The sequence below is a fragment of the Agelaius tricolor genome, unplaced genomic scaffold (genome assembly GCF_023055355.1).
Source record: "Agelaius tricolor isolate 1412-34295 unplaced genomic scaffold, bAgeTri1.0.p SCAF_98, whole genome shotgun sequence".
NCBI lineage: Eukaryota > Metazoa > Chordata > Aves > Passeriformes > Icteridae > Agelaius > Agelaius tricolor.
Window position 1 is genome coordinate 297,274 of NW_027269358.1, and position 72,089 is coordinate 369,362.

The window sequence follows — 72,089 nt, forward strand, 5'->3', positions numbered from 1 at the left end:
CTTTTTACAAAGAGTCACATGTAAAAGACAAGGGGTAATGGATACGAGTTACTCCTGGAGAGATTCCGATTGGACACAAGAAGAAATTTGTTCACAGTAAGAACAATCAGCTCTTGGAATAATTTCCCCAGGGAAGTGGTGGATTCTCCAACATTGGACACTTTTACAATTTAGCTGGACAGGGTGCTGGGCCATCTGGTCTAGACCTTGCTTTTTCCAAGAAATGGTGGACCAGAAGATCCTTGACATACCTAGCATTATACAATTCTATGAAATCTGAAACACATCTCCTATGTTTCTCATCTGCCATATGTGACTGAAGTACAAAGTAGATATTGCTTTGCAAGTCAAATTCTGAGGAAGAAAAAAATGCATTCTCTTTTGAGGAAGAAAAAAATATGCATTCTTTTCTTCAGTCTTTTATAGAATGGGCCATTTTCTCTGTTAGACACCGAGATCTCCTGTACTGTAGACATAATCCCAAAACCATAGCCGCACCGAGAACATACTGCTGGGAATAATTAACAGACCATGCAAATTTCTGATAAGTATCTTCCTGGATTATCTTCCCAGAGCAGTATTGCCCACCATGACTTCCTCTCTCTAAACAGCTATCTCTTTTCTTCCCTAGCTCACTGAAAATACATACTACAGGAATTTTATAGGAACATGTCATAAGGCAAGCTCTACACATTTTCATCTTTAAAAGAGCCCTCCCTCCACCACCCTACTCCTCAAACTAAGAACATTATTGAATTGCAGCAAGGCCTCTAAATTTGAAATCCTTTATGTTCATTCTTATTTTAAAGTTTTGTGTAGTACGTAGTACATGCAGTATAAATGCAAAAGAGATTCTCTCTTTGTCTTGAAGAATGAAAAATCACCATTTCTTGAGAGACAAACATAATCCTAGTTTGGTACTTCAAGACTGATTGTCACATGAAAAAGGGAGATTTCCTCAACCGTTAGTGTGGGGAGATTTACTTGATCATTAATATTTAATGTCTGTCTATTGTATTTGCTGGGACCCCTGTGGCAGGGAGGAAGGAATGATGAATCTGACTCCATGTTCTCAGAAGGCTAATTTATTATTTTATGATACTAAATTATATAAAAGAATGCTATACTAAACTATACTAAAGAATACAGAAAGGATACTTCCAGAATGCTAAAAAGATAATGAAAACTCATGACTGTCTCCAGAGTCCTGACACAGCTTGGCACTGATTGGCCATTGAGTCAAAACACTCACACCAGAAACCCAATGAAACAATCACCAGTTGGATAAGCAATCTCCAAACACATTCCACATGAGCAAAACAGAGGAGAAGCAAATGAGATAAAATTGTTTTCCTTTTTCTCTGAGGCTTCTCAGCTTCCCAGGAGAAAAATCTTGGGTGAAGGGATTTTTCAGAAAATGTGAATGTGACATCTGTCAGTGCCCCAGGAAAGCCAAGACCCTTGTGCCTGACCAGTCTGTCAGCATCCCCTTATGGGGACCCTTCACTGAGCAGTCCTGCTGGATTGGAAGGCAGTTCAACTGATTTATTCAGGGAAATATGCCAACAGGATAAGGGAGACCCCTCAGTGTGTCTTCCCAATTTATGACCCTTCAGTGGGCCTTCCACTGTATTCAAGTATATTCCCTGCTGCCGGTGATTGCCAGCGCCCATGAAGGATTCACACTAACAGTTCACAGAATAACACTCTTTATTAATATAAAATTGTGACAGGTTAAGGTTCAAGGATTGCCAGTCATAGTTTCTGACTGCAAAAACATATTCAAAGCAACATACAGACAAGCTCTAATCCCCAGTAAAAGTATTCAGTGCGCATAGAATATGGTTCTTACCCAACAGGCATCCCTATGGGAGAAAAGACAGGTTCAGCCCATCGACTGATCCCAGCAGTTATGATGGAGTCTTCCCTAACTTTCTCCCCATTCTTGACTTACTTTTATGCTATTTCTTTGTGTTTAGGTGGAGCTTGATTGACTCCAGTCATGCATACCTTTGTTACTGATTGGTGTAAAATTCTCTCACTTCACTTTTAAAGATACAGTAAAAAAAATATAGAGCACATTTCCAGTGAGGAGTGGTTGTACCTTGGAGGTGGGTAACTTTGTGATGGAGGTGGGCTCTAACATTATAATTAGGCTATAATGGACCAAGTTCATCTGAGGAGAACGATTTCACCACAGTTGTTGGCTCGGCAGCAAGACATCTTCTATCTCCCTTGGTTGACAGGTGCTATGTGGTTTATCAGCTGCAAAGTACAATTGAGTTCCCCTCACTGGAAGGATTTCAATAGAGCCTGGCTGCAGTGTTTTCACTCCAGCCTCTGTTCCATCACCCTTAGCAGGTCCTATGGTTGCAGATTGTGGGTATGGGGAATTATTATGGAATGGGTCTTGAGCATGCCAACCACATTCCACCAAGGGAGCAGCAACTGTATATTACCCTATAATTTCTGTACTGTTATAACTTCTGTTAGGATGTGAATATAGCTTCTCAGTTTCCTCTAATTTTACACCCAGCCATCTTTCCACACTGATCCAGAAAATGCTACTTATGTGCCTCTGCTAAGTGACACCTTGTGGCTTGAAGATGTCTTCTTACTTTGCTTTCTTTAGTCATATTCGTTGTTCTGAAAGATGATTGTATACTTCCTGTTTTCATGTGTCTGTTTAAAGCCCACAATGCATTTCTTCCATGTACTTGTTCAGTCTCCTGTTGAACCCATGGAAATGTCTTGCATATATGGTATCCTTTGAGAAGAGGAGAGTGTCCAAAGGAGGACAACAAAGATGGTGAAGAGTCTTGAGGGGAAGCCTTAGGAGGAGTAGCTGAGGCTGCTTGGTCTGTTCACCCTGGAGAAGAAGAGACTGAGGGGAGACCTGATTGCACTCTACAACTTCCTCATGAGGGGAAGAGGAGGGGCAGACACTGATCTCTGTGGTGCTCAGTGACAGGACCCAAGGGAATGGCCTGAAGTTGCGTCAGGAGAGGTTTAGGTTGGATATTAGAAAAACGTTCTTCACCCAGAGGATGGTTGGGCACTGGAACAGGCACCCCAGGGAGGTGGTCACAGCATCAAGCCTGACAGAGTTCAAGAAGCATTTGGACAATGCTCTCAAGCACATGGTGTGTGACTCTTGGGGATGATCCTGTGCACAGCCAGGAGTTGGACTTGATGAGTCTTGTGGGTCCCTTCCAACTCAGTATATTCTGTGATTCTGTGAGATTGCATAAAGAGTCACCTACCTTTGTTTTGAATGTTTGTCCCACTAATTGCCTTTATTGGACTTTATTCTTATATTGGAAAAGGCAATGAAGAGTTGATCTCTATCCATGTTTCCCATGCCACTCAGGATTCTTAGGTCCTTACCCTATTCCTCCTCAAAACTGTCTCTTTTTCAGGTTGATGAGTTCTGGCCTACTTCAACTTTGTTCATATGGAAAAAAAGCACAAAGTGTTTAACAGGTCAGGCTAGTATGAAAAGGCACATGAGTTTCTGTACGTGACAGCACTGAAACTTAGCACCTACCTAATGCCATATCCTGACACATCTGACCTTTTTGACTGGACAGCCACTTAAGAGTCACCTAGAAACATTTTCAATAAAAATATAGAACTCATATTTCTTACTTTGCAGGATGCCTTACCCCACTCCATGCCACAAATTCATGCAATCTACAATCAGCATTATAAAATTGATTATACAATGAAATATTCATAACCTCCATATGATTTCAACCTCCTTTGCTCTTACCCCTTTCCCCAAAATACTCCTTCTACGTTATATACTTTTCTCTGCCATTTTTTACTCCAATATTGCACCTTTTTGGTCAGTGGAAAGCCACCTCTGTGTAATGCATTTTTGCTATGAAGCAAGATAAAGCATTCGATTATGGCCCTAAATCATTAACACAATTAAAATACTCTGAGTGTTGGGTTTAGAATTGGGTGCTCAATATAGCACTAAAAATCAGTTGATTTCCAAGTCTACCAGAGGTATATATAAATACAGTAAATTCTAACCATTTTTCTTAATGCACTGTTTCAATGCAAACCAATAATTAAAATTATTGCTTCATTTATTGCACTACAGTTAAAAGTGAGGGTTTATTTTTCATTTGCATTGCATGAGGTCTTCTGTGTTGATTTCAGGTTGCCTTCTCTTTTAGAAATTGTATCCTTCCAAGACAAATGGCTAGCACATTCTGTCGTCTCCTGGCTGGCCATGCAACTGCTGCATCCTTTGCAGCAGCAGGCACAGGGATCCTAACTGCTGGGTACCTCTTCAATAAGCAAAATGTTAAAGCTACTGTTCAAGAAAAACGAAAACTCTTCCCTCCAAGGTAAGCTCTTTGGGTTTACTAGTCACCTGAGCATAGGGCCCAGCTAACTGAGCTAGGCATGGTGTTAAACTCTTTGGGGGAGGAGGATCTCCATTAAAGCTGCAGAGCACCTATTCCCTCACTCAAACACACCATCTATTTGTCTGCATATGGATTGTTAACTGTCAACCTAAAACCCAGCATCCTTTATTAATAACCCCCGTTTTAGATAGCACTGACAATGGCCTTCAAGGACAGAAAACAGGGATGTTAGATCATATCAATATACTTACAAAATCATTGCCAAACAATTACAAGCCTGAAAAACGGTTCAATTTTTAGGCAAAGCACCAAATCAGTCCTTATTTTATCTTGTCAGCTCTTGAATGCTTTCAGTGTCTATTGGACTGTCTGGTTGCATAGATTCTAATATTAGGAAGCATAAAAGTATTTTAATTATACAAGTAGTGAAGAAATATCTTCTATAACTACTGTACTTGAAATATTCCTAATTCTGTTTAAAACCTAGTTGGTTGATAATTAGAAACGAACTACAAATATGTATGCTGACTTTGCTGGCCATATTTGTGAAAAGACAAAACACCCCAAAAAAGGACCAGGCTTTGACAAACTTTTTTTTTCCCATGGCAAATAGCATCTTAGTTCAAATAAACTCTCATAAAAGTAATGGGGTTGTGCATAAAGCAAAGTGCTATCAAAACAAGGTAAATGTCATCTGACTCACAAAAATGCTTTCTGAAAGCATATAATCTTCATTTTCTCTGCTTTATTATATTGTACAGCTTTTGGTAAATAAAACCATTAAAACAATCTCAAATATTGTTAAATAGATTCCTAGCTGATATAGATCAGACAGTTACACTGATGTCCACAAAGCTGCAAGAATATTTCAGTTCAGAATGAGAGCTCTTATTCAGTTGAACATAATTAATTTCCTACTTGAACAAAATAATGTTAGAGCGCTTTTAATTCTCAGTAAGTATCTTAGCAGAGATTTAATAGGCTTTAATACACTTTCAAGGATTCATTTGTCTGGTTGCTCCAAGTAACAGAAAACTGCTATTGTCTGTTAGTGGGGTTGCCCAGCAGTGCAATGTGGAGTACTTTGTGTGACTTCAATATACCTCCCTTCCTAAATTTCAGTGCAATGTATTGTGATGGGTCATCTTTGTCTGGCTGCCATATGCCCACACAGCCACTCTCTTACTTCCCCTCGTTAGTAAGACAGGAGGAGAAAATAAGGTTAAAAACCTTGTGGGTAGAGATAAAGACAAAGAGATTGGAGGCCAATTATCATCATAGGCAAAACAGACTTGACGTGGGGAAGAATAATTTTAAAAATTGCCAATCAGTTGTAACAGAGTATGATATTGAGAAATAAAAACAAAACTAAAATCACCTGTCCCCCACACTCCCCTTCTTCCCAGGCTTGACTTCACTCCCAACTCTTCTACCTCCTCCTCCCGAAGCGGCATAGGCAGGGATGGGGAATGGGGGTTCTGATCAGCTCATAGCACTTTGTCTCTGCCACTCCTTCCTCCTCACACTGTTCCCCTGATCCAGAGTGGGTTTCCTCCCACAGGATAGAGTCCTTCATGAATGTGTTGGTTTTGCATGGCCTGTTTTTTGGTAGCAGGGGGGCCACAGAGGCAGTTTCTGTGAGAAGCTGCTAGAAGCTTCCACCATGTCCAGCAGAGTCAATCCCTGATGGCTCTGAAGATGGACATGCCGCTTGCCAAACCTGGGCCAATCAGAGAGGTTGGTAATGCCTCTGTTATGACATATTTAAGAAGAAATTCCAAACAAAGGGGGGGGCACAGTCTTTTTCCTAGCCAGAGAACATGAGGAGGTGAGAACATGTGAGGGGAAAACAACATGGTGACACCAAGGTCAGTGGAGAAGGAGAGGGAAAAGGTGCTCCAGGCACCGGAGCTGAGATTCCTCTGCAGGCCATGGTGATGACCATGGTGAAGCAGGCTCTCCCCCTGCAGCCCATGGGGATTCTGGGGATTCACAGGGGATGCAGAGATCCACTCAGAGCCCAGGGGAGAGGTGCCCAGGCCAGAGCAGGAGGATGCCTAGAGGAGGCTGTGATCCAGTGGGATACCCAGTGGAGTGAGAGGGGGGCCCCTGCTTCCAAGCTGGAGCAACCAGTCTTTGAAGGACTGCACCCCATGGAAGAGTGATCCACGCTGACACAGTTTTGGGAGGACTGTTTGTCCTTGGAGGGACTCACGTTGCAGCAGGTGCAGTAGGACTGCTGCTTGTGAGAGTGGACCCATGTTGAAGAAGTTTATGGAGAACTGTCTCCCATGGGAGGGACCCCACGGCATAGCAGGGGAAAGACTCCATTCCCCGAGGAGTGGAAGAAAACCTTGGGTGATGAACTGACCCAACCCCATACTCCTTGTCTCCTTGCACTGTCAGTAGGAAGGGGGGGTTGGGGGAAGAAAAGGTGTTCTTAAGGGCTTATTTTACTTCTCAGTATTCTCCTCTGATTTTGTTAGTAATAAATTCACTTTGCACCTCCAAGCCTAGCCTGTTTTGCCCTTGGGGTGTTTTCTCTCAGTCCTTATCTCAACTCATGAACCCTTCATTTAATTTTTTTTTCTCTCCTCTGCCCAGCTGTGGCAGGGGAGGCTGAGTGAGCGACTTTCTTAGGTGCCTGGCATTAGGCCAGTGTCAAACCACAACAGTGAACTTCAGTGCGAATCCCTCCAAAGAACAAACTGCAGTTCTTCAAGAACTGCTCCTGCATGGGTCCTCCACAGACCACAGTTCCTGTCAGAAAACCTGCTCCTGCATGGTCTACACTCCATGGGCCACAGTTCCTGCTAGGAGCCTGCTGTATCATTGGCTCACCATGGGCTGCAGCTTCCCTCATGGCATATCATTCTCCTCTGGCATGGGATCCTTCATAGGCTGCAGGGGTTTAGCTTGCCTCACCATGGTCTTCACCACAGGCTGCAGGGGAATCTCTGCTCTGGCACCTGAAGCACCTCCTCTCCCTCCTTCTTCACTGACCTTGATGTCTGCAGGGTTGTTTCTTCTCACATTTTTTCTTACTTTTCTCTCTCACAACTACTATACAGTGTCTTTTACCCTTTCTTAAATATATTATCACAGAAACGCCACCAGCTTTACCGATTGGCACAGCCTTGGCCAGTGGTGGGGTCCATTTTGGAGCCCACTGAAACTGTCTCTGAGCATGGAGGCAGCTCTTGATTTCTTTTCATAGAAGCCATTCCTGCAGCCCCTCCACTAGAAAAATCTTGCCACATAAACTGAATATAGGTATAAACCAAGAACTAATTATATTTTTCAGCTATGCTGTGTATTCCATATTTCCTGATCCCTTAAGTAGTTTCTTAAACTAGCAAGGATTACTGTTTAAAGATATCATATTAAGTGCTTATTATGTTTTTTTCTCTTCAGTGCAGACTATCCTGATCTCCGCAAACATAACAACTGCATGGCTGAATGCCTCACACCAGCAATTTATGCCAGGCTAAGGGACAAGATGACGCCAAATGGCTACACCCTAGACCAGTGTATCCAAACCGGGGTTGACAATCCTGGCCATCCTTTCATTAAAACTGTGGGCATGGTTGCAGGTGATGAAGAATCCTATGAGGTAAAGTATTTTCACAATGCTATTGTATTTTTTTCAGTTTGTATGGTATATTTCACAAGACCTCATTATATGAACACATAGTCGAATCTGGACTTCTAAGAAAAATTGTGACCCAGAGAATATATATGGGGTAGATCATGTTCATTTTCCCTACTCTTAATGAGGATTTGAATGCTATTCTACATTAGGAAAAGCAGTGAATACGAGGCATTGCTAAAGGAGCTCTCTATACTGCAGTCAAAGTCAATAAAATATGGTTGTTTGGGAGCAATCCTCTATTTGCCTCCAACATCTGCTCTCTTTCCTAATACTAAACATAGTTTATGGAAAAACAGCAGGAGACATCAAAATAAAGGTAATATATAAATTACACTGTAAAAAAAAACTGTGTCAGAACTGAAAAGAAAATTACTTCTGTGAAGTGCTGGGCATCTTTAAGCTGTAACTAGTGGACCCTGACAAAAGCCAAAGACAGTATTAGTATATAAAAAAAGAAGAAAATTCTTGTTTTTATTGACCTATGTGGTCTGCTTCCTTCAGTCTACCATACAATAGTATATTATTATATAATTTCTTAAGAGTATCCCAAATGCTAGGCTGCTCAACATGGAAGAAGACATCTGGTATTCTGGGACTACCAGCTTCTGTGATTTGTTTTACTTATTTAGACATAGTGACTGCCTTGAAAAGCTCTGCTAGAGTTATTGCTGCACAACAGAATCAAGGTGTGATTGTGATCAGTGTTGACATACATGTGCTAAATGGTTCTAAGTAGCACCAGTAGTCAATGGTAGTGAAGACAGGTATTCTCATATGACCTAAGAACAGGGCAGAAGCTGCCTGGATACTGAACATGTATTTTAGTTGCTAATAAATCCTGAAATTTAATCTGGTTGCCATCACATATAGTACCTATCTGGGGTAACTAGAATAAGCTTGCAACTAAAGTAAGGTGCAATTTTTGTTGTGAAGGTGAGCAACCACTACAGAACACTGTCTAGGTCAAAATGACTGAAATCCACCACCAATAATCTCCCAATTTATTGTTAGGAGACAGAGGGTGAAATTCCATGTTCTGCTTCTATAATGTACAGGAGAAACTCAGAGCAATTGCAATACTCATGGCAAACTACTGGCAGTTACCATCTGCTACATCAACAATAGATCTATTAAAAACAGATTTTGAGAGGTAATTTTTTCGGATGCATTTCCAAAGATACAACCCACATATGACCCTTCCCTTTATATTTACCCCAGTCAGCACTTGCTGACATCCGTGGCTATCAGCTAGGAGCCTGTACCAGGGATTTCCCTTGGGACTGAAGTTAGTACAATAAAGTGTTTCTATGATAGTGAAGACTTTTTGTAGATTCTCTTGACTCCATAGGTATTTGCTGAGATTTTTGACCCTGTCATTAAAGTGAGACATAATGGCTATGATCCATGCACAATGAAGCATCACACAGACCTGGATGCATCCAAGGTAGGATTTAAATAGAATAATGAGGAAATCAAAATTCAATGCTGCTGCTTATAATGATGATATTGTATGTAATAGTACATTTTCCCCCCAGTCAAACTCCAATGAAATTGAAGAAACTGGCTAAAGAAACTGGAATGACACAAATTACTGAAATGGCACATCCCAAAGGGAGTATGTCTGAATGAAGCGAGCTCCATTTCTGTCCTTTTTTATTGCAAGCCTGTTAGTTTACAGCTTAGATTTGCTGGGGTTTTCAGCATCTGACAAGCTAGCATCTACATGGCCTTTCTTTCTCTTCCTTATTCTTTTCTTCTAATTTCCTCTCTTTACTGGACCACTTTCACCTGACTGCTTCATTCCATTACACCCTGACATTATGCAGAAGTGTCAGAGGTACAAGACTGTGCAAAAGGAGCAAGCTAGGAGCCAAGAGTGATAGCAAGACAGGCAAAACAGCGGATCCACCAAAGGCGCATTTCCACAGTACCCAAGCAAGTAGAGAACAGGTGAACAGGACTAGTTACAATAAACAGGTTTGATGCCTAGAGAGGCTAACCTAGAACAGAGACTAGACAGAGTTAGAAGAATAAAGTAGGTATTTATTAAAAGGCCTTAAAGGATACACCTTGGGCAGTACAAGAGCCTGGCCAGGGCTACACCCAAGATGGATGACAGTCACGAGTTTTCACACTTTTCTAAGTTTTGGTCCATTTACATATTGGGGTTAATTGTCCAATTACAGTTTCAGGTTATGAAGTCCCATCCTCCAGGTTGCTTTCTTCAATTTGCCGTTGTTTATGCTTTTGCACCCGAGGCTGTCCTTAGTTCTCAAGCTGGAAAAGGATTGTTTTGTTTAACTACCCTGTGGAGAGAACTAGAGAACTTACTAACATTTAATATGAAGTTCAGAGTAACACACTAAGGCAGTATAGAATCTGAAAAATATGAAAGCTAAAACTTAAGGCATCAGGTTCAGCCAACAGGCCAGTGATTGACAGAAAACCCCATAGTGACAAGGCAAGTCTGAGGTCAGGTCAGCGAGACAGGGTCAGGATAAACAAGGTACAAGACCAGGCACAGGCATACTTACAAAGTAGCTTAGACAAGGACTGAAAGGTGCCTTAAATTAAATGCAGCTCAAACCAAGGTGTAAAGACTGCAGATGAAACTTCTCAGAAATCTTTTTCAGACAGCTAGTTTCAAAGTTGTTGGATCCATGGTTACACAACTGTGCAATATCAGAGCTGGATAAAACCCAGTGGAGAGAGGGTGAAAGAGGTTTGAAGAGATCCTTGGTGCACTCATGGACCTAACAGCAAACTAGTTGCATTCCTTCCTTGTTCTTAACAGAGGTATTGATCCCAGCTGGTACAAAACATTTGGGGCTTTGCCTAATGGCACTGTGAGCCTGTTCATGAGCTAAAGTTAACCATGTATTTAAGGATCAGAGTGAAAACATTCCCCTTCTCCTGCACACACAGAGTCAAGTCTTAGCCATTGCTTAGTATTTCCTTCATAGTTCAATAATGGCATTGATTAGTATCATCTTAGACTTTTTTCTTTCAAAAGAACTTCCACATCTATCTGCATTTTCATGTTCATATCCATGTTTCCAAAAGCCATTCAGATCTTTTCATATTCCATGCCGGAGCTAAGAAAAATCAGCTGGTTACTTTGTCACATTCAGTCAGCAAAAGAACTTTGAAGTTTCTTAAAAAACCCTTATTATTTGAAACAGAGGGGTTCCTAATGTTCTGTGATATCTAGAAGAGGTTATGATTCCTAGGCAGAAAGGTGACCCATTTTTTATGATGGGATTTTTAAATGGTGCTGTACAAAATGAGTGACTGTATGTAAATTAAAAAACATTTTTCCTTCAGATTACCCATGGTCAATTTGATGAGCGATATGTCCTCTCATCACGGGTACGTACTGGTCGTAGCATTCGGGGTCTCAGCCTTCCTCCAGCTTGTACCAGGGCAGAGAGAAGAGAAGTGGAAAATGTTGTAGTCACTGCTCTAGCTGGGCTGAAAGGAGACCTTTCTGGAAAGTACTATAGCTTGACAAATATGTCTGAGAAGGATCAGCAACAGCTTATTGATGTAAGTATAACTCCATGTTACATGTCTGGTTTTTGCATGTGTCCTCCTTTACTAAATGAGATGTCTTTCATGTTTATTTCTTCTTGTATATAGGGGTAACTGAACCAACCAGCACAGGTTGGTTCTCTGGTTCAGTGGCAGTGTCTGTCACAGGGGTTGGAGTAAGTGCAGGACCTGTCACCGGGGCTCAAGTAGCCACAATGTCTATCATTGGGGTTGTAGAAGCCTCAGTGCCTGTCGTTTTGTCATCAGATCCAGAGACCTCTTCCCCCTGAGAGTACTGAGTAGTGTAGAACAGGGTTCTGTAGGCATTAGCCAGGCCCCAACAGGTTGCAGTGATTTGTGTCTCTCTGGAATTGCCAGGGTGACAGCATACTTCTTCCTAATATTTACTAGTTTTTCAGGATTCTACACATTTTCAGGGGTTCCAAAATGTTGAAGGTGGTCACTCTCCTGGGTACTTGCCCATATTTTCACACACCCTGCCATTAATAACTATCCATCCTTGAGATAGATGCCTGGGTGATGTTCTTAAATAACTGTTTAACCTTAAACAAGACCTGAACCATATTCAGCAACATGCTGGCTCTTAGCACAAGGATCAGGTTGGTTTCAAGGGTGTGCAAAGGGTATTCAAAATCTTTAAAGTTCTCAAATGCTACTGTAATCAGAGGAAGGAAGGAAGGAAGGAAGGAAGGAAGGAAGGAAGGAAGGAAGGAAGGAAGGAAGGAAGGAAGGAAGGAAGGAAGGAAGGAAGGAAGGAAGGAAGGAAGGAAGGAAGGAAGGAAGGAAGGAAGGAAATATCCCCCATAGGTTGGCTCTCCGCGAGAGAAAATAAAAGATGTAATTATTGATAGTTCCCAGTAGATAGCTGTTTTGACGGTGGGCAGGGTCAGTACCAAAGACAGACACCAACTTAAGGATTAGTGTAATTTCCTATAATACAAAACTGCAAAGAATTACAAAAGGATAAGCTAAGCAATCCATCTAATCATTGCTACAAAAGAATGCCTATAGTGATTAAGAAAGATACATCACCTGTTACCACAATACTTTACCACTTCATCCAGATCCTCACAAAAGCTGGGGGAAGACACTGTCACAGCAAAGGACTGGAGGACCACTCCTGGTAACTGGGAAATCCTACAGGTGCACCCACCTACAGGCAAAGAGGCTTCCAACTTCACTGTGAGAGTAGCCCAGCTTTTATGTTGTTGAATAAACAAACTACTATTATTTCTAGTATGGAAATATCTGGTTTCATTCTCCTATTGGGTTTCTCCCAAAGCCTGGCCAGGCCTCAAGGAGGAACCAAGGGAGTTGTCTTTGTTCCTACACCCACAGACAAGGCCAGATATGGTCTTGTCTAGTTTCTAAATATGGAAATGTAAATACATGTTTTGCCAATGAACAGATGCATATATCATATTGCTAATAATACTATTTTAATGAGTGGATACATATAATATTTGGTTGAAAGGTTTATCTAGAGGTCAACTTTGACCCAGACAAGTCTGTCATGGTTTAACCCCAGCTGGCAAGTACCATGCAGCCACTCCTCAGCTGCTCCAACTCCCCTCAGTTTATATAATGAGCATGATATTCTATGGTATGGAATATCCCTTTGGCTAGTTCAGGTCAGCTGTCTGGGTCATGCTCCCTCCTAGCTTTTTGTGCACCTCCTCATTGGCAGACCATGGGAAACTGAGAAGTCCTTGAATTAGAGTAAGCACTGCTGAGCAACAACCAAAACATGAGTGTGTTATCAACATTATTCTCATACTTTAAGTCAGGAAAAAATCAGGTTCACAAGCCATGCTATTTCATTTAATTGTATTGACTACCTTAATATTAAATGGATAAGACAGGGTTATACTGCTTCCCTTAATAAACTTCAATTTATTTTGTATCTTTCTCTTTCTCTGTTTTTATTTCTCTTCCTGGTCCCATTTTTGTGTCCAGGATCATTTTCTCTTTGATAAGCCAGTGTCTCCTTTGCTAACATGTGCTGGGATGGCACGTGACTGGCCAGATGCCAGAGGAATCTGGTATGTTGTGTGATATGTAGAAGCTTGTGTCATGTTTTAAAAAATGTATTACAAGTCTCCTTGCTTCTCCTAACCCCACAGTCACTCAGCACTGGTACTCACAGCATGTTCAGTTTGTTTTTAAATATTTTTGTAGTGTTTTAAATGATTAATTGAAGAAAAAAAAAAACCTTTATATTTTTATAGGCAAAGACACAGAAATGATGCAAGGATTGTTGAAGTGTTAAAAACCATAGAAGAGCTTGATAACAGTCACAAAGGAATTAGGGCTTCTCCCACAATAAAGGTGGAAGGATCAATACCCCAGCTGAAGTGCATCTACACCAATTCCTGCAGCATGGGCAGCAAACAGGAGGAGCTGGAAGTCATTGCACAGCTGAAAAACTATGATATAATTGCAGTCATGAAAACATGGTGGGATGACTCAGAACTGGAGTGCTTCAATGGATGGCTATAAACTCTTCAGAAGGGATACGCAAGGAAGGAGAGGCCATGGGGTAGCCATGTATGTTAGGGAGTGTTTTGACTGTTTAGAGCTTGCCAATGGTGATGAAAGGGTTGCATGTTTATAAGGAAGAACCAGGGAAAAGGCTAACAAGGCAGATATCCTTGTGGTCTTCATTTAACCAGGATGAAAAAGCAGATGAAATATCCTATGAGCATCTGGGAGTAGTCTCACATTCACTAGCCCTTTTTCTCTTGGAGACTTCAACTTACCACTTGTCTGCTGGAAATACAATACAGCAGAGAGGAAACAGTGTAGAAGGTACTGGAATGGGCAGAAGAAAACTTCCTGACACAGCTGGAGAATGAGCCAACTAGGGAAGACATGCTTGCTGGACTTTTTGTCTGTGAAAAGAGAAAGAACTGTGGATGATACGATGTTTGGGGGCCATTTTGAGCACACCAATCATGAAATGATAAGGGTTTTCAATTCTTGGGGAAATAAGAAATATGGTTACCAGAACTGCTACCTTGGACTTCTGGAAGGCAGACTTTGGCCTGTTTAAGGGCCTGGTTGAGAGAGTGCTTTGTGAGGCAGTCCTGAAGGGCAAAAGAGTCCAGGAAGCACAGCTAGAAGTTAATATGGTAACTTCCATAAAAGGCAATAAAAATAGTTGTATAAATGCATTAACAACACAAGGAGGGGTAAGGAGACTCTCCATCCTTTATTGGATGGGAGGGGGAAACATGGTGACAAAGGATGAGGAAAGGCTGAGGTACTTAATTCCTTCATTACCTCAATCTTTAATAGTAAAATCAATTGTTCTCAGTGCACCCAGCCCTCTGAGCTGGAAGACAGTCGGGGAGCAGAATGAAGCCCCATTTTCCAAGGGGAAATGGTCAGTAACCTGCAACACTACTTAGAAATACAAAACTCAATGGGGCCCAAAGGGATCCTTCCAAGAGTACTGAGGGAGTGGGCACTCACCAAACTGCTTTTGATTATTTACCAGCAGTCCTGCCTAACTGAGGAGGTCTCAGTTGACTGGAAGTTACCAAATGTGAAGTTCATCTACAAGAAGGGCCAGAAGGATGATCTGAGGAACTACAGGCCTGTCAGCATGACTTTGGTGTGCAGGAAGATTATGGAGCAGATCATCATGAGTGCCATCAAATGGCATGTACAGGACAAGCAGGGGATCAGACCCTGCCAGCATGGGCTTAGGAAAGGCAGGTCCTGCTTGACTAACCTGGTCTCCTTCTAAGACAAGGTCATCCACTTAGTAGAATGAGGGAAAGGCTGCAGGTGTTGTTTAGTTGGGCTTCGGTAAAGCCTTTGACACAGTTTCACACAGCATTCTCCCGGAGAAACTAGCTGCTCATGGCTTGAAAGGGTGTACTCTCACTCTCTACTGGGTAAAAAACTGACTGGATGGCTGGGTCCAAAGAGGTGTGGTGAATGGAGTTAAAAGTAACACGTGATGTTTCTCAGGGCTCACTATTGGGTTCAATTCTGTTTAATATCTTTATTGATGATTTGGATGAGGGCATCGAGTGAACCCTCAATATATTTGCAGATGACACCAAGTTAGGCAGGAGTGTTGATCTGCTTGAGGGCAGGAAGGCTCTGTAGAGAGATCTGGACAGACTAGATAGATGGGCTGAGGCCAATTGCATGAGGTTCAACCAGGGTAAATGCCAGGTCCTGCACTTGGGTCACAACTACCCCATGCAACGCCACAGGCTTGGGGAAGAGTGTCTAGAAAGCTGCTCAGTAGAAAAGGACTTGGGGGTGTTGGTCAATAGCCATCTGAATATGAGCCTGAAGTGTGCCCAGGTGGCCAAGAAGACCAATGGCACCCTGGCTTGTATCAGAAATAGTGTGGCCAGCAGGGCGAGGGAAGTGATTGTCCTGTACTTGGCACTGGTGGAGCCACACCTCAAATACTGTGTTCACTTTTGGGCCCCTCGCTACAAGAAAGATGTATTGGTTCTGGAGTGTGTCCAGAGAAGGGCAACAAAGCTGGTGGAAGGCCTAGACCACAAGTCAGATGAGAAGTGGCTGAGGGAACCAGACTTGTTCAATCTGGAGAAAAGGAGACTGAGGGGAGACCTTCTCACTCTCTACAACTACCTGAGGTGGGGGTCAGCCTCTTCTCCTGGGTAAGAAGCAATAGGATAAGAAGAAATGGCCTCAAGTTGCACCAGGGGAGGTTTAGATTTGATATTAGGAGAAATTTCTTCACCAAAAGGGTTGTGAAGCATTGGAACAGACTGCCCAGGGAAGTGAGAGACACCATCCCTGGAGGTATTTAAAAGACATGTAGATGTGGCACTTAAGGACATGGTTTAGTGGTGGACTTGGCAATGTTAGGTTAATGGTTGGACTTGATGATCTTAAGTGTCTTTTCCAACCTAAATAATCCCATTATTCTATGATTCTACATAAACTATCATTAATAACAGCAACACAATGTAGCACCATTAACATGGGTCCTTCTATGGTTTTTTTAATATGTTTTTTCTATTTCAACATAAAAATTTGATTTTAGAAAGAGTCTGTGAATCACCATGAAATTATTTCCACAGGCTTTTGTCAGGTTTTACAGTGCATGCTCCCTGACATAGTAGGTTTAACTTATCAGAATAATACTGGATAGGCTTCTGAACATGATGCAGTATTGCCATAGAACATTTTTTTTTTTCTGTGTTGTGGTATCACTCAGCATTCCTTAATGCAATGGGAAGATTCATTTAATTAAAGAAGCTGAGTCAGGAAAACATCAGTCTCTGGAAAATCCTACCCTGAATATTTGTACATGACTGAAAATTAAATAACTGGACCTCTCTGTAATTGTAATGTGTAATTTTAATGTCAGGCCACAGGATGCTTGCACCTATTCAGTTTTGCATTGTCAAAGTGTGAAAAGCAAGCTGCAGTAAAAGGCAGGTGGCAAATTAGGCTCTAAGTGAAGTTGCAAATTTCACATGTTTCAGGCTTGGTCATATTCCACTGTTTGTATGTACAAATCTTATCAATCACTTTCTACATTCTGTAGAAAGATTGTTGCAAAAGATAGAAAAAAATGAGAAAAGCAAGGAAAATTGACCTCAGGTTTGATCTAGCACTTTATAAACCTAGTCATGACTAATCTGTCTGGAACAAGAATAGATAACTTCTCTGTAGTCATTATCTTAATTGACAAGCCAGCATCTTTAATGCAGTGTCCAGAAGCAACATGTAGCTGTTTTCCTCAGACATATAATTTGACTGATGTGGCAATTCATTGTTATAAAGTGATATGAAAGGCACTGAGATTTGATTTAGAAGGCAATACAATTAGGTATGGTCATGTGGCTGTGCCCTCAGTCCTTTTTCTAACTGTACAATTTTCTAACAGTAAAAACCATCCCCAGGGACTGAAGATGCAGAATTTGGCTTCTCCCTTTACCTGTTCCCTTAGCAGCTGTACATCCCAACTGTGTTAATGTTTGAAGACGTTCATAGCTCAGCTTCAGGGCAGCATGATGTGATCAGAGAAAACTGCTCTTCTCACTGTGACTTGAGAAACCTGCATAATTCCATTGGCATGGGGGAATCAAGATGTGAAAGTAGCTTAACTGCATCCTTAACTGTGCAGAGCAACGTTATTTTGTAGTGCTTAACCTCTTCACAGTCCTGAAAGACTGTAATGAAACTAAGGATACTGAGAGTTATTTTTCAGGGCCTATCTTGTGTTTAAAGCTGTTTTTTTTTCTCTCAACCAGGCATAACAATGACAAGACATTTCTTGTCTGGATTAATGAAGAGGACCACACCAGGGTGATCTCCATGGAAAAGGGTGGCAACATGAAGCGGGTGTTTGAAAGATTTTGTCGTGGTTTAAAAGAGGTAGTAACTCAATGAATTTAGTATACCTGTTTGTTTATTGTTGGGCTGTTCTCAGCATTACTTAGCATGATTAACACTGAACTGACATCTCCAGAAGCAACAAAATAAAGTAACACCAGTTCAAGTAGCAACCCACATTAATAGCAGTTAAAGAAGGAAACAAATTGTTAGCTGAGTTGTAGAAAAAATAGGTAAAATGTCATTTTAGCTTTTATATTACAATCTTCAGCACTGAATGACTAAAGAAATGTTTTTTCTTTTTCCTTGGAACAATTGCTTTATTCGTCTCACTCTGGAAAAGCAGCTTTCACTCCAGCTTCTCTGGATTTCTAGACTCCCCTTTCTCAGGAAATCCCCAACTGCTGTATAGCTTATACAATTGTACATTCCCACATTGCTTCAAAGCCACCAGCACAGGCCTTCACCTGAAAAAAACCCCGAACAAATACCACATGGCAAAGTAGGGAAAATAGGGAACTATAATGTCTTCTACATGTATATTAACCAGAAAAGGAAAGTCAAAGAAGGTGTACCCCTCCTGATAAACAGTGCTGGTGAACTGGTAACAATGGATGAAAAGGCTGAGGTACTCAACAATTTTTTCCTCAGTCTTCAATGGCAACCTCTCTTCCCACACTTCTCCAGTGGATTTACAGCAGGATGGGGACTGGGGAGCAAAGTGCTTCCCACTGTAAGTAAAGATCAGGTTAATGACCACCTGAGGAACCTGAATGTATAAAAGTCTATGGGACCCAATGAGATGCAACCCAGTGTCCTGGAGGAATTGGCTGATGTAGTTGCCAAGCCACTCTGCACGATATTTGAAAAGTCTTGGCAGTCAGGTGAAGTCCCAGGTGACTGGAAAATGGAAAACATTGTCCCCATCTTTAAAAAGGGTAGAAAGCAGGACCCTGGGAACTACTGACCTGTCAGCCTCACCTCTGTGCTTGGGAATATCATAGAACAGATCCTCCTAGAAGCTATGTTAGGGCACATGGAGGACGGAGAGGTGGTTCAAGGGAGCCAGCACTACTGTACCAAGGGCACATCCTGCCTGACCCACCTAGTGGCCTTCTATGATGGAGTGACTACATCAGTGGACTAAGAAAGAACTACAGATATAATTTATCTGGGCTTCTGTAAAGCCTTTGACATGGTCCCCCTCAACATCCTTCTCTCTGAACTGGAGAGAGATGAATTTGATGAGTGGACTGTTAGATATATAAGAAATTATTGGACAGTCACATTCAGAGGGTAGTGGTCAGTGGCTCAGAGTCCCAATGGACATCAGTGGTGAGTGGTGTCCCTCAGGGGTCTGTATTGGGGCCAGTGTTATTCAATGTCTTCATCAAGAACATAGACAAAGGGATTGAATGCACCCTCAGCAAGTTTGCAGATGACACCAAGCTGAGTGGTGCAGTTGACATGCCTGAAGGACAGGATGCCATCCAGAGGGACCTGGACAAGCTCAAGAAGTAGGACCATGGGAATTTCATGAGGTTTAATAAAACCAAGTGCAAGGTTCTGTACCTGAGTAGGGGCAGCCCCTGGTATCAATACAGGCTGGGGGGTGAACACATCAAAAGCAGCTCTGCTGAGAAGGCCATGGAGGTGCTGGTGGATGAGAGGCTGGACATGAGCTGGCAATGTGTGCTTGCAGTCCAGAAAGCCAATTGTATCCTGAGCTGCATCAAAAGACATGTGGCCAGCGGGTCAAGGGAGGTGATGCTGCCCTTCTACTACGCTAATGTGAAACTCCACCTGGAGTGCTGCATCCAGCTGTGGGGTCCCCAGCACAGGAAGGACACCGACCTGTTGGAGCAAATTCAGAGGAGGCCACCAAGATTATTAGAGACATGGAACACCTCTGCTATGAGAAAAGGCTGAAAGAATTGGGTTTGTTCAGCCTGGAAAAGAGGCAGCTTTGAGGTTTACCTAATTGTGGCCTTCCAGTACCTAAAGGGAGCCTACGAGAAAAATTGAGAGAGACTGTTTACAAGAGCATGTAGTGATAGGACAAGGGGGAATGGGTTTACATTGAAAGAGAGTAGGTTTAGATTAGATATTAAGAAGAAATTCTTTACTGTGAGGGTGGTAAGGCACTGGCACAGGTTTCCCAGAGAAGTTGTGGATGCCCCATCCTTGGAAGTGTTCAAGGCCAAGTTGGATGGGGCTCTGAGCAACCTGGTCTAGTGAAAGGTGTCCCTGCCCATGGCAGGGGGTTGGAACTAGATGATCTTTAAGGTCCTTTCCAACCCAAGCCATTATATGATTCTATGATTATCTGATTGAGGAAATGGTCCCTGAAGGTAAGTTCAGAGCATCTCTAAGAAATTTTGAGTATGTGGTGAGTTTGGAAACATGGAAAAACAAAAGTGCCTAGTGCATGCGTCATTGGCATCTGGGTGGTTCACTAGGATCTGGTATGCTTTTTAGGCATATCCATGAGACTGAATTATGTGCAGGATTGGGGTCTAAGTGAAAGCTTGTGGATGTTGTTTCCATGTTTTCCTCTGCTACTGTGCTTATCTCTTGTTCAAGAGAAGTGGACCTCTGGACATTGACATATGGTCAGATAGCTTTGGAAACTGTGACCAGAGCAAGTGTATGAGGCAGGAAATCCGATCTAGTTTCTTACAAGCAATTTCTGCATCCTCACACAATATTTAAATGTCAGGAGAGTCCATTATTTTGTATTCTTCTGCAGAATGGAAATATTTGCCTATATTGCAGAGGACTTGTGAACTTGAACTGGCATAGGTATCTGATAATCTTCTGACAGTGGTTTTACTGAACTGAAATTGTATTTGGGTCACAGAATTAAGTCTCAGAAGTGTATTTGAGTGGACAGAATAGTGGCTTATTCAAAGGTCAATAGACCTTTGTGATATTTCTGAGGATAATGATTTCAGTCTCCTTTGTAACTGGGTTTTAGAATTACTAATGAAAATCATTATAGAGGACCTATGTAGTCTTTTCATAGTGGAAGCAGGGCTATGAATTTTAGGCATTGAAAAATCAAGTGTCCTTCACCTAGCATCATGTAATCACCTTGAAAATTATATAAAACTAGGCTTTAGCTCCTTTTGTTTGTTCCACAGTATTTGAGATGTTTGGACTTGTGCTTTGCAACCTTGCTCTAAAAACACCTAGGCTAGAAAATCATTTATACTATAGGTAAAAAATTATTATGTGACCATATAGTTTCATGGGCTAAGGCCATGTGATAAAGTGCTAAAGAGCTTTCAAGTCAAGGGCAGTTAGAAAATGATGAAGAAATTTTTGTAATATTCACTGGTAAACTTGATGCCTGATGAATACAAAGGCTCATACTAGAGCCAAACCAGACTTTACTTGAGTATATCTATATGCACCTCCATCGGTAAATTGGGAAGTTAATCATCAACATAGATACAAAGTGAAAATAATTTAATCTATAAATAACTGTCAAGATGAGATAGATGTATGCAGTTCTTTCTTTTTCCTCTTTTTTTTTTTTTTGCATTCATAGGTTGAAAGACTAATTAAAGAACGAGGCTGGGAGTTCATGTGGAATGAACGTCTTGGATATGTTCTGACTTGTCCTTCAAACCTAGGAACTGGTTTACGTGCTGGAGTCCATGTAAAGCTGCCAAAGCTTAGCAAGGTACATAAATTGTTTAAAAGGCCAGTGATATAAATCAGGTCTTCATGTGATTTATAAAGAAACGAATAAAAAATGACAGTTTACAGCAATTGGATGTTTGCAAGATGTGCAGCAGCTAGGTCCCAGGCATAATGCATGACTGAGCATACTTGTATTATGAAAATTATTATATTTGTTATGGAAATTAATCTACTCAGCAGACAAACACCAACACAGGCCATAATCCAAAGACAGAGGAAATTGTCTCTGCCTGTCATTCTGGAGATGGTATTAGATCATGGATAATAACAATAAGCAAGGCAAAAGACAATATGCACAAACCTATTTCTTCTGTTAGGATCCAAGGTTTCCAAAAATCTTGGATAACTTGAGGCTACAGAAGCGTGGCACTGGTGGAGTGGACACAGCAGCTGTAGCAGACGTGTATGATATCTCCAACCTGGACCGCATGGGTCGATCAGAGGTAACTTTTTTGTTTTATTCCTTGCTTTTAAACTCAGATCTGCACTAAGACTGTTTCCCTCCACCTGAGTTCACTAAGAATTCAGTCATTTTTTGGAGTTATGGCAGTTTTTTTCTCCTTGTGAATTTAATCCAATGAAAAGGCTTACACAACAAAAAATTACTACAGTGCATGCAATGTTTGCCAAATATGACAAGTTCCTGAGCAAGTTCCATGAATGTGACTGGTTTACATTATGTGCTGAAGCATTTTGTTGAAAGCATGCAGGTACTAGAAACATTTGGTTGTGGTAACAGAATTCCCTTGGGACAATGTTTCTCAGCATCCCAGCATGAACTTTTATACCCGAATACCTCCTGGACTACACAGCTATGAGATAGGTGTACAGGTTGTCTCTCCAGTGCTGGGCATGAGCTAGGTATCTAAGAATCATAGGATCATAGAATGGTTTGGGTTGGAAGGGACTTTAAAGATCATCTAGTTCCAATCCCTCTGCCATCAGATGGGATGTCACCAACTAAATCAGGTTGCCCAGGGCCCCATCAAGCTTGGCCTTGAACACTTCCAAGGATGGGGCATCCACAACTTCTCTGGGCAACCTGTGCCAGTGCCTAACCATCCTTGCAGTAAAGAATTTCTTCTTCCTAATATTTAATCTACACCTACTCTCTTTCAATTTGAACCCATTCCCCCTTGTCCTATCACTACACGCCCTTGTAAAAAGTCCCTCTCCATTTTTCTGAATGAGGTTCACTGAAGTTGTACACTGGGAACAGAGCTACATACTGTACATTGGACAGGTATCTGCTGTGCCCAGTGCAAAATGCTGAGGAAAGAAGCAGGATTTTAGGACTAACCCACACAGGGAATCAAGCACTGACATCAAGAGTAGATTAACATGCTGTTTTCCTTTTAGGATTCAGTCATGCACTTTCACTGTATTGAGTTTGGCTGGGATGGCATTAATTTTCCCCTGTGCAGCCCCCCTAGTACTCTGCTTTGCATTGGTAGCCAGAAAGGTGTTGACAACACACCAGTGTTTTGGCTACTGTTGAGCAGCGCTGGTGCAGCATCAGTGCTGTCTCCAACATTATGCCCCCCTTACCAGTGGGCTGAGGGTGGGCAAGATCTTGAGAGGGGGCATAACCAGGACAGCTAACCCAAATTGACCAAAAGGATATTCCATACCATATCACATCTGTTCAGATATAAAAGCTAAGAAAAGGAGGAGGAAGGAGGGGGGGGGCATTCATTATTTACAGTGTTTGCCTTCTGGAGCAACCACTACACATGCTGAAGCCCTGCTTCCTGGGAAGAGGTCATAGATCACTTGCTAACAGGAAGTAGAGAATAAAATCTTTGGGGTTTTTTCCCATTGCTTGCATGTGTGCCACCTTTGCTTTTTCTTTAGTAAACTGCCTTTATCTTGACCCATGAGGGTGTTTTCCTATGTTATGTTCTTGCCCTCCCCCCCCCTCCCCCCCCCTTCCCCCCCCCTCCATCTGAGGAAGGGAGTGATAGAGTGGCTTGGTGGGCAACTGATATCCAGCCAAGGTCAACTTACCACAGCAAGTTAGTCTCCAGAAGCTTTCAAGGCTCATGCTACTACTGGATTGGGGAAATGAGTGTGTCTCTTCCCCTCCTTGCACTTCCATTCCAATTAGTTTTCAGTTGACTGTTTTCTCATAGGAGAACATAATTTTTGCTTTTTCAGTCCCTCAAAGAACTATATGGCTTTAAAATTAAATAGCACAAAACTATACTAGTATCTTAATATCACAGAGTAAGTTTTCGTTTCTATGGTTGATGATGTATACATTATCCTCTGCAATTCACTAGTGTCCATTTGGATGCAGTGCATTCTTTCTTCTACAGTACTGACTGTATATTGAATAAAGCTGTTGTATCTCACAGAATATAGGTAAACAACAGTCTAAAACATCAAGAAGTAAGCACATATGTACAGATGCTTTAAGCATGCTAAACAGTAAGGGAGAGCTCTGCATGATTCTGAGTCATTTCAGTATTACTCATATATCTCATTACTATCCATCAAGAAAATACAACTATCCTACTTTCTACAGAAGAAAGAAAAAGTGCCAGTAGTCTTCACAGTCATTTACCAAATGTCAGACCAACGTTCCATAGTTTTTAAGCCCAAATACATTTGCATAAAGGTATTAATCCAAACCTCACAAGATGCTGTTGGCAAAACACCAGAACCTCTTTATTTACACTGGCATTTGTTGCTTCAGAGAGAACTGCCCAGTGACTCTAAACATCCATGGCACTGCCTTTTCACTTTCTTTGTCCTAATATGTAAATTGTGAGAACACAGCAAATGGGAATCCATGGCTTTGGCATACTGTAGTTCCCAGCATCTTGTATTCTCAGAGTGGTAATATTTGAAATAGGTGTCTAAACTCAAGCCTAAACCTTTTATATAAGCATTTGTGTTTGTCTATTTATATAGGCATATGTGTAGGAGCAGAATTTGGTGGAAATTAGGGGACTATTTGAAAATTTCTACTAGAAGGCCAAGCTCAGCATGAACAGGAGAAGGGGTAGGGAGAAGGGAATTACTATGGGCTTCCACTTGACCAATGCATGACCTATATTTCCTGTGTCACAGCATGTGTGATCTCTGCGTCCGGGTTATGATTCTCCTTGGGTCTGGCTTTACTTGCAGTCTTTGCCATACAAGTCAATTTTTTCCTTCCTCTATTAACAGTGTTGCCTAAATCTTTTGTTCTTATTGTTTTTCTTCTTGTTGTAGGTAGAACTAGTTCAGATTGTCATTGATGGAGTCAACTACCTAGTTGACTGCGAGAAGAAACTGGAAAGAGGTCAAGACATTAAAGTACCACCACCATTACCTCAGTTTGGCAAGAAGTGATCTTGTGGCTGATGTCTGTTAATGATAAAAAATATGGCTGCCATTTTGACAGAAAGGCACCTCTGTATATCTCTATTTAAATTCCTTGTTTAATAAAACACTACCTGATACCCAACATCTCTCTAGATGCCTGGTCACACTAACAGAAAATAGTCTTAGTGCAGCTTTAGTAGGACAACCACTTTGTATGGACTGCTTCCCTTTTCCCTTTGTCTTCTCAGCAACCTTTACCTAGGCTTTGAACCTTTCTTTCTTGGCTGATGATAAGGAAAGTATTACTTGAATCATGCAAAAGGCACAAATACATAACTCTAGCTTGTATGTACACTTATGGCTATATTTATGCAGACTTCTGAGCACCTGAGTTTTATTCAGAGAAGCACTTGTCTTGAGTGCCTATCCAGAGTACAAAAATCTCTCAGTCTGAAGGGCAGGTGCTTGCAACATGCTCATTGCTTTTTCAGCATTCAACACCATGTTCAAAAGTTAACTAGAGCAAGCAGCTGCAAATGGCTTCAGTCTCTGAAGTCTGCCACTTGACCTGTCATCTGGAACTCATTGGTGTCTCTGTACGGGAGATGTCTCTTCTCTGTCCAGGACTGGTTTGCAGACTAACTTATTTACTATGTCATCCCAAACCCTCTGACTTTCGTAGCCCTGGTAGAGCATTCACCAGGTCACTTTCAGGTGTTTTCCTCAGGTACCACCTCTGGCCTTAGACTGCAGCAAGCTGAACCTAAAATCAGAAGTAACAAATATCAGTTTTTTGATATTCTGTATCCAACAGAAACCTGCCCAGCATTACCTCTTCCAGTCTTTTTCTGCAGCTTTCTGGTCACAGGTAATAGGGACCAGGCTCCAGCACCAGTCACCCAAGTGCCCGGGATGTACTGGAATACAGTACCCTGAGTAAAAGCTTCTCAGTGCTCACCACTGTTCCATGTGGTGAGCAGCTTGGAAAAACAGCAGAGTCCCTTTGCTTATCTTTTGCATATGAAACATATTCACTGTTTCACAGTAACCTTTCAAAACATGCTCTGGTGAATGTGCTGTATGTATCGACATTGAGCTGGGAGTAGTATCTGTAAGGCTACGTAGAAGAGGAGAGTATCTGCTCACGTACTGATTTTGCATGGCAAGGTTTTGGTAGTGGGGAGAGCTACAGGGATAGCTTCTTTAAGATGTCAGAAACTTCCCCCATGTCGCTGTTGAGTAAGAAATGACACAGACTCACCAGAAGGCTGGTTTGCACAGCATCTTGCTTTACTTCGAAAATCTCTCCTTTATAAATTGTTCCAATACAGATAGACCAGATTGGTCAATTAATCAATACATTTCACCTGATTGGCTAATTAACAAAAACACCTTTCTTAAAAACAGTCTTTGAGAAAGACAGGAAAACAGAGAGTAGGAAAACACCACCTGCAGGTTGTTTATAATAACAAGCTATCATTGTTTCTCTGCAACTCCCTAAAGTCTCACAAGCTGATCCTGGGAAAACTAATCTAGTTTTCTCACTCTCTGACCAGGCTGTCACATCCACACCCCCATGTCTGACAGTCAGTTGTAGCCAGCTGCAAGACAGACTTGCCACTGGCCAAAGCTGAGCCAATCAGCCCTGGTGGTAGCACCCCTGTGATAACATTTAAGAAGGGGGAAAAGGTTCTGTGCAACAGCAGCCAGAAGAGACGAGTGAGAATATGTGAGACAAACAACTCTGCAGATACCAAGGTCAGTGAAGAAAGAGGGGGAGGAGGTGCTCCAGGCTCCCCCATTCCCTGTCCCTGTATACTGCTTGGAGGGAGGAGGTAGAGAATTCAGGAAACAAACTGAGCTCAGGAAGAAAAGGGGGGGAGGGGGGAAGGTGTTTTAGGGGTTTTTTTTATTATCATTTCTTATTATCCTACTCTGACCTTTGATTGGCAAGAAATTAATTTCCCCAAATCGAGTCTGTTTTGCCTCTTATGGTAATTGCTGAGTGATCTTCCTGTCCTTCTCTTGACCCACAAGTCTTTTGTCATATTTTTTTTCTGCCCCTGCCCATTTGAGGAAGGGAAGTGATAGAATGGCTTGGTGGGCACCTGGTATCCAGACAAGGTCAATCCACCACAGCTCCCTTAAGGGTATCCAGTCAAGGATCTTTGTAATGCAAAAGGGGATAAAAAGAAAGGAAGGAAGCAAGGAGCAACACATAGAAGATACAAACCTGATGAACAGACAATAAGTGAGGCAATAGCAAGAACCAAACCTAGTCAATTAAACTAATTGATAAGAGTATGAGGAAGGTGTGAACGCTAATTTCAGTAAGATTATCTGATCAAGAACTTTGTCAAAATGGGATAAGGAAATGGGTGAGGCAATAAGCAAAACATCTAGACCTGACAAACAAACAAACAAGTGGCCATGACTGAAGGAAAGTCCAAAGGAAAGTCTGAGGGCTGAGACTAAGCTGTACAGGGGCATTTTTGACATCAGGCACATCCGAGCAGCAGCCCTCAGCCTCATCAGGACCTGGAAGCCCTTGGCAGCCAACCAGGTGAGGAGGGGGTGGTGCCAGGAGCAATCAAGGGAGATTTCTCAGCATGTCTATGAGGGCATGGCATGGCAGTTCACACAGAAGGGTGAACAGGTAGAGCTCCTCTCTGACCATCTCTGAGCAGCCAATAGAGGCAGCAAACAGACTCAGCAGCTGATAAGGAAGAGCAAAGAGATCCTTTTAGCCCCAGTTTTGTTAGCATACTAGTTCAAGCTTCCTCAGTTATGGTGTTGCCATGCAGTAAAGCTCAATCCCATGTAGCTACAGGAGTCACTGAACCAGCCATGTCAGTCTTCCAGCCACCCGGACCTGCTAATGGTAGATGCATCTCTTCAGGTCACAGACTGTCAGGATTGCCTGATGCCTCTTTGCGAGGCTGGGGCTGACAAACTGTCTTTTTGCAGAAGGTGTGCTGTGGTTGAGGAGCTTTGTTGACAGATGTCTTGGTTTAAAGGACAGATGTCGGCCAAGGAAGGCAGGAACCTCCCTTGGAATAGAAAATATGACCTCCTTCCCGCCAAATTATTATAACTTTGAAATTATGGGGCTTTCAGGCAAAGATATGGGAAAAGGAATAACAGTTCTTAACTAGAATCTATATAATAGCAAGACAAACAAACAACAATGACGGCAGTAACAACAAACAAAAACAGATACCCAATAACAGCCTTCTTTCAGCTGTCAAGCACTTTCCCCTTTGGTGTAGTTATGGTCACAGCCAGCAGGGGAGCTGTTGGCTCCAGGCTGGGCAGGGCAGGGGCAATGATTCTCCTGCGGCTGCAGGCGGCGCTGTGGCACCAGCTCAGCCGCATCTCTACACAGTAATGACAGGTGAGCTGGTGGGAGAGATAGAAAAGGAGCTTCCTTTACAAACCTACAGGGGCAGCCAGTCTCAGTGCCCCTCTGGATGGCAAAATGGGCTGTAGCAGGAACCTCAGAGTAGCAGGCTGGAACAGCAGCGGCAGGCACACCTGGGGGTGGTGTTATAGATACATATTATAATATTGGCTTTTTGCAAATATTAAAATGGATTTTATATGTGTGATGTTAAAGTAACTTTGCTATAAAGATATAGTTTTTATTTCTGCTGTTAATTAAGCTTAGACATAGTAATGTCTGATATAAGTATGCTTGTGTTAAAATGCCTGCTTGGATGGGATAACATCCAATGAACATAGGATGAGGACACCTGCTACAGATATGCCAACTATCAGCACTCATCGTCTGAAGACAGTGTGGACCAAGGCCCAAAAACTGGAAGTGATAAAGAGAAGGAGCCAAAACCACAGCCAAGAAACATGCATGCTCTAAGAAGGCAGATCCCAAGCAGGGGCCATGTAAAATAGTTCCTGGGATATGTAAACTAGTTTATGGATATGCATAAGGGTCTATGGATATGCAACAGGCTGATGTAATGGAAAAGGTATTTAAGGGGTATTCCCGAAGATAACAGTGTGCCCTTGGCTGAGTGCCGAGATGCACCCGGCCATAATAACCTTTGCTCTATGGTCATTGTCTCCTATTGGCCTTTAATAAACTGTTTAAATTTTCACAGGAGAGTGTGTTTTTCACAGTGGCAAACAAAATGTAGCAGAAACTCCATGGCCGTGCCAGAAGCTGCGGGGTGTCCGGGTGTTGGGTTAAAAGTGTAGCAAGAAGCCCTGAAGCAGTGGCAGAGAACATTGGGGCTGGGCAGGGAATTGCTCCCCTGGATAGCTCACCAGGGATGACTGGTCCCGGGGGTTGGGCTGCGCAGATTGAGTGGCCCTGGTGGGAGCAGGGGACAAGGGAGGGGCAGTGACCATTTCTGGACACCAAACAAAAAAATGGATATGGGATACAAACCATTCTCAAGACACCAGGTGAAGGAGCTACAGGAAGAAGTGAACAGGCTACGTAGTATTCAAGTGAATGAGCAGGAGATTGATTATTTTAAGAGATGCTACAGTCTCAAGTCTCTTGGGAGTCTCAAACCTCCATTGTAGTGAAGAAGCAGGTGAACTCAGAACGCTGCAGGGTAATTAGGGAACTGTTAGTCAAGGGTCTGTTAAAGATGAAGGCTGGAAGCGGGCCACTGCACGTCCCAGAAAGAAGATTCCTCCTCCTTCTCAGATTATGACAAGTAGGACTGGTACCTTCTACAACAGGTATGAGGCTCTGGAACTACTGAGGTTGGCAAAGGTTCTTCTGGGATAGTGGGGCCTCCTAAAACAACACTACCTGTACCCTGCATCAAGACCTCCTCTGTTAAGAAGAAGAGTAGTTGTAATAGGAGACTCCCTTCTAAGGGGAACAGAGAGCCCAGTATGCAGATCAAACACAACTCACAGAGAAGTCTGCTGTCTCCCAGGGACACAGATAAGGGACTGTGAAAAACACGTTCACTCTCCTGTGAAAATTTTAAAAGTTTAATAAAGGACAATAGGAGACAAGGACCATAGAGCAAAGGTTATTATGGCTGGGTGCACAGAGGAGGGAAATTTTATAACCAACGGTGAAAAATGCGTATTTTATTATTAGCTTTTTGCAAATATTAAAATGAATATTATATGTGTTATGTTAGAAAGTTATGCTGTATTAATTTTCTTAAGTAGTGTGTTAAATATAGTTTTAGGTTATAACATAATGTTAAAATAGAAACTATGCTATGTAAGGTACTTTTTTTAAGAGGGGACACACACCGAGATAGCAGCCACAGGACACCTAAATCTTTCAGAGAAAAAGAATTTATTGCTCTCTTATCAGAAAAAACTAACTTCTTCCTGCCTCGCTCAGCCCTGAAGATGCCATTAGGATTCAGAGGAAGAAGTTGACACTGACCAGAGAGAATCCTTTGTTTAAATGGAATTTATGCATCATGTATGAGGTGTATGAATATGCAACAGGCTATTGCTTTTAAGGGTTAATCCTCTGTGAATGTGTGTCCTTTTTCGGGCTTATTTTGCCCAGAAAGAGGTACCAGGACTGTCCATAACTCTTTGTTTTTATTGTCTCGCATTGTCCTAATCCAAATTGTTCAAATTTTTATTACTCTAATTATACTACTATTTTTATAACCATTTTATTACTATTAAACTTTTAAAATTCTAAAAGCAAGTACTTGGCATTTTTCACAATTATGGTAGCAGAGGATGGTTCCTAACACCTCGCTGCTGGTGCTTTAGAAGAGTCAGAGTGAGGAAGGCGTGCCCTGCCCGATTAGGCAGCGGTGCTCTGTTTTCCCTAGTGTGACTGACAGATGCAGGTTACGATCTGTGGACAAAAGGAGGCAATAAAACAAAGGGAAAAAGGCTTCCTAAAAATGTGGTAATTGGCCCCCTAAGACTAGTAGTGCGTGTGAAGAACCCAGAAAGGAAAAAAGAATTGGGAAGTACTTTTTGGGGGGGCAGGTACGGGGGGGTGAATATGTGTGTGGCTGAGAGGCGGGCTGGTTATCCCAGACCTGCTACCTGTGTGAGGAGTCTCCCATGCTGCGTTTCCCTCTTTTCGTGAGAAAAATGGCCAGTAAATTGATGAAGCGAGATAAAAGGAGTGAGAGAATCCCCTGGGGTAACTGGGACTGGGTCTCAGGGAGGGGTTGAACCCCTCGGAGGAAGGAAGCACAGGAGTTTCCTAGCCCAATCCACTAGGAAATGGGACAAAAGGAAGGGGCCCCTAAAAATTCTGCTAGATTGAGAGATAAGAGTGCCCAAGAGCATCCAGAATCAAAACCTGCTGGGTTGAGGGATTAACATTCCAAGAGCATCCAGGGTTGAGCAAAATCCTGCCAGATTGAGGATATGCCCAAGAGCATCCGGGGTTGGACAACACAGCTGGGTTGAGGGATATCCAAGAGCACCGGGACTGGCCAGTAACACCTAAAATTGTAATAGGTGATTTGAAAGTAAAAGGTACCTTATTGTTGTCTTGTTGTGTGTGAGAGTGAGTCAAACACAAAATCAGCCTCAACTTCCCAGGCGGGTGGGAAGGGGGGATCTGTGGCATAAGGTGTAGGTGACCTGCAAACAGGTCATTGTTCTCCCGGGTGTGTGGAGAGGACCGTGGCTAAAGAGTGTGAGTGACACGCAGACAGCCTCACAGGTGAACTGGCACCAGAGGCGACCAGTCAGGGCCCTTCCCGGAGGCCCGGCGATACTGAAACCCAGAGGCCAACCCCAACGTGAGGGGGGGCCACAGGGACCTGTGATTCTCTGGCGACAGGGATCCACTTAGTGTCCTGGGGGTGTGAAAGAATGTGTGGAAGTGAATGAGAAATAAAAGTGAGGGAATGTAGATGAATGAAAATATATGTAATGTAGATTGTGTATTTTAAACTTTACTGTATCTCCTTGGAGGGAGGTCGATTGCATTGAAAAGTAGCGTGAGAAAAAGGGTTTTTTTATTTTTTTGTGTGTGTAGTCGAAAGAAAGTGGTATTCAGGTTGCTAGTGAAAGTGAGAAACAGAGGCAGGGGATGAATAATAGATAAGACCTTGAAAAATGGGACAGAAAACGAGGAAGTTGGATACAGGAAAGAAAAAAGGGGGAATAAAAGCGTACTAGCAGAGATACCTGAAAATAGCTCTTTGGGAGTTATGGTAGCTAACAGAGATACAACTCCTTGCAAAAGAAGAAAATACAGGGTGTGCGGTAGTTGATGGGAAATACATGCAAACTATTGAAAAAGGGGAATTAACCTTAAACTGCTAAGATCAAACTTGTGAATTATATGCTCTAAAACGAACACTGGAATATTTAGCACACAAGAAAGGAACTATATATACTGACTCAAAGTATGCCTTTGGAGTAATACATACCTTTAAAAAATTTGGAAAGGAAAAAGATTACTTAACTCAAGAGGAGAGGGATTAGTACATGAGGGATTATTTTAGAGGTTTTAGAGGCATTAAAATTACCTAAAAGAGATAGCTGTAGTACATATTAAGGGACACCAAAAGGTAAAGACCCCAGAAAAAAAGAGGAAATAATTTGGCAGATCAGGAAGCTAAGGATGCAGCAGAAAATGGGGCCAAAAGAGTTATGTTACTATTAACTCCAAATGAGGAAAAATTGGAAATTCCAAAGTTTAGTGAAGCAGAGAAAAATAATTAAACTAGATAGGAGGTGAACAAGATGAATCAGGGAAATGGAAACTTCCTGATGGAAGGCAATTTCTTAATAAAATGCTTACTAGGGAAATATTAGAAGACATGCATCAGAAAACCCTTTGGGGTACTCAAGCTTTGTGTGGTCATTTTTTTAAGGAACTATGGTTATTGGGACTTTTAGATTAGCAAAACAAATTACTGAAAGATGTATAATTTGCCAAAGGATAAATAAAAGGGTGATGAGAAAAACAACATGAGAAGGTCGTGAGTTAGCTCGTCGACCATTTCAAAGTATCCAAGCAGAAGTTTGGATTTGTTAGGCTCTGGATTTATTTGTAAAAAGCCATATAATCCAGAAGAAAACGAATATGCCACATGCTAGGGGGGAGATCGTAAGAAAATAAAATTTTTAAAATATCAAAAACCCCCGAGACAAAGCAATAAAAGAAAAAAAGGCTGAAAGAAAAGGGCTGGGTGTTATAAAATTGACTCAAAACGAGCAATTTCCAATCAAAGAATTTATTAATTATTGAAGCAGTTATACTACGCAAGCAAAGGCTCAGCGCTGGGCGACAGGGGAGTCTCAGCTCCACCTACTGCCGCACCAACTAGTTTCTGATTCAGTCCTTTTATCCTCTCCATCCTTCAGGAGTCCATGTTATCTCGGAGTTCTCTGCGCCTGTGCTGGTTGTTGCTAGGGGTTCATCCTTCTGTCTCCTGGTGGTCGGTGATAAAAGGCTGCGGAGTCTTCCTCAGCCGCGTCTTCTTCACCCTATGTCTTTATTTGGTGACTTCTCCGTGGAAAATTACCAAAATCTTATGATTAACGCAATATGTGCCCTATCAAGTTTCAGCAAGCAAATATCCTGCCTTGCAGACTGTTTATCTCCCCCTGCCCCTTCCCCAGCTTTTCCCTGGTCGTTATCTCTGTGAGTTATCTGCTTGTACCATTTGTCAGCGGGAAAGGTTTCCCTGCTGGGTGTTAATCTGCCCCTGCCCTTTCCCCAGCCTTTCCCTGGTCGTTATTTCTGTTAGTTATCTGTTTGTACCATTTTCTGGGTGGGACTATGTGTGGGCTCCTGCAACCCCTTCCCTGGTATCCTTGTAGCTCATATCTCATGAAGTAGTACAGAAATAGTCAGCAGAGAACTCTTGTAACACACTGGTCTCTTTTTCGTGATGAACAAAATGTAGTCCTTCATCTCAATCCCCCCTTTGTTTTGATACTCAATTTTGTTCATCAAAAAGCTCTAATTCCCTTTTGCTAAGCTCCAGAGATTCTTCTGGATCATCCATCTTCAAGGTTTCGTATTTTGCTCGTATGAGCATAAGGTGAGCAGCTTCTAATCTGCCTTTTACAATGCTAATCAATTTATTAAAAATACAAGGGCCAAACGTGAGTCCCAATAGTAAGAGAAGTAGTGGACCCGCTATTGTTGATAATAAAGTTGTAAGCCAAGGAGAATAGTTAAACCAAGATTCATACCAGCTTTGGTGTTCTTCCCTTTCTCTTTGTCTTCTTTCTAGCCCCTCCCGTAGTTTTGCCATTGAGTCCCGTATAATTCCGCTCTTGTTTACATATGTGCAGCATTCTTCTCTTAAAGCAGCACATAGTCCTCCTTGTTGCAGGAATAATAGATTTAACCCCCTTCGATTTTGTAAGGCTACCTCTGCTAGGGAATCTAATGATTCTGTGAGGTCTTTGATGGAGGTTTCGATCCTCCTGAGGTCTTCATCTACAGAGGCTCTTAGTTCTTGGAATCCTCGGTGTTGCTGTATGAGTGAGGCTATTCCTGTTCCTGTCCCGGCTGCACCTATTCCTAGTAACATTGCTACAGTGAAGGTTGTGAATATTTCCCGTTTCACTATGTGGGGTCCTATATTTTGATATTGTTCATAAACGTACTCTACGGGGTGGTAAAGGACTCTGGGTACTATCAATACTTGAATACAAAAGTCACTGGATTCATTAAATCGGTCTATATTTATACATGGGGTGACTCCGAGAGTGTTACAGACCCATTTAGTATTTGCTGCTGGCAGTATCCAGCTGGCAGGTTTCTTAGGGTCACTCAGATTCCCCATAACCTGACATAGATGTCGTTTTTCCACTGGTACTCGTCCTATACATCTTCCTCTCCCCGTTACCCTTGCCAAGGTTATCCCTCTTGATTCTTCTCCTCCTTTTTCCATAGGCACCTAGCTGGGTTGGTCCCATTTACTCGTCTGCTTTTTGCTGTTACCCCTATGGCTTCATAGAACGGGGGGTTTACGGTGTAACACAGCCAACATTCCTTAGTTAGATTTGGATGGGTCTCATTCAGGACTAGGAAAGTGGCCTGTAATATTTTCCACAAGTCCCCTTCTCCCGGGTTTTCAGGTCCTCAGGTCAAATTAGTAAAGTTTTGCTTATACATTTCTGGAAGACTAGTGGTTGGGGCTGATTCTGATTAATTTCCATTATTTTCTCCTAGCGTTTGTTCTCCAGCTATCGCCTGGTTTGGTCCAATTGGTTCAGGGTCGTGTGGCACGGTTGTCTTTTGGATTATAAAGTGCCCCCCTCTGTCTGTCCCTGGTTCCCATAATCGGGCTCCCCACATTTTCCCTAATAACCAGACTTGGTCATGTGGTTTTGTCACATTAATGTAAATCATATTGCATGTTCCATCTAACCCTCCTTCTTTCTGGGTATATGTGGAAGTGGGCTGTGTACACCCGTATGGACCCCATCCAGTTCTGATAAACCCGTCCTCGTTCCCCCCCAAAGGAGCTTACTGATACACAGTCCCAATAAGCACAGTAAAAGTGTCCTGGATAGTTACAATACCCTTTTCCTGGGTTTGAGCTTGGACAAAAATAATATCCAAACTGATTTAAACATGGATTTACAGGTATTAAATCACACAAAGTACATAAAAAGCTGGGTGCGCCAGATGTGATTTTGGTCTGGATAACATACTGGTCTTCCCATCTAATCAGTGACCATTTGAAGGGTTGATGTGAATACCCTTCTGCCCCTGAACTTGTTACAATGCACCAGAAAAGAATTAAGGCTTGTAATTTGGGGCTGTCATTGTCGGAGCTCAGGTTAAATTTTACCTTTGGTTTCCCCAGTGGTGGGTTACCAATCCTGGGGCAGGACAGCCAACATTTCCTGGACATCCCATATGGGGGTCGAGGCTTCCGACGGACTCCACTGGTTATTACCTCTCTGCCTCGCCCGACGACTCGGTTGCTGCGAGCCTCGGGGTTTATCATCTTCTCGGCAGCAGAGGTATTCTTCAGGAGCCGGATAAACCTCCCGTTTCCACTTTTTAGCACTGGCGGCCCAGTTATCAGCTTTTATTAATGAGAGGTCACGCCGCAAATTGGGGGCTTTCTTCCGACACACCACTTCCAGGATGTCCAGGAGAAAGGGGATCGGTTCGTTAGGGTGGTAGCAGAACCGATCAGGATTTACCCCTTTGGAAAAGGTTTCCCACCACTCGTCAGATCTAAGCTTTACCTCCTCCCGTAGCAACTCTGCTACTAAGAATGACAGAAGTTAGTCTCCTCTCTTTCTCATAGCACGGCATGCAAATTCCCCTAGGTGTTCTACCACTCCGACAATGAGACCACCAAGGTTCGTGACACAATTTATAGGAAAAGCATACAAGGGGGTGACAGTCACAATCTAACCAGTTACACTTTAACCTTATATCTTTGTTTTGTGTTTTTTCCCCCTTCCATGGGTGCCCTTTATGTTCTAATCTCGGGGACTTAAAGTAGGGCTTTCTTAACTCGTCCTCTAAGAGTTTGCAATATCCAAGAGCCTCCTGATTCCCTATTAGCTGGGTTTGGAGATAATGGTTATCTCCAACCCAGATTACTATCCAAATCATTTATCAGTTCGTTTCAGCTTTAATTTGGTTTCTCCCGGGAGACTGCAAACCTCCCAGCTGTGAGGGGGTTTTACCGGTCCTTTTATGCGACTAGCATGAGTCCATCCTTTTTCAGCGGTTCGTATGGCTGCTTCTGTGCTGAGGAGTACTTGGAACGGTCCTTCCCACCTTGGAGTCAAGGGGTTTTCTTTACAGTTTTGTGTTTGTTTTTTTTTTTTTTTTTTTTTTGTTTTTGTTTTTTTTGTTTTTTTTTTTTTTGTTTTTTGTTTTTTTGGTTTTTTTTTTTTTTTCACAAGCACCCAATCTCCTGGCTGTACCTGGTGTAAGATAAAATCTAAAGGAGGCCGTTGTGCTAACATACCTTTTTCCCATAATGCCTTTCTGTACTTTGTCAATTCCACCAAATATTTTTGTGTACATGTGTCATTAATGACAGGATGTTCGTTAGGATTTTCTAGGTTATACGGCATCCCATACATCATTTCAAAGGGTGATACCCCTAAATCAGCTCTAGGTCTTGTTCTTATATTTAGCAACGCTAGAGGAATACATTTAACCCAGGTCAAATTGGTTTCTGCTACCAGTTTGGTCAATTGCTTTTTTATTTCTCCATTCATTCGTTCAACTCGTCCAGAGCTCTGGGGATGCCAGGGGGCATGTTGTTCCCACCGTATGCCCAGAGCTGTTGCTAAGTTTTGGGTAATTTGGGAAATAAAATGCGGCCCTCTATCTGAGTCAATGACTTCTGGGACCCCATATCTCGGGATTATCTCTTCCATCAATATTTTCGTAACTACTTTGGCTGTTTCTCTTACGGTTGGGAAGGCTTCCACAAAATGTGTTAGGTGGTCCACCAAGACCAATAAATATTTGGTTCTCCCTACTTTGGGGAGCTCGGTGAAATCTATCTGAATGTGGGAGAAAGGCCTTTTTGCTAGCGGTCAGCCTCCCTCCGGTAATTTTCTCAAAAAAATTTTTTTTTTTTTTTTTTTTTTTTCCTATTTACTTGTAAGCAAATTAGGCATCCTCTGGTTACTTGTTTGGCAATGTCCCAGATTCCCACACTCACATACTTTGCAGCAAAATAATCTACCAGTCCCTGTGATCCCCAATGTGTTTTTTTTTTGTTGTTGTTTTTTTTTTTTTTTTTGTTGTTTGTTTGGTTTTTTTTTTTTTTTTTTTGATGTATCTTAGTCAGTAATCTATGTGCCGCATTTTGGTGGTCCCAATGGGGGTTCTGTAGGGGCCATTTAGTGTCCGCAGCCGGGCCTTGGACATGCTGCGTGTCCCAAATACGCATTCCTTCCCTTCTTATCATATTCCGTTCTTCAGTAGAGAACAGAATGCCCAAAATGGACTGCATTTCTTCCCAGGTATAGATGTTTGGTCCTAAGAACTGGTCGACCCTCTCGGCTACCCCAAAAGGGTCCTCTAATAAATGTCCCATGTCCTTCTTAAAGTCTCGTACATCTGCCGAACTCAAGGGGACAGTAATAAATCCTATACCCGCCTGTGGTCCACCCATAGGCATCTCCCGTAGAGGGAATAGCCCCGTCTCAACCCTACTGCGGCTCCTTATAATCGGGCCTTGGTAATCGGTTTGGTTAACCTCCCCTTGGTTACCCTCTTCATCATTGTTTGGTGCAGGTGGTTGTGGAGGTGGTGGGGCATTGGGTGCTAGCGGTGGGACATATGGGGGCGGTGCTATAATTAAGTCGCCCAAATGATTGTCCCTCTTCCCCTTTTTGTCCGGATCCCCTTTCCCTTCTCTTAATTGGAAAACATACACTTCGGGTCTTGCTACCCATATTTTGATATTTTGGCATAATCACTCTCCTCTTGCGAGAAGGGCTCTTTAGAATTTACCCATAGGTTCAAGTCCTGTCGAACCCAGTCTTCAGATGATCCAAACATGGGCCAAAAAAACTTTTTTTTTTTTTTTTTTTTTTTTTTTTTTTTTTTTTTTTTTTTTTTGGAAATCTCTTTCCCACCCCATACTTCCATACAATGATGTATCATTCTGGCCCTATCCTTAGTCTCGGTCCCTGGGTAATGCTTCCAATTACTAAGCATAAATCCTAGGGGATTGTCCCTTGGAATGGGGGGGAGTTTCCCTTGGGTTGGGGTCTTGCTTTTCCCCTGCCCCATTCATCCGGAGTGCCTTCTTTCACTCTCAAATTCCTTTCACTTCCCCTTTTTCGTGGCCCGAGCCCTCGCGGGTCTGCAGGAACCGCACTACTCAAGGGTCCACACTCACTTGGAGAGTCCAGCTGCCGGCCCTCCTCTCATTCACACTTGTCCACCGCCACACTCCGGGATCCCAACCCCGCCCGAACGGATTCCCTTTTATACTTACGCGTCCTGCGTCTTCGTCCGGACTCCGTGCACAGATAATTAAGGGGTTCACCGGTATAATTTGTCCCGTTTGCTTACTAGTATATATTTTAGGGTCGTCGGTGAGAGTGGCGGAGGTTCTCCCAGAGGGGCCACCCAGAAAGCACTGGATGAGGCGCCCCCCACTCTGGGTAGATCCTACCCGATCCAAACTCTCATCCGAGTCACGGCACCAAATTGTTATAAAATTGACTCAAAACGAGCAATTTCCAATCAAAGAATTTATTAATTATTGAAGCAGTTATACTACGCAAGCAAAGGCTCAGCGCTGGGCGACAGGGGAGTCTCAGCTCCACCTACTGCCGCACCAACTAGTTTCTGATTCAGTCCTTTTATCCTCTCCATCCTTCAGGAGTCCATGTTATCTCGGAGTTCTCTGCGCCTGTGCTGGTTGTTGCTAGGGGTTCATCCTTCTGTCTCCTGGTGGTCGGTGATAAAAGGCTGCGGAGTCTTCCTCAGCCGCGTCTTCTTCACCCTATGTCTTTATTTGGTGACTTCTCCGTGGAAAATTACCAAAATCTTATGATTAACGCAATATGTGCCCTATCAAGTTTCAGCAAGCAAATATCCTGCCTTGCAGACTGTTTATCTCCCCCTGCCCCTTCCCCAGCTTTTCCCTGGTCGTTATCTCTGTGAGTTATCTGCTTGTACCATTTGTCAGCGGGAAAGGTTTCCCTGCTGGGTGTTAATCTGCCCCTGCCCTTTCCCCAGCCTTTCCCTGGTCGTTATTTCTGTTAGTTATCTGTTTGTACCATTTTCTGGGTGGGACTATGTGTGGGCTCCTGCAACCCCTTCCCTGGTATCCTTGTAGCTCATATCTCATGAAGTAGTACAGAAATAGTCAGCAGAGAACTCTTGTAACACACTGGTCTCTTTTTCGTGATGAACAAAATGTAGTCCTTCATCTCACTGGGAACAAGAGATTACCTCCTCCGTTCCCGCTTGTTCCCCCCACCCGTTCGCGGCTGCACTCCCCCCCAGCCCCCGTCCCCGGCTCCGGTCTCGCTGCTCGAGGCTACACCACTCAATCCAGCCCCTGTGCCGGCTCTGGCCCTGCCGGTGTGATCGTCTGCTCCGATCCCAGCCGCCTGGCCTGCAGCGGCTCCGCCGGCCATGCCGAGGATGGGGGCGGGGGGGTTCGGGTCTGTCCTGCCGCGTGGTCTGTGGTCACTGCGCCGACCGCACCGAGAGGGGGGGGTCCCCTCTGTCCCGGCCGTGCCATCTGCGCTGGGCGCCGCTGCTGCTGCCGGGGTCTCCCGTCTGCTTTGTCTCTGACGGGAGCCCGGGAGCTGCCGGATCAGCCGCCATAAGACATGTGGGGGCTACCCACGCTTCGGCTCGGTCTCCACCGGAAGATCCCCCTCTAACGGTTCCGGCAGCGGACCCCGCCTGCTCCTTGGAGGACTAAGGCTCGGCACGGTTCCCTCCGCTCACCCCCCCTTCCTCCGACACTAAGGGAAAACCAGCAGGTCCCTCCAGGAGATTAGAATATGCCAATGGCACCTACTGATTGGGGTCAGAATGATGAGGAGGGGAAGAAACACATGAATAATTATCGTAATTTCATAATCAAGGGAATAAATGAGGCAGCTTATTGAAGATAAATGAAAAAAAAAAGGGGCCTTTAAGTGAATTAAACAGGGCAGGCGACTTTTTCTCCTTTTAATGCCTTTATTAAAAGTGATTAGCTCAAGACTGGGAAGCCCGACGGGTCTGCAGTCTTCGTCGTCTCTCCCAGGGTGACTCGGAGGACATGCGCTGCTTTGTCCACCAGGGGCAGAGCTGGGGATCCGGCCCTCGAGTGAGCCTTGGGCGTGACCCCGATCTGGACTAGCTCCAGGTGTTGGTTTAAGATGATTTCTCTGCTCAGGGCGAGGGGCAACAAAGGTTTTCAGCATCTCTGCAGGCTCAGCACTCTGGTCCTCACGTCCAGACATCACTCTTAATTCTGTATTGGCTCGTTGTTTTTGGGGTCTTTTTCGGTACGTTTGACACTTCCCATGGCATGCTGGTCCTGAAGTTATTTTGCATCTTCTGATGCCCCCCTCTCACGTCTCGTCCCCTCCCCTCACTGTGGGGGGAGGTCCCCTCCCCTCACTGGGGAGAAGAGCCATTAACTTAGCCCTAGCCAGGGCCTTTACTCATATAAAAAGAACTATTAACTACAACGACTTGTGATTGTCATAACAAACAGGTAGCATTGTAGCAGCAACACTGGTCTGACTGGTTTTGTAACCTTTTTTCTACAAAAAAACTTGGCAGAATTTTGTTTATAACATTAAGGGACAGCTTTTAAGAGAGGAAGAAGAAACTCCAATTAAATAGTTGAATAGTTAGACAGACTTAGGACATTATAGGAGAAATTGCACTAATCAGGTAAAAGATCTAAAAATCATCAGAAAGATGGGCACAGAAGAGGAATAGAGAAGTCATAAGCTCTATATTTTAAAAGATGGATACCATCTAGAGTCTGTGATAACTTTAAAAGTAAGTCCCCCAGAAGAAGAAAAATTAGAAATTGTGGTAGACAAAGGGGCAGAAAGAACCTGCCTGTTAAATATTCCAAAAGGTTACAGTGTAAGCAAAGACACTAAAAGTAACAGGAGCAAAAGGAGAGTTTCACAGTTCCTGTCATTAAAGATGTAGTAATTAAGGGAGAAACTAGAATTTAGATAGGGGATGTCTTATTAGTCTCTGGGGTAGGTAGCAACTTCTTGGGAAGAGACTTACAAGTGAAATTAGGAATAGAGGTTATATCAGAAGATGGGAAAATGACAGCTAGAGTTTTAAAATTAGGTCAAGAGGATGAAGAAAAAATTAACAAGGAAGTTTGGGCTGGAGAAGGAAATAGGGGAGGAATAAATATTGACCCCATAAGGGTTACAGGTGAGAGAGAGAATTGTCCCATATGTGTATGTCAGTACCCCATATCTTTAGAAGGATGGGAAAGTTTGAAGCCAGTAATAAAAGGACTTATAAAAAATGAGACATTAGAACTTTATATGTCTTCTCATAATACCCTTATTTTCCCAGTAAAGAAGGCCAATAAAAACTATCTTTTATTATTCAGAGAAACTAAAGTTGAGGTAAAAAAGGCTATTATATAACTTTTGAATTTTCTTGGGAAAAAAAAAAAAGAATTAAGGGTATCAAAGAGGGAAATCAGAAAACAACTCGGATCATTGGGATATTGATGATTATAGAAAGACAGGTACACACAAGCAATAAAATTTTTATATGGAAAATTAACAAAGGAAAATGATGTTAAATTAGAAGAGTTGAAGTTAAAACTAGCCTAAGTACCAGCTTTAAGCTTACCCTCATTAGAAAAACCCTTTTCATTTGTACATAAATGTAGAAAATGGAGTAGCTCATAAAATTTTAATTTGGGAGTGGAGAGGAGTAAAGAGACTAGTAGCTTATTTATCAAATATGTTAGACCCAGTAAGCCACAGCTGGCCAGTATGTATTCAGGCTATAACAGCTACTGCAATCCTAGTAAAAGAAAGTTGTAAGATTACTTTTGGAAGTAAACTAGTTGTGTGTACACCTCATACAGTCCAAGGTGTGTTGAATCAAAGAAAAGAGAAAAAAAAATAGGGAAAAGAAAAGAAAGTAAGGAGGGAAGAAAGAGAGAAGTTGAAGAAGGGGGAGTGGTGGTTAGCAGACTCTGGGATGCTGGAATGTGGAGTGTTATAAGTAAAAAATCTGCCAATTTTTTTGGGAAAAGAAAATGTTGCAGAACCAGTTAAACCAGTTGCTGCCAAGGTGAAGTTCTACCTGTTTGTTATTGTAATCACCGGTTGCTTTCGCTAATTGCTCCTTTTGTATCGGTAAGGCCCTGCATGGGGCTAGGTTGATAGCCCTTCTCTCCAAACAGTGAGAGGAGGGGACATGGGGGAGGGGGCATCAGAGAAAATGCAAAATAACCTCGAGACCAGCATGCCATGGGAAGCAACCCCGCCAAACTTACCAAAAAGACCCCAAAAACAACGAGCCAATACAGAATTAAGAGATCAGAGTGATGTCTGGAAGTGAGGAACAAAGTACCGAGCCTACAGAGATGCTGAAAACCTTTGTTGCCCCTCGCCCTGAGCAAAGACCTCAGCTGGAACCAAGACCCCGACCCTGGAGAACTCAAAAGTTGAAACAGTGGATCTAGCTCCACTGCTTTTCTTAGGATGGGACACCCAGCTCTGCCCCCTACTGGACAAAGATTCAAAAGCTGCACATCCCTCCTGCTCAGAGTAAGCCTGGGAGCAACGAAGGACCCGTCGAGCTTCCCAACCTTGAGCTGATCACTTTTAATAAAGACATTAAAAGGAGAAAAAGTCTCCTGCCCTGTTCAATTCATGGAGTGATGATGTCTTGGTGCTGGAAGAGACCAAGAGTGTCAATGCAGTATCTGCACGAAGGGTACCCAAAAAGTAAAAAGCTATAGATGTGATTCATCTCATGTTAAAATCGGCCTGGCTGTTCTTGTTTACCTAATTGTAGCTCACAGAAAGAAGAATTTGTCTCTGCAGCTATTAGCACAGCTGGATATAAGAAGAAGATGCAGCTGTGGAGAAAGCTTTTAGCTAAACCCAGAAAGTTTTGAAGAAAGCTAATGGTAAAATTTAATGCAGTATTGTCTTTCTTTTATCACTGTGCTATTAAGAAGTCCTTTCCAGGTACTACTGAAGCAGCAATCTGAACCACTGGGAAGATAGTGAATTCATGCCATTAAAATCAAACGACTTGTGAAGGAACCTGAAGAATGGACTATCACATCTAAACTGAGTGATACCAAATTAACTTTCAAACGGGGACTGGGTGGTAATGGTTTGGGAAAACCCAAATGGTCCAAGAAATGTACAAAGAATAACACCTAATTAAGAAATAATGAAAAGCTTACATCACTGGTTTCAAGCACTGCCTGAATAAAACATCTCCTTGGGGAGGAATACTTCAGACCGAAGGATCAGGACTGTTTTGGTCAAAGAGTTCTTATATTCTGACCTTAGCCTGTGAATTGTACAGGGGAGGGGGGAATTACCATTTCCATCAGTACCATAATGTAAACTTTATTTGATTAATCCCAATACTGGACATGCTAGCTGGGTTATAATTAAATGCTTGAATTGTGAGAATAATTAGTATTGTGGTTCACAAAATTTATGATCATATTGCAAAAAGTGTTAAAGTAAGAACTTTGGGGGTTTTTTGGATGGGAATTATTAGTGCCTGTTGAATGAGAGATACCTGAGGGACGGTAGGAGACCACAGTTAGAGGGTGTCAAAAACAATTTGCCTGGAAAATAGTTAAGAGAAAGTGACAAGGAAATAGAGGGCAAGACCAGATTGGCCTCTGTATTCGCCACCAAGAAGATCACATATACCTGCTGTGGGTTGCAACCTCACAGGCATGGGAGGTGGGAGTATAAGCCATACTGGACCTCTGCTATTCCTGTTTCTGGCACTCATTTGTTGTCTTTTCCCTTTTGGGATACCAGCAAGATTGTGTCACAAATGCTACAGAAAGCATCACATAAAAAGAAACCAAAGTTCCTCTTTTATTACACACACCCATGTCAACAGCCACTGTTATAACCCATCCAAATTAAGAACCCGTAGGCAAAATGGAGAAAATTATTGGATTACAAGAAACTTAGGAAAAAGTGGTAATAGATTTGGAATTGAATGTCCAAAAGGAGAGAGATGGATTTGTTTTACATTTAATCTTAAAGATACAGTTCAGGATTTGGTAATAAAACAAATAGTAAATGAAAAGGTAAAACCAGCACAGCAATCTAACTCTGTATTGACCCCAAAGTATATGCTGAATCGTATTATAAGACTCCAAGCAGTTATAAAAATGATAACAAATAAAGCTGCTCAGGCATTGGAATTAATATCAAGTCAGCAAAGCCAAACAAAAACTGTAGTGTATCAGAATAGGTTGGCTTTAGACTATTTATTGGCTAAAGAAGGGAGTGTTTGTGGAAAGTTAAAAATATCACATTGTTGAAAAAATAACTACAGGGAAGTCATTCTAGAAATAGCAAAAGATATATATAAAAAAAAAATAACCCAGGTACCAGTTCAAAATTAGAAAACAGTGTTTAAACCTAGCTGATGGGGTAATGTATTGGAGATAGGATGATAGACTAAATTAAGTGTTGGGAAGGATGAAAGTTTGACAAGAAAGTCTCACAGATATGTATGCTTAGCAGAAAGATTTTTGAATGTAGAGTCTGATGAAGGAATAGAGATGTGTTAAAAACGCCAATCACTTATTTTTAAAATTTTTGAAAGTTTAATAGTAATAAAATGGTTATAAAAATAGTAATACAATTAGAGTAATAATAATTTGGACAAATTGATTTAGGACAATATGAGACAATAAAAACAAAGAGTTATGGACGTCCGGGTACCTCTTTCTCGGCAGTACGAGCCCGAAAAAGAACACCTGTTAACAAAGGATTAACCCTTAAAAACAATAGCCTGTTGCATATTCATACACTTCATACATGATGCATAAGTTCCATTCAAATACAGGATTCTGTCTGGTCATCGTCAACTTCTTCCTCCGAATCCTAACAGCGCCTTTGAGGTGGGAAGAAGTTTGTTTCTTCTGATAAGAAGGCCATAAATTCTTCTTCTCTGAAAGATTTAGGTGTCCTATGGCTGCTATCTTGCTGCGAGTCTTTTCTTTTAAAAAAAGTATCTTACATAGCATCGTTTCTATTTTAACAATTTTTATAACCTAAAACTATATTTAACACAGTACTTAAGAGAATTAATACATCATTACTTCCTAACACAACACATATAATATTCATTTTAATATTTGCGAAAAGCCAATCATAAAATACATGCATTTTTCACAATCCCCACTCTTATTCTTTGTAAATCATTTGGCTTGAGCAATATTTCTTATCTACTTGCATCTCCTGGACTATGCTGGCAAAATAAAACAGGGGATTACACAAGGAAGAAATATAAAAACAGTTGTAACACATAAAATGAAAGATCTTAATTTCTTCTAATACATTACTTCACCAGCTAGGTTTTAACATTGTTTTCTAATTTTTGGACTGGTACCTGGGTTATTATATGCATTTATATATTTTTCTTCTTTGATTTCTTTTGCTTTTGCTAGAATGACTTTTCTGTGGTCACCAATCTTCAACAATCTGATATATTAAACTTTCCACAAACACCCCCTTCTTTGGCCAATAAATTGTCTAAAGCCAACCTATTCTGATACACTACAGGTTTTGTTTGGCTTAGTCGACTTGATATTAACTCTAATGTCTGGGCGGCTTTATTTGTTATCATTTCTATAACTGCTTGGAGTCTTGTAATACGACTCAATAGATAATTTGGGGTCAATACAGAGTTAAATTGCTGTGCTGGTTTTACCTTTTCATTTACTATTTGTTTTTTTACCAAATCCTGAACTGTATCTTTAAGATTAAATGTAAAACAAATCCATCTCTCTCCTTTTGGACATTCAATTCCAAATCTATTACCACTTTTTCCTAAGTTTCTTGTAATCCAATAATTTTCTCCTTTTTGCCTTACAGGTTCTTAATTTGGATGGGTTATAACAGTGGCTGTTGACATGGGTGTGTGTAATAAAAGAGGAACTTTGGTTTCTTTTTATGTGATGCTTTCTGTAGCATTTGTGACACAATCTTGCTGGTATCCCAAAAGGGAAAAGACAACAAATGAGTGCCAGAAACAGGAATAGCAGAGGTCCAGTATGGCTTATACTCCCACCTCCCATGCCTGTGAGGTTGCAACCCACAGCAGGTATATGTGATCTTCTTGGTGGCGAATACAGAGGCCAATCTGGTCTTGCCCTCTATTTCCTTGTCACTTTCTCTTAACTATTTTCCAGGCAAATTGTTTTTGACACCCTCTAACTGTGGTCTCCTACCGTCCCTCAGGTATCTCTCATTCAACAGGCACTAATAATTCCCATCCAAAAAACCCCCAAAGTTCTTACTTTAACACTTTTTGCAATATGATCATAAATTTTGTGAACCACAATACTAATTATTCTCACAATTCAAGCATTTAATTATAACCCAGCTAGCATGTCCAGTATTGGAATGAATCAAATAAAGTTTACTAATGGAAATGGTAATTCCCTTTCTCCCCTGTACAATTCACAGGCTAAGGTCAGAATACAAAAACAGTCTTGATCTTTCTATCTGAAGTATTCCTCCCCAAGGAGATGTTTTATTCAGGCAGTGCTTGAAACCAGTGATATAAGCGTTGTCTTACTTCTTAATTCAGTGTTATTCTTTGTACATTTCTTGGACCATTTGGGTTTTTCCAAACTATTACCACTCAGTCCCCTTTGAAAGTCAGTTCGGTATCACTCAGTTTAAATGTGATAGTCTGTTCTTCAGGTTTCTTCACAAGTCTTTTGATTCTGCTGGCATGAATTCACCATCTTCCCAGTGGTTCAGATTGCAGCTTCAATAGTACCTAGAAAGGACTTCTTAATAGCATAGTAATAAAAGAAAGACAATACTGCATTAGCTTCTACCATTCACTTTTCTTCCAAACTTTCTGGGTTTAGCTAAAAGCTTTCTCCACAGCAGCCTCTTCTTCTTCTATCCAGCTGTGCTAATAGCTGCAGAGGCAAATTCTTCTTTCTGTGAGTTACAGTCAGTTAAATAAGAAAAGCTAGACTAATTTCAACACAAGATGTATCACATCTATAGCTTTTTACTTTTTGGGCAGCATTTAATTTTTTTAGCTTTACAAACCCATTCTTCAGGAAAAAAGAAAACTTCTTTTTAACAGCAAACAAAACACACAAAAGAAAAAACCAAAAAAACTTCTTACTTAAGAAAAACAAACCACTTTGTGAGGTTTGGAGAGTCATCAATCTCTGCTTTGATTTTATCTTTTAGTGCTAGCCTCCTCCCCCTCTCTTCACAGCCTTCCTGTCAATACCGTTCTTTCCCTTCCCCCGGTGCTGCCACTTCGCTGCAGGGCCGGAGCAGGGGAGAACAGCCACGGGCATGGGGACCCTGGGGGTATGCCTTGAGTCCCTTTTGCCCCCCCCCTCTCTTCTTCTCTCTCTTTCTCTTTCCTTCTCTCTCTCTCTCTCGGCCCACTTACCGGGGCCGACGCTGCCATCCTCGACTTGGGACCCCAACAGTCTGGGAGCCACCCCGACAGTTCTGCCACAGAGCCAGCCCGCTCCTGCCCGGCAAACCTGTGTCATCTGCTGCCAGCACCGCCACCGGGTCATCTCCATGGATCGGTCCCTGCCGCAGCCTCCGAGACCCTGCTGCTCGTAGGGAGTGGTCAGACACCTCCCAACCTTGACAACCCCAAACTTGGCTTCCCCAGGTGCTCCTGACATTCTTTTTCTTTCTCTAGTCAACTTATCCTCTTTTCTCTTCAAGGAGGGTCTGTTCTGCTAAACCCTTTCTGGACCCCAGTTCGGCATTGAATAACCTCCTATCAACCATGTGTTAAGACACTTCCCTGCCTTTCATGCAAAAAACCTGCATTCACACTCCTGCTCTCTTCTAGCACCAAGATGTCATCACTCCACATTCTAACATCTCAGAGTTTGCTAACCACCCCCCTACTTCAACTTCTCTCTTTCTTTTCTTCTTACCTGTTTTTTTTTTTTGTTTTTTTTTTTGTTTTTTTTGATTCAACACACCTCAGACGGTACGAGGTGAACTTAACTAATTTACTTCCAAAAGTAAGCTTAGAACTTTCTTTTACTAGGACTGCAGTAGCTGTTATAACTTAAATACATACTGGCTAGCTGTGGCTTACTGGGTCTAACAACTTTGATATATAAGCTACTAGATATTTTTTTTACTCTTCCTCACTCCTGAATTAAAATTTTATGAGCTACTCCATTTTCTGTATTTATGTATAAATGATAAAGGATTTTTCAAACAAGGGTAAGCTTAAAGCTAGTACTTAGGCTAGTTTTAACTTAACTCTTTTAATTTAACAATATCTTCCTTGATCCGTTTTATATCATCTCTTTCTGTCAATTTTTTTTTCATACACAAATTTTGCTACCTGTGTGTACCCCTCAATCTATAATCTATAATATTTCAATAATCTAGGTAATTTTCTGATCTCCCTCTTTGAAGAGGGAGGGAGCAGGAATAAAATTCTTGCAATTTTCTCATGGTTGGGTTTCTAGCTACTTTTATTTATTAAGTGTCTAAGATATTTTACCACTGGGTAGTGAGTCTGAGTTACTTTATTAACCTCCCTTAAATCTTGTACTAGTCTATAACTCCCCTCAGACTTTACTGGGGGAATAGGGGTATTATGAGGAGACATACAAGGTTCTAATGCCCCATCCTTTATTAGTCCTTCTATTACTGGCTTCAAACCTTCCTGTCCTTCTAAAGATACAGGATACTGACGTACACGTATGGGACAATCTTCTCTCTCAATTGTAACCCTTACGGGGTTGATATTTAATCCTCCCCTATTTCCTTCTCCAGCCCAAACTTCTTTGTTGATTTTTTTTTCCTTCATCTTCTTGGCCTAATTTTAAAACTCTAGCTGTCCTTTTCCCATTTTCTGATATAACTCCTATTCTTAATTGCACTTGTAAGACTCTTTCCAATAAATTGCTACCTGCCCCTGGGACCAATAAGACATCTCCCATCCAAATTCTAGTTTCTTCTCTTGATTACCACATCTTTAATGACCAGAAATGTAAAACTTTCTCTTTTTGCCTCTGTTACTTTCACTATATGTTTGCTCACACTATAACTTTTTGGAACATATAACAGGCAGGTTCTCTCTGCCCCTGTGTCTATTACAAATTCTAATTCTTCTTCTTGGGGACCCACTTTTAAAGTTATCACAGGCTCCAGATGGTATTTGTCCTGCAAAAAAAAATTAGAGCTTATGACCTCCCTATTCCTCCTATGTGCCCATCTCTTTAAAGATTTTCAGATCTTCCGCTTACTTAGGACCATTTTCCTATTTCTCTTAAGTTTGTTTATCTATTTAGTTGGAGTTTCTTCTTTCTCCTCTAAAAGCTGTCCCTCAAAAACCTTTTGTTTTTGCATTTCGCCTTTGATATTCTGTCTCATTTATTCCCTTGGTTATGTAATTACGAGACTTATTCACGTGTTTCACGTGTTTACTCCCCTCCTCATTATTTTAACCCCACTCAGGAGGAACAGTTGGCATTTTGTCTTCTCTGAGGGTGCCCATGGATTATCTTTTTCCTAAGCTTTTATTTCAGTTGCTCTGATTAATTACCTTTCTTCCTGAGAAAAATATTTTCATTACAGACCGCATCTCTTCTCAAGTATAAATGTTTGGACCTAAAAATTGGTCTAATTGTTCAGCTATGCCTATGGAATCCTCCAAATATCCCTTTTATTTATTTCTTAAAATTTCAGACTTCAGACGAAGTCAAAGGAGCATTTACAAACCTTGGTCCGTCCCCTCCTATGAGAACCTCTCTTAATGGAAATAGACCAATCCCTTTATCCCATTCTTTTTGAATTTTTATCTTCTATAGCCTTTCTCCTGTATTTTTAGGAAGAATCAGGAGAGGGCTTTCTTTTAACTGAACTTTTAGTGTTTCGATAAGGTGATTCCTTTAGAGAGTTCTCCTGACCAGCCGGAGCTGTGGTTACCAAGGGAACGGAGCTCAGGGCAGGACGGGGGACTCGGCACAGCTCAGGGTCTCGGTCCTCCAAAGGCGAGGTCTGCAGGGGGAATCACCCGAGGGGGTGTTTCGGTGCAGACCGAGCTGGAGCGTGGATACCCCCCACATGGCTGATCTGGCAGAGACAAAGCTGGCGACTGACCCCGGCTGCAGCGGCGGGAGCCGACCAGAGTCTGGGCAGCCGGGGATGGGACAGACGGGACCCCCCCCTCGGTGCGGTCAGCGCAGTAACCACGGTCCACACGGCAGGACAGACCCCCACCCCCTCGGCACGGCCAGCGGAGCGGCCGCGGGCCAGGCGGCCGGGACCGAGGCAGACGGACTGGGACAGACAGACTGGGACAGACGGACTGTGCCGGAGCCGGCACAGGGGCTGGGGGGTGGTGCAGCTGCGAACGAGTGGGGGAACAGACGGGAATGGATGAGGTAATATTTTGTTCCCAGCTTTATACTTTCCCTGTTTTTCTTTTATTGCTTTTCAAAAATGTTATTTTCTTACAACCTCCCCCCTCCTCAGCATGTGGTATACTCTTTTTCTTCTGGATAAAATAGTTTTTACAAATAAATCCAGAGCTTAACAAGTCCAAACTTCTGCTTGGATACTTTGAAATGGTCGACGAGCTAACTCACAACTTTCTCATGTTGTTTTTCTCATCACTTTTTTATTTATCTTTTGGCAAATTATACATCTTTCAGTTACTTGTTTTTCTACACCAAAAATCTCAATGTACTCATAGTTCTTTAAAAAAAACGATCACACAAAGCCCGAGTATTTCACTGGGCTTTTTGATACATGTCCCCTGCTATTCCCTAGTAAGCATTTTATTATCTAATTGTCTTTCATCAAGATGTTTCTATTTCCCCGATTTATCTTGTTCACCACCTGTCTTGTTTTAATTCTCCTTTTTTTTGCTTCCCTAAACTTTGGAATTTCCAATTTTTCCTCATTTGGAGTTAATATTAACTCTTTCAGCTCCATTTTTTGCTGCATCTTTAGCTTCTTGATCTGCCAAATTATTTCCCCTTATTTCTGGGGTCTTTACCTTTTGGTGTCCCTTAATATGCACTATAGCTATCTCTCTTAGGTAATTTTAATGCCTCTAAAATCTCTAAGATAAGTTTCTCATGTACTAATCCTTTTCTTCTTGAATTAAGTAATCTCCCTTTTAAAATTTTTCTTAAGGTATGTGCTACTCTAAAGGCATACCTTGAATCAATATATAACTCTTTTCTTTTGTCTTAAATATTCTAATGCTCTTTTTAGAGTATGTAATTCACAAGTTTGCATGTTTTTTTTTTTTTTCTCATCAACTTCTGCATACCTCGTATTTTGCAAGGAGCTGTATTTCTGTTTGCTAACATAACTCCCAAAGGGCTATCTTGGGGTATTTCTGTTGGCAATTTTTTCCCACTTTTCTTTCCCGTATCCACCTTACTGGATTTCTGCCCCATTTCTCAATATTCTATCTATTTGTCTCTGGCTTCTGTTTTTCACTTTTTACTAACAACTTAAATACCACTTTCTCTCAACTACTTACACCTAAAAAATCCTTTCTCTTACACTGCTTTTCAATACAATCCACCTCCCTCCAAGGAATATGGTAAGGCTTAAAATGCACAATCTACGTTACTTATACTTTCATTCGTCTACATTCACTCACTTTTATTTCTCATTCACTTCCACACATTCCTTCACACTCTCAAGACACAAAGTGGATCCCTGTCGCCAGAAAATCACGGGTCTCTGTGGCCCCCCTCACGTTGGGGTTGGCCTCTAGGTCTCAGTATCTCCGGGCTTCCTGGGAGGGCCCTGACTCTGGTTGCCTCCGGTGCCTGTTCACCTGTGAGGCTGCCTGCGTGTCACTCACACTCTTCAGCTACGGCCCCCTCACACACCCGGGGAACACTAGCTTGGTTTGCAGGTCACTCATACCCTTCGGCCCAAAAGTCCCCACCTACCTGGGAACAATAGCCTGGTGTGCAGGTCACTCACTCTTCTTCGGCCCAAAAGTCCCCACCTACCCGGGGAACAATAGCCTGGTGCGCAGGTCACTCACTCTCTTCAGCCCAAAAGCCCCCACCTACCCGGGAACTACAGCCCGTGGTGCAGGTCACTCATACCCTTTGGCCCAAAAGTCCCCACCTACCTGGGAACAATAGCCTGGTGTGCGAGTCACTCAGTCCTCTTTCCACTGCCTCCCCCTTCCCACCTGCCCGGGAAGTTGAGGCTGACTTTGTGTGTGTCTCACTCTCACACACCACAAAACAACAATAAGGTACCTTTTACTTTCACATCACCTATTACAAGTTTAGGTGTTACTGGCCAGTCCCAGTGCTCTTGGATATCCCTCAACCCAGCTGTGTTGTCCAACCCCAGATGCTCTTGGGCAATTTTCCCTCAGTCCTGCCGTGTTGTCCAACCCCAGATGCTTTTAGGTATTTTTCCCTCAATCCAGCTGTGTTGTTCAACCCCAGATGCTCTTGGGCATTTAATTTGTTTTGCTGTGTTGTCCAACCCTGGATATTCTTGGGCATTTTTTTATCCCTCAATCTGGCTGTGTTGTTCAACACTGGATCCTGTTGGGCAAAAATTTTTCCCTCAATCTAGCTGTGTTGTCCAACCCCGGATACTGTTGGGCAAAATTTTCATCCCTCAATCTAACTGTGTTGTACCACCCTGAGTGTTCTCAGGCATATCCTCACTCCGACAGAATTCTACTCGACCCTGCTCTTGGATGCTCTTGGAATATAAATCCCTCAACCCAGCAGGTTTTTAGGGGCCCCTCCCTTCTGAGGGGTCCAACCCCTCCCTGAGACCCAGTCCCAGTTACCCCGGGGGATTCTTTCACTCTCTTATCACTCGCTTCATCTCTTTACTGGCCGCTTTTCTCACGAAAAGACAGAAACCCATCATGGGAGACCCCGCACTCACTTGGCAGGTCTGGGATAACCAGCCCACCTCTCATTCACACACATTCATCCCCCGTACCTGCCCCCCCCGAGAAATACTTACTAATCCTTTTTCCTTCCCGGGTTCTTCGTGCGCACTACTAGTCTTAGGGGGTCAATTACCGCGGTTGTAGGGAGCCTTTTTCCCTTCTCTTTGTTTTATTGCCTCCTTTTGTCCACAGATCGTAACCTGCGTCTGTCGGTCACTTCAGGGGAGACAGAGCGAGGCTGCCTAAGAAGGCAGGGCGCGCCTTCCTCACCCTGACTCTCCTAAAGCACCGACAGAGAGGTGTTAACCATCCTCTGCTACCAAATTGTTAAAAACGCCAATCACTTGTTTTTAAAATTTTTAAAAGTTTAATAGTAATAAAATGGTTATAAAAATAGTAATACAATTAGAGTAATAATAATTTGGACAAATTGAATTAGGACAATATGAGACAATAAAGACAAAGAGTTATGGACGTCCAGGTACCTTTTTCTGGGCAGCACGAGCCCGAAAAAGGACACCTGTTAACAAAGGATTAACTCTTAAAAACAATAGCCTGTTGCATATTCATACACTTCATACATGATGCATAAATTCCGTTCAAATACAGGATTCTGTCTAGTCATCGTCAACTTCTTCCTCTGAATCCTAACAGCGCCTTTGAGGTGGGAAGAAGTTTGTTTCTTCTGATAAGAAGGCCATAAATTCTTCTTCTCTGAAAGATTTAGGTGTCCTATGGCTGCTATCTTGCTGCGAGTCTTTTCTTTTAAAAAAAGTATCTTACATAGCATCGTTTCTATTTTAACAATTTTTATAACCTAAAACTATATTTAACACAGTACTTAAGAGAATTAATACATCATTACTTCCTAACACAACACATATAATATTCATTTTAATATTTGCGAAAAGCCAATCATAAAATACATGCATTTTTCACAGATGGAAGCAAGTTTTGATATAAAAGAAAAGAATTGTTGAGCCAGTCTTACTGGATAACCAAGGAGGCAAAGGGTATGTTAGTTAGAAAGGGTTTTTATGACTTAGAGCAAAGGATAAACCTACCTCAAACAAGAAGATATTTTTACCAAGCAGATAGATAGCACAGGTAAACAAGTCAGCAAATGTTGCAAGTAGAAAAAAGGTCTCAGAATTTTCCACTGCAATAAAACTGAAAAACATCTTCTAGCTTTATCTGTAATGTACTAACTTTTAGTGATTGGAGAGTAGTAACATGAATATGGTAATTATAGTAGTTATGATAGGCTACAGATAAAAGTTAAGGTATATGTGAAAAGTGCATATTATATGGCTCTACGCAGATATTTACCATATGTATTTTGATGTATTGATTAGTAGTGCTGTATTAACATTTTAATAATAAATGTAGTCTTGTAATTAAAAGGTAACTTTTGTAGTTAAAATAAGAACTATGTTAGTGGGGTTTTTTTAAGAAAGGAATGAGGCACTTGCACCAGATAGCAGCCACAGGACACCTAAATCGTTCAGAGAAAAAGAATTTATTGCCTTCTTATCAGAAGAAACTGACTTCTTCCTGCCTCGCTCAGCCCTGAAGATGCCGCTCAGCCCTGAAGATGCCGTTAGGATTCAGAAGAAGAAGTTGACACTGACCAGAGAGAATCCTTTGTTTAAATGGAATTTATGCATCACGAATGAGGTGTATGAATATGTAACAGGCTATTGCTTTTAAGGGTTAATCCTCTCTTAACGTGTGTCCTTTTTAGGGCTTATTTTGCCCAGAAAGAGGCACCCGTGAAATAGAGATTTTTGGAGTTCACTTGAATTAGCAATATGAATTAAGCATTTAGCCTGTAGAACTATGTGTTGAATTTTACCCTTTTTACTTAAGAAACCTCTGCCATGGTTCAAAGGGCATAGGAAAATGCAAATTTCTGAAGTTACTTGCATAAAGAACAATACCAGAGAAGACCAAGAGATACAAAGAGCCCAGATAAAGGGACTCCTCTGTCTCCAAGCTAATCAAGGCCGACAGACGTACTCAGATAAGCACCAAGGGACCAAAAGCGCATGCGCAAAGGAGAAAAGTTCAAAAGTTCAGTCATGAGGAAGACCACAATCTTCAGCCTCAGAGACCCCCAGAGACCCCCATGCGACCACCACAGCAAACAACGCATGCCCAGAAGGGCGTGGATCTGATTACCATACGAGGCGAGAACAGGAGGGGCCAGGGGTTCAATATGCATGGAAAAGTTGTGCAATGTATTGCATATGGAATACCTTTGTGAATAAAGATGTGGGACAGACTGAAGCTCGGGGCACAAGTTTTCACGAGAGCTATCTCGCTTGTGCCGGGCGCTGACATACATACCCACTTCAAAACTATATCTGGTTGTGGAGTTTATTTATTCCGCGTATCACTTCATTTTGACGACCACGAAGGGACAACTGCTCACCCGCGGGTCCAGTTGGGGGCAGACGCCCTCAGGCGCCGCGGGGCTTTTTCCTGAGAAGGGTCTCTGCGCCTCGGCTGTACACTGCGGGGAGCAGACCACAGCCCGTTGCGACTGCGGACAGAAGCAGTATGTATTGATTTCATTTTTTTAAGGTTGGCATCTGTTAAGTCGCATTGAGACGTCTTTGCACGCAGTTTTGCCCAGGGGGCTTGCAAGCAAACCGCCTGCCGGGGATGAGGCCGGCAGAGGTGGGGGTCCCCAGCTGATAGTGCAGCCCGGGGAGAGAGAAATCCCGATTTCGGTTTGGTGTGCCTCTTACGTCCAGACGTGTGTGCTTGTGTGTGTGTGCAGGTGTGAGTAAAAGGGTAGAGTGCGCCGATCATGAGCGCTGCTCAGAGATCGCTGCTTTAAAGAGAAAAGCAGCGGAAGAGCGGCAGCGACGTTGCTAAGGAGCGTAGACGCGGAGCGGCGTTGCTAGGAAGTGCGGACGTGGTGCGGCGGTGCTGGAGAGCGCAGGCGCGGCAGCAGCGCTGGCGAGCAGCCCCGGGCTGCGGCGCCGGGTGGCGGCGTGAGCGCAGCAGGGGGGTTGTTTAAACCGGGGCTTAAAGGGCAGAACCAGCTGGTAGCCGGTAGCACAAGCTGTAGTTTTGCGAAGTTGCTTTGAACTCTGCTAGGTGATAGCGCAGCTAGCAGGAGCGTAGTACAAGTTAGGATTTGCAGGTCCGCATCGCTGGTTGGTAAGGGGCAGAAACTGGCTAAAGGTAGCCAGTAAGCCCGGCTGCGCTAAGGGTTAAGTGTTTGTTGTGCGATAACACTGCCCTTCAGTGTTAAAAGTTGTTACTGGGAGATCCTTTGCGTTACAGGGTTTGCTGCTTGGTTCTTGCTACAAATGAGAAGTGATTTCCCACAGTGGCTGCAGAACAGAGCAGGAGGACGGAGGGAGAGACAGTGTGTTTTTGGGAAGAATATACCGCAGTTCAACAAGTTGCTATCTAGCCTTTGACTGGGAGCAACCACCAGTTGAACGGACGCTTAGGAACCCCTTGAGGTGGGGTCTGGAAGGGGTGATTCCCTGTTTCGTGTGTGGATTGACAACCTTTTGCTGGGAGCCAGGCTGGCACACAGCTTGGGTTCTCCTCTGATGTTTAAAGTGTCAGCGGAGGTGGTATTGCATTTCATATAGACGGAGATCCACGTGTCGTGCATGCACTCCTGAATTACCAAGATACTATAACCCAGGAGTTGAACAAGCAAGGTGTAAAATAGTGAATTTGATCTGTGGAAAAAGCCACCTAGTCCCTGAAACCCGGGATGTTTTTGAAGAAGATTGGGAAAAGATAAAGGAGTGGCACAGCCTTAGTATTAAAAAGAAGAACTAAAGAATTTTTTTTCTTTTCTCCCCAGTGGTTTAGATTGAACCCTTAGAAGTTTGTAAATTTGTGTGGGACTGGGCAAACAACAAATGAATAAAATTTAATGGTTAGTTATGATCTATTAATTAATACAATAATTATGATCTATTAATTAATACATAAATATTTTAATATGAAAAGTGATTAATTAAAGTATTATTGATTCTTAATTTGGCTATATTTTAATTTGGTTATTTGATTGACTATTCAATCTTTTTGTTATTTGATTAACTATAAATTTTTATTAATATTTTAATTGGAATGTTTGATTAATTATTAAGTTTTTTTATCTAAAAAAAAAAGGGGGTTTTCTTTTGTTTTAATCTGTGACTCATATTTGAACACTCAGGACTGAATAAGCAAAGTTTGCCCTAAAAGACATAATGGGAGCGAGACAGAGTAAGTAAGTACCCAAGGCCCGCCCATTAGGGTGTGTCTTAGCACACTGGAAAGAAATAGCAGGCAAAGGGGGCACAGAAAATAAAAAAAGTTTAATTAAATATTGCTCTCATTGGTGGCCATTATATTCCCTAGAGGAGAGGGCAAGATAGCCTCCTACAGGTACATTGGAATATAATGCCCTGTTACAGCTAATGCTATTTCTACGGAGGGAAGGGAAATGGGAGGAGGTTTCTTATTGTGATATGTTCTTCTCCCTCCGAAATAACCCTGATTGGCAAAGGGACTGTGGTATCAGGGCCCCTCTGACCCCCACATTCTGGCTCTTGAAAAAGAAAACAGAAGCAAAATGGGAGCACTTAAACAGTGCTGCTCGGCCTGTAGCATAAGACAGAGATGCACCAGGACAGATAGTTTATCGCGCAGCACTAGAGGAACAAGAACAAGATCTAGGCAACCTATTTAGCCCTCACTTGGGAGGGCAGGGGGAAAGGAGTGGAGACTTGGGAGGGGCATCAGCACCACCTACACCACCTACTCCACCTATCCCACCTACACCTCCTGTTCCATCTATTCCATCAATTCCACCTATCCCACCTACACCTCCTGTTCCATCTATTCCATCTATTCCACCTATCCCACCTATTCCTCCTACTACTCCCACTCCTACCCCTTCTCCTCCTTTGGAGAAGACACCAGTTCCAACCCCTCCAAGCAGCCCAATTGCATCCCGAACCAGAGGACAAATACTGCAGGCCCCTTTACGGGAGACAGGCGGAGGAAAGATATTGGTTAAGGTGCCCTTCTCCACCCTTGATTTGGAAGCATGGGAAAGGGTTGCGGGAGATTACCGAAATGACCCAGTAAACACTGCTAAACGTCTACGATACATTATAAAGCAGCACAATCCAGACTGGGGTGATATTCAATTGTTATTAGATGCATTCACTGAAACAGAAAAACAGTTGGTTCTAAAAACAGCAGGGGACCTGGTAGCAGACCACTTTAGACAACAACAAGTGGACCTAAAGGAACATTTTCCACTTCAGGACCCAGGATGGATCCCAAACCAGCCAGAAGAAAGACAGAGGCTAAAGAACTATCAGGATTGGATTATATTAGGGGTAGAAAGAGCAATGCCTAAAACTATAAATTGGTCAGCTCTATATGCTATTAAACAGGGACCCTAGGAATCCCCCACAGAGTTCCTGGACCGCCTGAGAAACGCAGTGCGACGCTATGCACCACTGGACCCTGCATCTGATGTGGGGATACAACAACTAATTAATCTATTTTTGCGATAGTCCACAAGGGATATTAGGTGTAAACTCCAAAAAATCCGAGAAGAAGATGCACGGAATTTGGAAACTTTATTGAGGGAGGCTTGGAGGGTCTTTAGCAACAGGGAAGAGGGGTATAAATGAGGGATGAAAAACTTAATAGCAATAGTGCAGAGGGAGCGGAGAGAAAAACGTGAAAGTGGGCAGGGACCACCCAGGCAAGGCCTTCCTCGTTTAGGCAGAAATCAATGTGCAAACTGTAAGAAACAGGGCCATTGGAAGAGGGACTGTCCAGAATGGAAACAGAATGGTCAAGGGAATCAAAGGAGAGACGTGGTTGCCCATGTGCAGGAGGATTAGGGGGGACCGGAGGAGACTACCCCAGCAGCCCCTCTGGTTGTAAATCTGAAGCTGGGGGAAATGGAAAAAGAAGTAAAATTTCTAGTCGACACTGGGGCAACGTACTCTGTTCTAAATACAGCCTTGATGCCCATAGGGGATGATTATGCTATAGTTACGGGAGCGACTGGCCAAACTGAAAAGGCATTTTTCTTTAGGCCGCTAAAATACAAACTGGGAAAGCAGTGGAGGATCCACAAATTTCTATATATGCCCAACTCCCCTGAGCCACTTTTGGGCAGAGATTTGCTGGGACAATTACAGGCAACTATTACATTTAAAAATGGGGAGATGACTCTGGAGGTAAATGATAAAAAGTATGCAGAAATATTGAGTTTGATATTAACCACTAGTGAAGCTACGAAGGAAACTGAAATTGATGAAGAGAGAATGAATCAGGTATTTCCCGGGGTATGGGCCTCTGATGTACCAGGGAGAGCGAAAAATGCTCCCCCTATAGAGATCAGGCTAAAAGAGGGAAAGCAACCTGTCAGGGTTAAACAGTATCCCTTGAGGAGGGAGGATAAGGAAGTAATTAGCCCAGTAATTGAGAACTTTTTATGTCTAGGATTATTAAAAGAATGTCAGTCAGATTTTAATACCCCTATCCTACCAGTCTGCAAACCTGATGGGTCATACCGGTTAGTACAGGATCTGCGAGCCATGAACAAGATAACTGAGGACCTGTATCCTGTGGTGGCCAATCCCTACACATTATTAACTTGCTTAACTCCTGAACTAACTTGGTTTACCGTTTAAGATTTAAAAGACGCCTTCTTTTGCCTTCCTATCCATGAAGCCAGACAGAAAATTTTTGTATTTGAATGGGAAAGTCCTAAAAGTGGGCGAAGAACTCAACTTACATGGACCAGACTCCCACAAGGATTTAAAAACTCGCCCACTTTGTTTGGAGAACAACTTGCAAAGGAATTGGAGACCTGGGAAGCCCCTCCAGAGGAAGGAAAGCTGCTACAGTACGTAGATGACATCCCGATAGCCACACGGACAAGAGAAGCATGTATGGCCTGGACAGTAAGCCTCTTGAACTTTCTGGGGCTCCAAGGGTAGCGGGTATCAAAGAAAAAAGCCCAGGTAGTAAAACAGAAAGTAACTTATCTGGTGTTGCAGTGTGATTTCCTGTTTCACCTATCCCAACCCCCTCAGGTGTGCCAACCTTCCCCCTCCCCCTTTTGCCCTCCTACTAAGAGCTTGTCAACCAATCTTAACATTCCAGCAAGGCGTCGTGTGGTTGGCAGATGCTCCTCTGGTCTGGGTTCATTGGCCTGTCCTAGCGTCTATATCCCTTGACCCTTCCCCTCCTCACACCTGGTTGGCCCTCACCTGTCCCTTCCCTCCCCCTGTCCCCGGGGCTTAAAAGGACACGAGACCATGTGGCCGGGGTTCTATTGTGAGCTGTTACCACATTCAGAAGTCTACCATGCTGAAATAAAACTCTGGATTAAGACTCTACGATAGAACCCGCTCCTTTTCTCTTCACTGTCGCCTGAACCTTTTCCACCAAAGGTAACTGAGTTCCTACTGTCCCTGAGTTTGTTCTGAGTGCCCAGCTACAGCACCCAGCCGGACAAAGGTATCTCTGAGGTAAAATACCACAGCTGCAACCTTTGGTCAAGCAGCGAGGGCTAGACAAAGCCAGGCACCCCACGCCTGGAAACATCGGGACTAATATTCTATATAGTGGCGCCCAACGTCGGGCTGCTCGAACCTGCAGCCCCCAGAAGGAACCTCAGAACCTTGGAAAAGTGTTACAACACCTTTGCTTCCGCTGGAAGAGCTGTGGTCGCACAGCTCTCCAGAGAGACTTTGGGACTGATCCCACAAGAAGCCTCGAGGAACGCATTGCACCTCTGGAAAGCCACAGCTCCTTTCTGGTGAGCGAATTTTCCAGGGGAGAATAGGGTAGCCCCTCCTGCCCAAGGGGTCCTATTCAGTGAAGAGACCAGCCTGCCTGACTTTGCCAGCAACAGCTTCGATTTCGGTGAGTATTTCTGCTCCTTGGGGGGGTAGAAGCTCAAATTCCGTCTCTGCCTTGAGACATGCTCTTTTTTGCTCTTTGCATTTAGGCTGCGCAGCCCTGCGGAGCGAACATGATTCCCTGTAAAGCTTTAACTCTGCGGCGTGTTTTTGCCACTTTTAGAATTCGTGCCGTCTGTTGGAGCAGCGGGGCGTGCCCAGCTCTCTCGGTGCAGGGGGGGTGCTCTCTCTCAGTGCGGGAGGGGAGCTCTCTGGGGCGGGGGAGGCTTTGTCTGTCTCTCCACGCGGCCGGGGCGGGGTCCTGATTCCCTGCTGCTGCTGCCGCAGCAATTTTAAAAGCAGTGTATACAGATGCATTGTGAAAGCTTTCGTCTGATATCGCTTTTTAACCGTGGTCTTTTTAGCAATCGGTAGCTGATTTTGGCTTTGTATTCGGTTGGTGGGAATTTGTTCTGTGCCATTTACATCTAAGATGGGCTCAAAATTAAGCACAGCACAAAAAGGAGTGCAGTATCATATTGTTGGAATTTTAGTTAGTGCAAATGTAAAGTTCTCTAAAGGAAAATTGAAACAGTTTATAAGGTGGCTTTTTCTACACTTCCCACAAACTTCTCCTGAAGATGTCCACAATATTCAATTTTGGGATAAAGTAGGGCATGAATTGATAACCTTAGGACAGTCTGGGAATACATCCTCAGCTAAATTTGTGTTCTGGAGCTTACAAATTCGGACAGCTTTGCTCAAAGGGAATTGGAGAAAAAGCCAAATATCAAGCCATGTACCTCTGCTCTCTCTGTTTCCCCCACTTCCAGCCCTAAACCTCTTACCCCAAAACTTAGTATTTTAAAGAGAGCAAATTCTGCTCATGTGCTCGGAAGTCGACTCCCAGAGCAGATTAAAATGCCTGAGTTCCCTTGTCCACAAAGCCCTGGCCAGGCCACGTGGAAAACGTCCCAAAACCCTGTTTCCCCTGCTCTGAAACCCAGAGCACGTGTTAGTTTTTCGGAGAGCAGTGATCCCCAAAATGGCCCCCAGTCCCTAGGGGCTTCCCGAGATGGAGGATGCCATGTGGCACCCTACCAAACCTGGTCGTCTTCTTCCCAAGATATTAAATATTAGACCCCGAAATGTTTCGGGTGAGTCCTGCCTGGCTTCGTCTGGCTCTCGCTGCTGGACCAAAGGCTGCAGCTGTGGTGTTTTCACCGCAGAGATACCTTTGGCCAGCTAGGTGCCGCAGCTGGGCACCCAGAACAAATCCAGGCAAAAAAGGAACTCAGTTTACCTTTGGTGGAAAAGGTTCAAACAGCAGTGAAGAGAAAAGAAGCGGGTTCTGCCGTAGAGCTTAAATCCAGAGTTTTATTTCAGCATGGTAGGCCTCTGAACGTGGTAACAGCTCCCAGACAGACCCACCCGGCTGCATGGTCTCGTGTCCTTTTAAGCCCCGGGGACAGGGGGAGGGGAGGGACAGGTGAAGGCCAACCAGGCGTGAGCAAGGGAAGGGGTCAAGGGATGTGGACGCTAGGACAAACCAATGAGCCCAGGCCTGGGGGGCATCTGCCAATCAGACGACACCTTGCTGGAAGGTTAAGATTGATGGGCAGCTCTTAGGCAGGAGGGCAAAAGGGGGAGGGGGAAAGGTTGGTGCACCTGAGGGGGATGGGATAGTTGAAACAGGAAATGGCGACACACTGCAACATCTCCCCCTAGTTTTGTTTAAAAAGAAGAGGACTGGGTTTGTGGTGCAGAATGCTTGCCAATCCATGGTTGGTAAATCGGTTCCTCCTCTACAGGAGGTTCAGTGCTTTCCACTGAGGGTTCCATGTCATTCATTGGAGTACTAAGGGCTTCCAAATGGTAAACTTCAGGAGGGGGAGATGAGCTTGAAATCAACTTGAGAACCATGCAGTCGACTAGTCCAAAAACAATGCGAACAAGTACAACAACAAAAACTAATATAAACAGTACTAAAATTACAGTTTTCAGAATAGATCCCAACCAGCCCAAGAGTCCCCAGCCTTTGAACAGTCCACTCAGCCAGTCGTCAGCTTCTCTCTTGATGTCCGAGGTCTTTTGCCAAAGTAGTCCATACGTGCTTTGGGCTGAGGGACTATCCAGGAGATCGCTGGTGGGATGATCAGGAGTAGGACAAGGAGCAGGCTTGGCCTCGTGGCGTCTTGAGGCTACACACGAACCGTGGGATCTAAACTGGTACAAGGAAACTTAAGACAAACATATTACAAACTATTCCAGAAAGGAGGCTTAAATGGAATTTCCTCCAGAGAACGTGTGCGGTGTTTCCTTCTCCAGGCAGCATTGGCAACCTGGGGCCCTTCTGTCGACTTCCCTGAGACCTTAGGAACATAGGGCCTTACCCATTTGGAAGGAACCCACTTTAACCCAGAGGGGGTGGACACACAGGCGTATCCACGTCCCCAAGTAACCAATTTGTAAGGTCCCACCGTTTTCCAAGTCTCAGGGTCCTTTACTAAAACCGGAGGCTTTTCTTTCAACATCGTATGACTGCTCCCCCCAAAATGGCGCAGGATGGGCAGGTTCAGGCTGTCAAAGGAACAATTCAGAAAATTTATTGTGAACAACGCCTTGGACAACCAGATGTGGGGGGGTTCCACCTTCAGAACTTGTTGCTGCTGGTCCAGGACTCTTTTAATATTGCAGTGAGTCCTTTCTACAATGGCTTGACCTGTAGGGGAGTAGGGGATGCCAGTTTTGTGCTCTACTCCCCATTGCTGCAGGAAGCTCCCGAACTCCTTGGATTTATAGGCAGGCCCATTAGCAGTTTTCAACTCCTTGGGGATGCCCATGAAAGAAAAAGCCTGTAAGAGGTGCTTAATGGCATCATTAGATGACTCTCCTGTCTGGGCAGAAGCATAGACTGCTCCAGAAAAGGTATCTACACTAACATGAACGTATTTCTTCTGTCCAAATGATTGTATGTGTGTTACATCTGTTTGCCACAGTTTACAACTGTTCAACCCCCTAGGGTTTGCTCCCGTACTCACTGTAGGGAGTGCATGTTATTGGAAATTTGGGCATGTGGCTACAATTGCTTTGGCCTGTTCTCGAGTGATGTGAAACTGACGAACTAGGCCAGGTGCATTTTGGTGGAAAAGCTGGTGGCTGATTTTTGCCTGTTCAAAAACATTTGGAAGAGTGGCCATCACTGCAGGTGCAGCAAGAGCATCTGCCCTTCTGTTGCCTTCAGCGATAAACCCTGGCAAGTCGGTGTGTGACCTGACGTGCATCACGTAAAATGATTGCTCTCGGTGGGTGACTAATTTTACAAGTTTTGAGAGCAATTTGAAAAGTGCGATGTTAGACACTTCTTGCAGTATTGCTTGATCTGCCCTGGATACTACTCCTGCCACATATGCAGAATCCGTTATCAGATTGAATGGTTCTGAGAACTTTTCAAAAGCCCTAACAACAGCAGCCAATTCAGCAACCTGAGGTGAACCTTCCACCTCAGCAATGTCCGTCTCCCACTGCTGGGTTTGAGGATCCTTCCAAGTCATAACAGACTTGTGGGACCTCCCGGACGCATCTGTAAAGGCGGTCAGAGCCTTTTTTAAAGGTCTCCTACTCTGAGCACTTCTCAATTTCAGAATAAATTGAACATCTTGTTCGAACATTTTGTGGGCAGGCCGGTGGACAGAAATTTGTCCTGAGTAGGAATCCAGAGCAAACTGCAACACTTCATTTTCTCAAAGCAATTGTTCCAATATTTGCATAGTATTTTGAGCCGATTTTAACTCAATTGGAATGTGAATGCACTCAAAGTCACATCCTGCTAACTCCCTGATCCGGGTCCTTGCTTTCTGGATCAGTTCTGCTACTAGCTCCTGAGGCTTTGTCATTCTCTTGGACCTTTTGTGACTGAGGAAAACCCATTCTATGATCAAGAGAGGGTGCCTCTGGTCCTGGCCCTTTTTTGGTGTTTCCTTTGCCTTAGGAGTTTGTTTTTCCTCCCATTGGAAAATGATTCCATAGAGGTGTGGCAAGTTAGCTAAGATGATAAATTTGAATGGCAGGTCAGGCCGGCATTGGTGGGCCTGTCTTGTGGACATTGCAATCTGAACCTTTTCTAGAGCTTTCCGTGCCTCTGGGGTAATAGACCTAGGAACACCTGGGTCCTCTCCCCCTTTCAATAAATTGAAAAGAGGGGCAAGGTCTTCATTAGTCAGACCGAGCCATGGTCTTACCCAATTCAAAGACCCACACAACTTGTGGACATCCGCAAGGGTCTTGATCCTTGGACTGATTTCTAGTTTTTGAGGAACAATGGTCCTATTTCCAATTTCTAGGCCCAAATATTTCCAAGGTGGCATCTTTTGAATTTTCTTTTCCTGGAGCTCGAACCCTGCAACAATCAATGCATGGATTGTTAGGTCAAGCACATGTGTGAGTAGATCATCGTTGGGGGCACACACAAGGATATCATCCATATAATGATAGATGATGGCCTTTTCTGCAGCTGCACGCACTGGGGAAAGCAGGGAAGAGACATACCACTGGCAGATCGCTGGGAAAACCTTCAGGCCCTGAGGGAGAACTGTCCAATGGTACCTTTTCATAGGGGCTTCCATGTTGATGGTGGGGACCAAGAATGCAAAACGCGGTGCATCGTCAGGGTGTAGGGGAATATGGAAAAAACAATCTTTTATGTCAATAACAGCTAATTTCCAATCCTGGGGAAGCATTGTTGGGGATGGCATACCAGGTTGGGGAGAGCCCATATCTTCAATGACATTATTAATTTGTCGGAGGTCGTGGAGGAGCCGCCATCTCTTTTTGTCAGCTTTCTGAATGACAAACACTGGAGAGTTCCACGGGGACGTGGTGTCCACAATGTGACCCTTTTTCAGTTGCTCTTCCACTAGCTCCTGAAGCGCCTTTATTTTTTGTTTACTGAGCGGCCACTGTTTCACCTCAACTCGTTTGTCCGTTTTCCACTTCAGTTTTTGGGTGGGGCGCTGTTGTTCAATGACTGCCGTACAAAAATCCTGTGGGGAGTCTGGAATATCAATTGTGACACCCCACTGGGCCATCAAATCTCTCCCTAACAAAGGTTCCCAATAATCTAACACAAATGGACGGATATTTGCCAATTGTCCATTTGGTCCTTCTATTTGGATGATGCTTTTGGATTGTTTTGCCAATTGCAGGCCTCCTACACCTTGAACGTGACCGGCAACGTTTTGCAAAGGCCAATGCGCTGGCCAGTCTTGTACTGGGATCACTGTGCAGTCTGCACCCGTGTCTACAAGCATCTCAATGCGTTTTGACTCCCCACTCCTACTGACATTACACCATAATTTGGGTTTAGCTCTTCCAATAACTTGGACCCGGGTGACTGTGGGCCCTTGTTTTTCGGTGCCTTCAGGCAAAAACAGCACAGGGATAGCTTGGGCAACAATTTGTCCTTTGGGAAGAAACAGGGGTGGGTGGAAACAGTGCAGCCCGAGAACGAATTGCTCAGGATCTGATGTTGTCATTCCTGGAGCAATTTCAATCTCATGTGGTGTGTGTTTGGTGTCCCCAATGACGATGTACTTACAACAAATTCGGTGCCAAGTACCCTTCTGATCTGGGTTGACAGAAACAAAATGCCAGTCCGTGTCTTTCAGGTGGAGTGATTCTGTCAGCTGCAACCTGTAAGGCTCATTGACAGAAGACGTGGTTAACAGAGGTTCACTTAAATTATAACAAAGGTTATTTCTTTGCATTTTTAACAGTGGACCAGCAGACGTGGTCTTTGAAGCATCAGCTTCACTTACAGAAACAGTAACATTACCGCATGTTTGGTTTGTTTTGCTTCCCATATTCCCTTGGCCTGCTCTTTTTGTGTCTGCACGCCTGGCAGGCCGGCGCTCCCCAGTCAGTTTTTTTGTTGTTGATGACCCCCTGGGAGTGTTTGTAATTTCCCTCCCGTGCCATTTCTAAACTCATCAAATTGCTTTTTCGGGGGCACTGGTTACTCCAATGCCCAAGGTTGTGGCAAAGCAGGCATGGCTTTGTGGGGTCCACCATTGCTGGTCGTCGCTGCTGCCCAGGGTACTGCTGTGCTGAGGGAATGGGCGCAGGGCTGGCAACAGCGACACGCTGAGGTGGTCTGGGCAGCAGCCTTGGTCTGGTGTCTTCTGCAACACTCATCAGAGGCACTTTCCTGTTACAGACTAGAAGCATATCTTTTAGTGTAGGGGGGGGTTCTAGAGGAAGGCTCAAAATTGCGGCTCGACACGGTTCATTTGCATTTGTAAATGCCATTTCCTCTAAAACCTCTTCCCTTGCATTCTCTTTCTTAACTTGGATTTCAACAGCTCTAGTCAACCTTTCTACAAATTTCAAAAAAGGCTCAGATGGTAGCTGCTTGATCTTACTATAAGGCTCAAAAGGCCCTTCAGGTTGGAGGGAAAAGAATGCTTTTTCAGCAGCTTCTTTTACCTTCTCCAGTGCTTCTACGGGTATTACAGTTGCTTGGATCGTGGCTGCAGACCACTGTCCTTCACCCGAGAGATGCTCAATGGTAATTGGCATGCCATTAGCATCTTTCACTGTGTTTGGATCAGCCTGCAAGCCTGGGAGAGCCTCTTTTAGCAGTTGCTTCCCATAATTTGAATTCTGTAGATGTCATGAGGCATGAGAAAAGCTGTTTTAAATCATGCGGGACGACCACAGTCCTGCTCAGTTCAGAATTTAAAAGGCCACGGAAGTATGGACTGTGTGGGCCATACTCCTTGTGGGATTTACAGATCTCTTTAATCAATTGACGTCCAAAAGAGCTCCAATTAGCAGTTTGAGCTGCTCCCCCTTGAGCTGCAGGCTGATACGAAACAGGGGCAAATGACAAAGTGGGACCCTGTATTGGGTCTGTAGCTTCCTGCCCTGTATCCCTTGCATTGGAAGCAACGGGAACACAGAAGCAGGTTTGGGGACATGCAGTGGGTGTGCCCCGACCGAGGGAACCCGGGGAGGGGCCGGGGAAGCAATGGCAACAGGGGGCGGGGACAGGGGAAAGGCAAGGGGCGGGGATACCGTGGGAACAGGGGGTGGGGACACCTGGTGACGTAACCTCGGCAGACGCCCCCTGGGAGGAGTAGTGGGGCGGAGCTGAGGGGACAGCAGGTAGAGGAGGGGGAGGGAAGGTGTCACGAGGAACAGGAGGAGAGGGGGATGGGGAAGGAATTTTGGGATGCTTAGGGGAATTTTGGGAAGAAGGTGACCAGGTCTGGGAGGGTGCCACATGGCACCCTCCATCTTGGGTACCCCCTAGGCACTGGGGGCCATTTTGGGGATCACTGATCTCCGAAAAGCTAACACGTGCTCTGGGATTTAGAGCGGGGTAAACAAGGTTTTGGGACGTTTTCCATGAGACCTGGCCAGGGCCTTGTGGACAAGGGGACTCAGGCATTTTAACCTGCACTGGGAGTCGACTTCCCAGCGTGTGAGCAGGGTTTGCTCTGTTTAAAATACCAAGTTTTGGGGTAAGAGGTTCAGGGCTGGAAGGGGGGGACACAGGGAGAGCAGAGGTACATGGCTTAACATTTGGCTTTTTCTCCAATTCCCTTTGTTTGAGTAAAGCAGTCCGAATTTGTAAGCTCCAGAACACAAATTTAGCTGAGGATGCATTACCAGACTGTCCCAAGGTTATCAATTCATGCCCTACTTTATCCCAAAATTGAAGATTGCGGACTTCTTCAGGATAAGTTTGTGGGAAGTGCAGAAAAAGCCACCTTGTAAACTGTTTCAATTTTCCTTTAGAAAACTTTACGTTTGCATTAACTAAAATTCCAATAATATGATAATACACTCCTTTTTGTGCTGTGCTTAATTTTGAGCCCATCTTAGATGTAAATGGCACAGAACAAATTCCCGCCGACCGAATACAAAACGAAAATCAGCTATTGATTTAAAAAAAAAAAAAAAAACTACGGTTAAAAGGCGATAACAGACGAAAGTTTTCACAATGCATCTGTATACACTGCTTTTAGAATTGCCGCGGGCAGGAGCAGCAGGGAGTCGGGACCCCGCCCGCGGGAATGCAGCCCCCCCGCGCCGAGAGTGAGAGAGCCCCCCCCCGCCACGTGGCGAGCCGAAACCGGGGCCGATCCCGCGCCGCGTGGAGACTGAGACAAAGCCTCCCCCGCGCGAACGCAGCACCCCCCGCACCGAGAGCCGGGCACGCCGCGCTGCCGAGCCGGGGGGAGGGGCAGGCAGGGCCGTCCCGCTCCTCCGAGCTACAGCGCGAATTTCAAAAGCGGCGAGAACACGCCGGAGAGTTAAAGCTTTACAGAGAACCACCTTATCACTGCAGGGCTGCGCAGCCTAAAATGCAAAGAGCAAAAAGGAACTCGTCTCACGGCAAAGACGGGTTTTTGAGCTTCCACCCCCCCAAGGAGCAGAAATACTCACCGAAATCGAAGCAGTTCTTGGCAAGGTCAGGCAGGCTGGTCTCTTCACTTGAGTAGGACCCCTTGGGCAGGAAGGGGCTCCCCTATTCTCCCCTGGAAACTTCGCTCACCAGAAAGGAGCTTCACTTTCCAGAGGCGCAATGCATTCCTCGAGGCTTCTTGTGGGATCAGTACAGTCCCAAAGTCTCTTCTGGAGAGCTGTGCAACCACAGCTCTTTCCAGTGGAAGCAAAGCTGCTGTAACGCTTTTCCAAGGTTCTGAGGTTCCTTCTGGGGCTGCAGGTCCATGCAGCCACACCGTTGGGTACCACTATATTAAATATCAAGCCCCGAATGTTTCGGGGTGTGTCCTGCCTGGCTTCGTCTGGCCTCGCTGCTGGACCAAAGGTGGCAGCTGTGGCATTTTTCACCCCAGAGATGCCTTTGGCTGGCTAGGTGCTGCAGCTGGGTGCTCAGAACAAGTCCAGGCAAAATAGGAACTCAGTTTACCTTTGGTGGAAAAGGTTCAGACGGTGAAGAGAAAAGGAGCGGGTTCTGCCATGTAGCTTAGATCCAGAGTTTATTGTAGCATGGTAGACCTCTGAATGTGGTATCAGCTCCAGCCAGACAGGCAGAGACCGACCCACAGCAGAGCCCCCGACCGCATGGTCTCATGTCCTTTTTAAGCCCCGGGGACAGGGGGAGGGGACGGACAGGTGAGGGCCAACCAGGTGTGAGCAGGGGAAGGGTCAGGGGATGTGGACGCTAGGACAAACCAATGAGCCCAGGCCTGGGGGGCATCTGCCAATCACACGACACCTTGCTGGAAGGTTTAGGTTAATGGACAGCTTCCACGCAAGAGGGAAAAGGGGGAGGGGGAAAGGTTGGCACACCTGAGGGGGATGGGATAGATGAGACAGGAAATGGCGACACACTGCAACAGGTAACAAAAAGGAAAGAAAAAAAAAATCATCTATACAAATAGATGATGGGATGAAGCTGCATCAGGGGAGATTTAGGTTGGCTATTAGGAAAGGTTCTTCCCCTAGAGGGTGGTTGGGCACTGGAAAAGGCTCCCCAGTGGAGTGGTTACAGCCCCAAGGCTTCCAGAGCTCAAGGAGCATTGGGACAATGCTCTCAGACACATGGTGGGATTGTTGGGATGTCCTGTGCAGGGCCAGGAGTTGGACTTGATGATCCTTGAGGGGCCCTTCCAACTCAGGACATTCCATTATTCTACTTGTTGGTAGAAATGCCTTGTTAAGATTTAGGGCTTGACATGTTTCAAAGGTCTCAGTCCTAGGGGGAGATTAACAAAGCTTTAGAAGAAGGATGTATTGTTGATAGTGGACACAAAGAATGCAGAATTTACAGGCCACAAGGACATCTGGCAGAGCTCCCAAGATAAGGAAGAAACTAATAAAGCAAATTCAGCCACTGTGCTGAAATCAGCTCCAACTGGGTAAAAGGTAATTCTGGCAGGGAGAGAGTGTGACCACTGACTCACAGACCACCGACCTGTCGCAGACATCTTTCATGAAAAATCCTTTCTTAGGATTTTTCCTTGTGAGAAGCTGCAGTTTTCAGCAACCAAAGTAAACAATGGTTATCTGCTGCTGTGGAATGCAACAGGTGATTGGTCTCCTGTGGGTGTTTGGATTTCTTGACCACTCATGGCAGAGCTGGCTCTTGCTCTGTCTGAGACACAGATCTTTGTTATTCATTCTTTTCTATTCTTAGCTTAGCTAGCTGCTGAAGAAACCTTTTCCTTTCTATTGCTTTTAGTATAGTCTAATGTAACATATATCATAAAATAATAAATCAAGCCTTCTGATCATGGAGTCAACATTCTCGTCTCTTCTTCATCCTGAAAACCCTTGTGACCACAGTCACAATTGGTGACCCCCGACTGAGGAGGACAATCATCACTTGGTGAGACCACCAGAGGAGAATTGCTGCACTGGGTAAACCCTGTATGTGTGGCATTGATGGTTGCTTCACAAGTGACCACAGAAGTGGATTCTAGCCAGGAGCTGAAGAACTGAAGATCCGAATTTGGACAGAGTTCACAGCAAGGCTGACCACAAAGAGAACCTTCTGAAAAGCCTCCAGGAAGATGTTCAGAAAGCCTAGCAGCACCGTGCAGATAGCCAGAGAGTCCTGGACACTGTCACAAGGTACTGTTGGTTTTTGCCCTCCTGAAGATGAGGCCATTCGCAGTTTGTGGCTGCTCATGTGGAGGACTTCTCCCCTAGAGGATGAGGTTCCATTCTCCCCT

The 72,089-nt window shown here is 43.6% G+C and overlaps 1 protein-coding gene and 1 long non-coding RNA gene across 2 annotated transcripts; both read left to right on the forward strand.

Annotated features, from left to right (window-relative positions):
* The first annotated feature begins 4,209 nt into the window (after positions 1–4,209).
* On the forward strand, positions 4,210–24,969 carry LOC139585961 (creatine kinase S-type, mitochondrial). The gene is made up of 9 exons (XM_071419056.1): positions 4,210–4,361; positions 7,797–7,995; positions 9,383–9,478; positions 11,359–11,580; positions 13,543–13,628; positions 17,841–17,964; positions 21,476–21,610; positions 21,948–22,073; positions 24,850–24,969. The coding sequence occupies exons 1-9, from the start codon at positions 4,210–4,212 to the stop codon at positions 24,967–24,969; spliced, it is 1,260 nt and encodes a 419-aa protein (XP_071275157.1).
* Positions 24,970–33,845: 8,876 nt separating this feature from the next.
* On the forward strand, positions 33,846–34,581 carry LOC139585963 (uncharacterized). The gene is made up of 2 exons (XR_011677407.1): positions 33,846–34,289; positions 34,320–34,581. It is a non-coding gene; the product is annotated as an uncharacterized lncRNA (long non-coding RNA).
* The last annotated feature ends 37,508 nt before the right edge of the window (positions 34,582–72,089 follow it).

What these genes read in the sequence shown, in the direction of transcription:
- LOC139585961 (XM_071419056.1), top strand. Translation starts at nt 4,210, where the DNA reads ATGGCTAGCACATTCTGTCGTCTCCTGGCTGGCCATGCAACTGCTGCA. An exon ending in CAGACCTGGATGCATCCAAG is followed by an intron (nt 9,479 to 11,358) that starts GTAGGATTTAAA and finishes TTTTTCCTTCAG; the next exon opens with ATTACCCATGGTCAATTTGA. An exon ending in ATCAGCAACAGCTTATTGAT is followed by an intron (nt 11,581 to 13,542) that starts GTAAGTATAACT and finishes TTTTGTGTCCAG; the next exon opens with GATCATTTTCTCTTTGATAA.